The 72,089-nt window shown below is 34.9% G+C and overlaps 3 protein-coding genes, 1 non-coding gene and 1 pseudogene across 4 annotated transcripts in view; 1 reads left to right on the forward strand and 4 right to left on the reverse strand.

The window, feature by feature from the left end:
- Window positions 1-14,408: 14,408 nt before the first annotated feature.
- Window positions 14,409-14,517, reverse strand: LOC148570281 (small nucleolar RNA R71). The gene has a single exon (XR_015908935.1). It is a non-coding gene; the product is annotated as a small nucleolar RNA R71 (small nucleolar RNA).
- An 8,590-nt stretch (window positions 14,518-23,107) lies between these two features.
- Window positions 23,108-23,914, reverse strand: LOC107630188 (uncharacterized; annotated as a pseudogene).
- A 25,357-nt stretch (window positions 23,915-49,271) lies between these two features.
- HXK1 (hexokinase 1) lies at window positions 49,272-53,744 on the forward strand. The gene is made up of 9 exons (XM_016333261.3): window positions 49,272-50,044; window positions 50,720-50,870; window positions 50,952-51,134; window positions 51,444-51,518; window positions 51,647-51,802; window positions 51,935-52,033; window positions 52,119-52,249; window positions 52,817-52,898; window positions 52,987-53,744. The coding sequence occupies exons 1-9, from the start codon at window positions 49,773-49,775 to the stop codon at window positions 53,332-53,334; spliced, it is 1,497 nt and encodes a 498-aa protein (XP_016188747.1). The 5' UTR covers window positions 49,272-49,772; the 3' UTR covers window positions 53,335-53,744.
- A 1,284-nt stretch (window positions 53,745-55,028) lies between these two features.
- Window positions 55,029-56,573, reverse strand: LOC107630186 (6-phosphogluconate dehydrogenase family protein). The gene has a single exon (XM_016333260.3). The coding sequence runs from the start codon at window positions 56,340-56,342 to the stop codon at window positions 55,338-55,340; it is 1,005 nt and encodes a 334-aa protein (XP_016188746.1). The 5' UTR covers window positions 56,343-56,573; the 3' UTR covers window positions 55,029-55,337.
- A 13,432-nt stretch (window positions 56,574-70,005) lies between these two features.
- LOC107634346 (inositol oxygenase 2-like) overlaps window positions 70,006-72,089 on the reverse strand; it is a 2,423-nt gene continuing 339 nt past the window's right edge. The window contains exons 2-11 of the mRNA XM_088506920.1: window positions 72,039-72,089; window positions 71,823-71,904; window positions 71,526-71,730; window positions 71,306-71,365; window positions 71,161-71,213; window positions 70,951-71,073; window positions 70,758-70,827; window positions 70,560-70,638; window positions 70,395-70,476; window positions 70,006-70,288 (exon numbers count right to left, since the gene is read on the reverse strand). The exon at window positions 72,039-72,089 is cut by the window's right edge and continues 94 nt beyond it. Coding sequence (XP_088363046.1) covers window positions 70,262-70,288; window positions 70,395-70,476; window positions 70,560-70,638; window positions 70,758-70,827; window positions 70,951-71,073; window positions 71,161-71,213; window positions 71,306-71,365; window positions 71,526-71,730; window positions 71,823-71,904; window positions 72,039-72,089 — 832 coding nt within the window. The 3' untranslated portion in view covers window positions 70,006-70,261. The remainder of the gene's footprint in view (window positions 70,289-70,394; window positions 70,477-70,559; window positions 70,639-70,757; window positions 70,828-70,950; window positions 71,074-71,160; window positions 71,214-71,305; window positions 71,366-71,525; window positions 71,731-71,822; window positions 71,905-72,038) is intronic.

A 72,089-nucleotide genomic window follows, 5' to 3' on the forward strand; every position in this document is an offset into this window, starting at 1 on the left:
ACGACAGAGCATCTTCAGAACCTCAACCTGTTTCTCATTACTGAATCACAAGTATCATTCATTTCATGTTATTTACTTTTCATAAACAAAATCATTTATATCATTTGAATCTCCTGACTAAGATTTACAGGATAACCATAGCTTGCTTCAAGCCGGCAATCTCCGTGGGATCGACCCTTACTCACGTAAGGTATTACTTGGACGACCCAGTGCACTTGCTGGTTAGTTGTACCGGAGTTGTGAAAAGTGTGATCACAATTTCGTGCACCAGTAACGATGGCTATAATTTTACATTTTCCTAATGATTGAAAAAACCGAACAAATTGAACTAAACCAAACCGATTTCAATGGGTTTGGTTTGGTTCGAATGGTTTCGGTAAAAAAAACTGAACCAAATCGAATCGCAATTTAATTAAACGATTGGACCAGATGACTTTTCTATAAAAAACCAAACCAAACCACACCACGAACACCCCTACATCTACTATCAACATATGGATGAAACCAATTTGTGAATATTTAGAGCACGAGACATTGCCCAGTGATCCAAAGGAAGCGAAAAAATTGCGGCTTAAAGTAGCCAAATACACTATGATAAATGGTCAATTATATAAAAGAGGTGTGTCCCAGCCTCTATTGAAATGCTTAAATGACCAACAAACGATGTATGTGTTGCGGGAAGTTCACGAAGGTTGTTGTGGACATCACGTAGGGAAGTTTTTGCCTCATCTTCTAGGGAAGTTGGCTTAGCCTGAAGAGTAGTGACCGAGCTATTGAGATCCTTGATTTGGTTGGTAGCCTTAGCAATCATCTTGTCTTTTGCAAGGAATTCTGATCGAAGAGTCATAATATCCACCTCTGTATCCCAGACATACGTCGCGGAACGCAGAAGCATCCTTTGAACCCGAGGAAGGGTATCCTCCAGCGGCATCTTGGCAAGAGCTGCCCGAGTCTCTTCATCCATGAATTGTTTGTCCACAAACTCGGGAGCCAGAAACCCTTGATCCATAACATGCTTGAAAGTCGGAGGGGCAAAAACAACAGCATCATCTTGGCCGGCATCTCGGGGCCACTTCCGAGAAGGAGAGTTGGCAGGAGAAATTTCCTCCACAATGAGTACCTCAGGGGCTTGCCCTTCCCCACTCCCTGAGGTTGTGGCTGACGGCTTATGGTAGCAGAAGACGAGACCCTGTCACCACCAACTGTGATAGGAGACTGGGATGCCAACTTCCTCTTTATCTCGGCGATAGCAACAAGCCTCCCGGCCATGTCAACTGAAAAACAAAAAAGAAGGTAACTCGTTAGATAGAGAAGTAGAAGATAAAATAAAGACATAGAAAGTTGAAGGCTTACTAATGGCATTTCGAGCATCCTGCTCGTTTATAAGAAGTCCCTTAGGATTAGCGGACGCTCATTCCACAATATCATTAATAAATTAATACTGAGGAGCTCGTCAGCGCTCACGCTGGAAAGTCAGTTTTTTGGAGAAGAGACGTTAAAATTTCAATAGAGGTTAAATTTCTTGGCACCCTCCAAAGTAAAGAAGAAAGGAGTAGTGCCCTCAACACCCTTAATCTTAAAAACCTTTTCCTTGAATCCATGATAGAATTCTTCAAATAAAGTAAAAATTCTTTTGTTCGGGACACCTCCGAAAGAGATTAATCCGCGACCCTGTGACCTATTTGGAACTGTCAAAGAAAAAAAGTAGAAGAAAACCCTAAGTGAGGGAACGATATCTAGGAGCGAGCATAGGAGCTCGAAACCTCAGATAATCGCCCAAGTATTGGGATGAAGCTATGAAGGAGCACACCCAGTGTGGGTCAAAATAGTCACTTGGAAGTCTGAAAAGGGCAAACAAATCCCAATCCTGGAAAACAAAGTTTCATACATCCATAACCAATCCAGAACAGTACTGGCATTCTCATTTTTTGTGGCACAAACGCTCTCCGGATTGCGGAACAGAAAAAACGTATAAATTAGTAATATCAGAGTAAAAAATGATTTGGGCCTCTCGTAGATTATTGAGCTCCTCTTGCGTGATAGTGAACGAAGTGGTTTGGATCTCTTCGAAAACCCAGGTATAGAAGTCCACCTCGAGTTCACTATTCATCCTCTGAATAGGAGCAGCTCAGGGTCTCGGCAAACTTGTACCGCCACGCCCACGAATCGCATTTTATGATAATTTTTTACTTGAATTGAGTGAATTCATCACATAAACCTCTTTTATTCCTTGAATAACATGCTTTTGTTAATTCTCTCTAAATTACACCTAAGTGTTGAAAATATACTTTTTATGCTCTAAATAGTCAATTTAATCCCACTTTTATTCCATTCAATGATGTGATATATTTTGTTGAGTAATTTCAAGATCAATAGGCAATGATGACTTTGGAGAAGTGGAAGAGCATGCAAAGTGGGAGATTTTATGAAGAAACAAAGGAGAAGAACACACTAGTGTGTGGGTACACACACCTTCCTATGCATACGCACAAGAGGAGTTTCAACAAGTGTGTGTACACACATGCCTGGGCGTACGCACAGGTACGAAGCGTGCCTCACTTAAAATGTCATGTGCCTCATGTTTTTGGGGGGCTCTTTGGCCCAAATCTAAAGTATTGAAGATCTATCAAAGGGGAACAACATACCATAACACATAGAGATCATTTTAGAAGTTTTAGTTAGGTTTGAGTTTAGTTTTTCTTAGAAAAATACTCTCAATTATCATTTAGGATTTTATTAGGGTTCTTAGTAGAGTTTGCTATTTTACATTTCAATCTTGGATTCTAGCTTGTTTTATTGTAAGTAGTCTTTAATTTTTTTTTCAATTACACTATATTTACTCATACTTTCTTATAATTGAAGTCACTTTGTTAGTATATTTACTTTTGAATTCTTGAATTTCTTGTTGATGAATTTGATGTTTTGAAGTTTATATATGCTTAATTGAGTTGCTATTGTTGAAATGTCCATTATGAATACGGAGTAGATTTTCATTTCTTGACTTGGGGCTTGAGTAACTAGGATCCTAAAGTCATTAATGTCCAACATTAAGTGGTAATTTTGGGTTGTTAGTTGCTCTTGTTTTCACTAACGCTAGCTTTTTACTAAGTTTAATTAGTAAGTTAGCTAGGATTTGTGGATTAAGACCAATTATACCTACTTGACTTTCTCCATTGTTTAGAAGTTAACTAAGTGGGATTAACTTATTGTAATTGTCATGGTTGTAGTTAACTAGTTATGACAAGGATAGGATTCCTTAACTCTCAACTCTAAGTCAAGGCTCTTTCATGCATTGAATTACATTCTCATTAGTTTATTGCTTCAATCCTCTTTAATTTGCATTAATTGTCTGTTATTTTATTGTTTTAGTTTATTTAATTTTTAATTCCTTTAATTTCCATCTTATGCATGGAAAACTCCAACTTCACAACCAAACTTGCACACTTGATTGTTAGTCTAAGAAAAAAGGACCCGGAAAGTAAAACTCCCAGTTTTTATTGATTTGAATTGTTACATTCTTCTTCTAAACTTTGATCTGCTCTGTTTTGTCAGTTAGGAGCTATACTCGCAACGAAATCTACTCTTTCAATTCCTAGTCGACGATCCGGTGAGCATCAGGCACCACCACTATGTTACAACCACTATCAGAAAATAAAATCCTAACACCACAAATACTTGACTAGACTCAAAATACCAAACAAAATCCAGGAGGCACAAAAGTGGGGACAAGCGAAATCATCAATCAAGTGGAAAAATTCAAACAGTGGTGCCCCAACTACATTTAGCCTAATTAAAAGGAAGATAAACGAAAGGAAAGCATGAAAACCACAAGAAGCATCAAACAGTATCCACAAAACAAGGAGAGTGAACAAAAATTCACAAAGCAGAAGCTTCGGAAAGTTACATGCAAGAGCAGAAAGGCATCAGAATCACTAACCTCAAGAATGTTAATGGAAGAAGAATCGACGACGATGAACTTGGCGAAGAAAGAAAATGCGTTAAGGAAGGAGAAGAAACCGCTCGCGTATGGAGAGGGAAAAGAAACTGTTCGCACAAGGGAAAGAGTTTTGGCAAATGGAAGTGAAAGGTTTTAGTAAAGGATATAAAGTGAAAACAAAATATTATTTAATTTCAAATCAATGCTGCATTTATTATAGAGATAGAGTAGAACTGACGGTTAGTGGAACGAGGGAATTATAACCGTTTTAAAATTAAAGAAAACTATTCAGTTTCCATCAATGAACCCTTCAAAATTCCTATCTGAAGGAGGCCTAAACTTGTAAACTCGGATACCCCCGACCCGAGGGCCCGAGTCCAGGAAACCGAGTTGGGGGTACTGTTCCGGACAAAAGAGAACCTAACAGACCAAGTGATTAAGGTAATAACTGATCTTACGGGATAATGGCCGGGTACCACAACAGATATGCCACCATATTCCATAACTGTCGAATTCTGGCAAATAATGTGCCATAATAAGTACTTAATGCCGGGAAAAGACATCCCCAAGGGGCAAAGACTAAAAAGAAGAGGCAACCACCAGGTAAACACACGAAAAACTCGCTTTACTACCTCACACACTATTGACTTTAGCATTAGAGTGTCTTACGGGTTGTCTACCCGGCCTGATTCTGCGCCTGATGAAGTTGAAATCTTCTACCCCCACCTCCTCAGATCGTGACCTCGCTTCGAGCACGAACAGTTACATATATGTTTTATGTGGTAATTGAGTTCTACATGTTTGGTTATTATGGTTGTCATTGTATCACTTTCTAAAAGAATATGAAATTTTTTTAATTTATATCTATTTTTTGAGATTTAAAAGCTACCAATTTACTTTTAAAATTTACCGATTTTTTTCGTTTTAAAAAAAATATGTAAAAGGTTTTTATTTTAAGGTAAGTACTAGCCATAGTTATTAAAATCGGACCAGACCAACCGGTTCGACCAAAAAATCATATCCTATACCAATTCGGTCCGATATTTGGACCGTACAAGACAAAGAACCGAAACGAACCGGTCAAATTCGGAGTGAATTGGTAAAAACCGGTCCGACTGATCCACTTGAGATTTAAAATTTTTTAAAAATACTCGAGATAAGGTTCAAACCCCCTGTCCTTAATAAGAGAAATGTCATTCACAGCTACGAAGTTGTCATATTTTTTGTTAATATATATGCAAATTATAATTTATATAGATATCTTTCATTAAATAGTTTACTTCTATTTAATAAATTTTAATTTTAGTTATAAACTCATTCATTCTTAAATTAATTATATTTTTATTTAACAATAATTATAAACTCACTTATTTTTTCTTTTCATAATTATATAATATCTATTAATATTATTTTTTAATAAATACTTATAATATATAATAGTATAATAGATATAAACTAATTAATAAATTATTAAAATTTAAAAATAATAATTATTTTAATATAAAAACAAAATAAAAATATTTATAACAGAGTAAAATTAACAAAATATTTATTGTTCATGTTCTATATTATTTTAGAATAACTAAATATTTTTAAAATATTAATAAAAATATGTATATTAAATTTTAATTTTAAATTTTTTATTATTTTTTATTTTTTATTTATATAAAACCGAATTAATCGGTTCAACCAATAATTCACCAATTAAACCAATAATTTAATGACTCAAATTACCGGTTTAGTTCTGATATTAGAACACGTGGGGGACGTGAGGGGACGCGCAGACAATTTCTGCGACCTGCGACTACAATTGTGGAGAGGTTAGGAGGGGTGGATTTATTAGCAGAGTTTCATTATTCTTTAATGAAGTTGTGTTAATTGTTGGAGTTTTAGGCGTTTTATTTTATCTTGGGCCTTTTATAGGTTGCACTTTTTGTCACGTTGGGTTTTAGGTGATTGTTGGACTTTTAAGTGCGGAAAGAAGATTAATTTTTTTTATTTTTTGTGGTTATTAGCTATTTTTGGGCTGTTATCATTTTTTTTATGGAGTTTAAAAATTAATATTATGATTTAAAAAAACAATTATTTTGTTCAAATTTTTGTTAATGTTTAAAAGAAAATGTGGGTATCTCAATATCGCAATTGTATTATCAATACAAATTAAAAAGAATTGAAAATAACAAATAAATAAAGAAATACAAAGTGTCGGAGGCAAAGTAAATTACAAAAAATAAAACAAACAAGAAATTAAAGAAATGATGAAGAAAAAAATATAAACGTAAAAGAGAGTAACAAATAAAAGTAGAAAAATTTTATTAATAAAAACTGGTAAAAAACAAATTATAAGTGTTTAAGTTAAGAGGAATTACTTAAAATTTTTAATTTTATTCTGTAATGCCATGGGGCTGAGAGCGTTTTGGATTTCTAAGTGTTTTCCAAAAGAACTGAACTCCCTACAATGTGTTTCTAAAGCGCTATTTATAGACTAACTTAATGTCAATTGATAGTTACCCTTTGTACATCATTTTCGGAGAATTTAGATTGCATCCGTCATTGTTTCCGCACTCCTTACTTAATGTCAATTCAAAAAATCCAAATAAATAACCAAATTGTCAAATGACTTAATTTTAATTAAAATAAATATAGATATTATATAGAAACATCAGTATATGATAAAATATTTTTTTTATCATTTTTTTATAAAAATAATATTTTTGTCTAACATAATATCCCCAAGAATTTTGATTTTCAATGATTGAAAGTGAAAAAACCTTGTTGTTTATAACAATAAAAGAAGTATATATAAACATATATTTATTTATTCTTTTAAATTTATTACTATTATTTTTTATTATATATATATATTTTTTTCTTTTTAAATATATATATATAAAAATAATAAAAACACGTATTGATAAGTATCTTATTTTAAAAGGTTAACTTAGAATGTGAATAAGAGTATTCGTACGGTGTTGTACTCTCCCTTTTTTTTGGTTATTTTTATTTATTTATTTATTTATTTATCTATTTATTTATTTCTATTTTGACTAAGCAAAAATAAAACAGCTCAATATCCTATCATTTTGTAATACCTGAGAAAGAGAGAATACGTTAGTGTTTGAACATCCAGAAATTTCTTTTTTGACTCTGTGTCTCCCATTTTTTCAAATTTCATTTACTATGATGGGCTTCTTCCATTCACAAGGATTCAACTATACCTAACTCTTCTTATATTTCAGGTAAGATTTAATTGCTAACTCCATTTTTATCTTTCTGTTTTTTATTGTTGGTTTAGAGAAACCCTAACCCTAAAAATGGTGTGAATAATATCTCGCGTTATCTATGAGTACTAGAATCTTACTCTGAAGAGTATTCTCCTTTTTTCTTTTATATTCTTTTACTCAAATTAAGATTTAATTGTTGAACCCTTGTTCTTCAATTCTACTATGTTGTTCTTTTTTTTTTTTTCTCATTTTTTTATGTTCGTTCTTTTAATTTGATTAATATGACTTTATGAGCTAATTATGTTATTTGGTAAATTGCTGATATTTACAACTATAGATAATTTTTTTTAATTATGATCTTGTTTAATATGTTCTCTGTTATTCAAATTACATGCATGCTCCACGATATTAAATTTTATGAACAAAAAATTACAGATAACTTTCTTGGGCATGTTCATGTGTGCTGGAATTCAAATACTCTTTATCTTAGTCCTTTTGAATTGAAAAAAAAGGTAGGATATTCTAATGTCTAAAAAGGCATCTCTTCTTTTTAGTCCTATTGGAAATTTGTGATAAAATCTCAAATAAATAGGATGTTAATATATATAAGGGTGTGGATACCTTTCCCTAGCATGACGCGTTTTGACGAGTGTGGGGGGCTTCGGCTATTATCCCTATCGTCAAAGGCAAAACCGTGAGGCCTTGTGTGCCAAAGCAGACAATATCGTGCTAGCGGGTGGTCTGGGCTGTTACAGATGGTATCAGAGCCGGAGCCCAGATCGATGTGCTAGTGAGGGCGCTGGGCTCCCTTAGGGGGTGGATTGTAAGGTCCCACATCAGTTGGGGAGAGGAACGAAGCGTGCTTTATAAGGGTGTTGATACCTCTCCCTAGCGTGACGCATTTTGACGAGTGAGTGTGGGGGACTTCGGCTATCATCCCTATCGTCAAAAGCAAAACTGTGAGGCCTTGTGTGCCAAAGCGGACAATATCGTGCTAGCGGGTGGTCTGGGCTGTTACAAAATCCTTGCTTACTGCTTAAACCAAATTAAATCCATGTAAGCTCAACTTTTATTCATTTCTTATGCATTACTTTCTACCTTTACAATTTGTTTGTTGATTGTTGACAATTTCGGGACTCAATATTTGGATTCTTCAATCTGTGCTCTTATGGCAACCTCAAGCCACAATCTGTCAACAAGTCTTCATTCTTAATCTAAAGTGGTCATTTGTGATAAGCCTGTTGTCAAAAGCGGCAAAGATTTTGCTCATGAACTAGAGGCCTCAAAATAAAAAATATGAAAAAATCTCAGGTACTACTCCCTTTCACCATTGATGGTGCAAACTCAGCTTTCATTGGCCCTATCATCTCTCTTAAAGTCGCAAACAAGATCAAAAATTCTTTTCTTGGTCACTCTCAAAGAAAATCCGTTGCTTTTCAAGATTCTATTTCCATTGGATAATTCGACTCCAACAACAGGTTATTCAGAAATCCCCAAAGACCAACATTGAAGGTTACCGTACTTAGTTAGATAGGGTTGAAACTGAGAAGATGACCCTGTAGAAAGAGAATGAAATATATGATCTAATTCAACTTAGTAAAAACTGTTACACTGTTAATTCAGGACTAATGAAAAGTGCATTGTACTTCTGGGATGAGACTTCTCATACTTTTCACACCCCATATGGCATGATTACTCCTACTTTTCTAGATGTAGCTACTATCACTGGCTTACCTTCCTTGGGAGAGAAAATTCTAACTACTACAAAGTCGACCACAAGAGTTGAGTATGCCATTGACATCTCTTCTACTACCTACCAGAGCTTCATTCTCAATAATAGAGGTCAAAATGGGGAGTCTATTTCTGATGATGAGCATATAGTCTTCCTTCTCTATTGGTTGAGTGGAGTTATTTTCTATGTCCAGAGTATTCAAGTCGAAGTCACTTATCTCACATTAGCCATTATGTTAGCCAAAGGTAGGAAGTTGTGTTTAGCCAAATTGTTCTTGACTCGACTATATCTGTAAAACTCGAATAATTAATAAATAATTAGCTCATAAATTAATATTTATTCTAGAAAAAATTAGAAAATTAAATTTTATTGTTTAATATGATAGATAAAATTAAAACAAGAATTTTGACACTAATTTTAAAGAATTTGTCCCAAGATTGAGCCAAACGACTTAAATCGATCGAACCAGACCCAAAACGGGCTCGTGGGCCCAACTAACTTACTTAACCAAATGAGCTTCAGCTCATTTTCTCTTCCTCTTTCAGCTTTCACGTTGAAACCATACATCCAAGGGAAGAACATCTTCCAAAAGCCACAAACCCTCATTTGATAATCAAATTGTCATAATTTTTTTTTCCGAGCCCCGATTACCACACCGTTAGGCGTTAGCAGCCACACGATCACATCGTCAAACTCTACAAAGCCCAGTACACTGTAAGGTAAGAAAGTCACATTCTCTTCCTCAATTTCTTCCTTCCCAACTTCAAAATTAATGAGCAATTATGTTGAAAATTATTTAATTTCAGTATTTATGTTCGAATTAGCTTGCGAGTTTTGTTGGGTGTGGCTCAGTTGAGCTATGAGCAAGGTACGAATCATAATCCTCTTGTGAAATTGTTGATATTTTGAGTTTAGAGATTAATTATAGTGATATGTGTGATTTAATTGGAGGTCAAAACTTGTGATGTTGGAGCTTAATTGAGGCCTTGGAAGCTTGGATTGGATTTTTGTGCTGGAAAATCTATTTTGGAGGTGTTGAGCCTTGAAAGCTTGAGGAAAAAGTGAATTGGAAGTGTTCCGGGTTTTATCGGGTTATCGGCCAAGGTATAGTTTCGGTTTCTCGTATCTAAAATGTAACGTAATGTAATGTGAAAACTTAGGCTAATGACCCTAGGATAGGAATTGAATTTGTGATTTTGTTGATTGGTTGAAATGGATTGTATTGATTATGTGGTTGTTGATTTTGGAGGGTGTGATTGATGTCCTTGTTGATTATGCATGTGATTGGTATATGATGATAATTGGTATGTATAAAGGTTGATTTGAAGTTGATATTGAATTTGATATGGATATTTGATGATGTATATTGAATATTGTGGAATTGGAAGTATTGGGTTGAAATTTGATAAAAATGGAGAATTGGTAGGATGATGAATGTGTATTGTATATTGTTGAAATTGAAATATTGAGTTGAGATTTATGAAAGATGCTGAATTGGAAGGGTTTGGGTTGATTTTTAAAAGGTTTGAAATTGGTATGTTTTGAAAATGGAGGTTTTGTAAAGTTTTACAAGAACTATGATTTTGACCAATTTTGGCGGAGCATAACTTGATCTCTAGACCTCCGATTTGTATCAAACTAATTTAGAAAGAAAATTTGGTTCGAGATGTTTATACCGTTTAAAGAACGGAGGAGAAATATTTTAAAACGAGAAAGTTATGCGCGATCAAAGTTTTGGGTACAAAATTGAAAATTCTGGACTGAGCAGCTTTTTGAACTTCTGCTATGCATGCGTATGCAAGGGACACACGCGATGCGACCAGTGGCTACGGCCCAGAGGTCTCGCGTATGTGGGGTGTGTGTCGCTTACGCGAGAATGGCATTTTCCTTGGTTGCGTACGCGACCACATGGCACGCGACGCGAGCAATCAATTCGGTTTGAAGTGCTCACGTACGCGAACTAGTGATGCGTACGCGAGAAGTCCAGTTTTGCCAGGGTGCGTATGCAAAAGGGGGCACGCAATGCAAGCATATGCTATAGGTTATGTTCCTCGCATACGCGAGTGATGAGTGGATATTTTATACGCTTTTTGGCATTATTTTCATATCGTTTTTAGCATGTTTTGTTTAATTTTTATTAAGTTTTCGTAGGTTTTAGTGTAAAATTCACATTTTTGGATTCTACTTTGATTTTGTGTGTTTTTGTGCAATTTCAGATATTTTCTGGCTGAAATTGAGGAGCTGGAACAAAAGTTAGCAAAAGTCTGATCCAGAGAAAGCACTGCAGATGCTGTCCAGATCTGACCTCCTTCCACTCGAAAGAGCTTTTCTGGAGCTACAGACATTCAGATGGAGTGTTCTCAACAGTTATGGAAAGCTGAAATCTGAAACTTTCCAGCAATGTATAATAGTCCATACTTTGCTTCAGATTAGAAGGCCCAAAACTGGCGTCCAATGCCAGCTTCCTGCCCCATTCCAGGCGTCCAGCACCCAAAGGAGGAGACCGGCGTCCAAACGCCCAAAGAGGACCCCCTAGTCAGCGTTCAACACCCTAGAGGCCTCCTAGCACGTGGATCTCATCAAAGCTTAGCCCAAACACTCACCAAGTGGACCCCAGAAGTGGATTTTAGCGCTAAAAGACTGTTTTACGCTTTCTTATGTAATCCTTAGTCATTAATTTAGTATTTAAGGGATATTTTACATAATCATAGGGGACTTTTACACCATATTTTTGTTTATCACTGTATTTTCTATCAGTATGAGTTTCTAAACCTCCTAGGTTGAGGGGAGGAGTCCTGCTGAGTTTTATGGATTAATAAAAGTACTACTATTTCTCTTCAATCCGTGTTTGATTTAATTCTAAGATGTATTTTCGTTCTTCAACATGATGAATGGGATGACCCGTGACAATGATCTTTGTTCTTCATACTAAGACCGCGTGCCTGACAACCACCCGTGTTCTTCTTGGGTTCGTGTGAATACTTCAGTGGAAAGCATTGAATCGCCAGCTTGATTATACATCTCTTAAACGGCTAATCCACGATTTCGTTGGGGACTTCTCGAGACACCAGTTAAGCCGAGGTATGGGGAGATTAGGGTCTCTATGGTAGAGGCTAGAACCAAGGCGCAGCATCCTCTGATCCGGAAGATTCGACCTTGTCTGTGACGTTTTGAGTAGGATCACCAAAGAGAATGAACTGCAGGAGCTTCACCCTCGATCAGAATGGATCCACACTAACCCTGGGGTTCAGATCTGGAGAAGTATTGGCGGCTGCTCAAACCAGCGTCAATCAAATACAGTCAGCCATTGAAGAAATCATTCACAATTGAAGAAGACAGTAAGACCAGAGTTAATATAGAAAGACAAAGCAACTCCAAGCCTTAACCATATAAGATTATCATTGTAAACATATCAACCTAGTTCAAATCTCACAAATCCAACAACTCTTCTACTCACCTGACTAAGATATGCAAGATAATCATAGATTGCTTCAAACCACAATCCTCGTGGGATTAACCCTAACTCGCTCAGGTATTTCTTGAACGACCCAGTGCACTTGCTAGTTCTGTTGTACGAAGTGTAGAGATTCGTGCACCAAGTTTTTGGCGCTATTGCCGGGGATTGTTCAAGTTTGGACAACTGACGGATTATCTTGTTCCCTAGATCAGGTATTGTCTTTAATTTTGTTAGAGTCTTTTATTTTATTTTATTTTCTTCTTCTTTATTTTCGAAAAAAATAAAAAAAATTCAAAAAAAATAATTTTCTTTTCTTTGTTTAATCTTTGTTCTTGGTTTGAGTCTTTTGTTTTTGTTCTTGTTGAAATTTTCGAAATTTTTTAGTCTTTCTTTCTAAAAATTTTCAAAAATAGTTTCTTTGTTTAAATCTTGTGTTAATCTTTAAATTTGGTGTCCTCTTGTGTTTTTCTTTTACAATTTTCGAAAATTTTGTTCTTGATTTTCAAAAATTTTAAGTTTGATATCTTTTGCATGTTCTTGTGTTCTTTGAATTCTTTGAGTTTTGTTCTTGGTGTTCTTTTTTATCTTCAAAGTGTTCTTGTTTTTCTTTTTGTTTTGATCTTAAAATTTTTAAGTTTGGTGTCCCTTTGTGTTTGTCCTTCAAATTTTCGCACACTAGGAGTCATTAGATCTAAAAATTTTAAATTTAGTGTCTTTTTGTTGTTTTTCTCTTTCCTTGTTAAATTCAAAAATAAAAAAATATCTTCTCTATCTTTATTTTAATTAAATTTTCGAAATTTCATTAAAAATTCATATTTTAATTTCAAAATTTTTATCTTATCTTAGTTTTAAATTTCAAAATTTAAATCTTTTCAAAATCAAATCTTTTCAAAAATCTTATCCTTTTCAAAATCTTATCTTATCTTTTTATCTTTATTCAAAATTCAAAAATCTTATCTTATCTTATTTCAAAAATCAAATCTTTTTCAAAAATCAAATTTCAAATCTTATCTTTTTCAAATCTTTTTCAAATCTTTTCAATTTCCTATCTTAACTTTTCTAATTTCAAAATTTTAAAATAAAATCTTTTTCAAATCTTTTTAATTTCTTATCTTATCGTTTCTAATTTCAAATTTTAGATTCAAATCATTTCTAATCTTATATCTTATTTTGTTTTCAAATCTTTCTTAATTAATTACTTATCTTCTCTCTCTTCTTTTTCAAAACTTCCTAACTAATTCTTCTTTCTCCTAATTTTCAAAAATTTCTTCTTCTATTTCTCTATTTTCTTTTTCGAAATTCATAATCAAATTTTCAAACCTTTATTTTTCGAAATAAATAAATAAATAAAATAAAATAAAAAATATTTTAATTTTTGTTTATCTTTTCTACTTCTATTTATTCAAACTCTTCTTCTGCTTCTTCTATCTTCCTCTTCTTTCTTCGTATCTCACTGGGAGCTCTCTATACTCAAATCAGACATAGAAGCTTCCTTTCTTTCTTTCTTTTCTTCTTTTCTTGTTTATGACCAGAAACAGGGATAAAGAGCCTCTCTTTAATCTTGATCCTGAACCTGAGAGGATTTTAAGGAGGAGCTTACAACAAATTAAAGTATAACACTTCGGAAGAAATCTTTCAGAAAATTTTGAACAAGAAATTGAAAACATGGCCGAACCTCAAGGAAAGGCAAGAAAGGTTCTTGGTGACTTCACCATGCCTACCTCTAGCTTTTATGGCAGAAGTATCTCTGTACCTGCCATTGGAGCTAACATTTTTTAGCTTAACCCTCAGTTAGTCTCTCTTCTGTAACAAAATTGCAAGTTCCATGGACTTCCACTAGAAAATCCACATCAGTTCTTAGCTGAAATCTTGCAGACTTGTGATACTGTTAAGATCAATGGAGTGGATCCTGAGGTCTACAAGCTTATACTCTTTTCCTTTGCTGTTAGAGACAAAGCTAAGATATAGTTGGATTCTCAACCTAAAGAGAGCCTAAACTCTTGGAAAAAGCTGGTTAATGCTTTCCTGGCTAAATTATTTCCCCCTCAAAAGATGAGTAAAATCAGAGTGTAAGTTCAAACCTTCAAACAAAGAGAAGGTGAATCCCTCTATGAAGCTTGGGAAAGATACAAGCAACTGATCAGGAGATGTCCTCCTGACATGCTCTCAGAATGGTCTATCCTAAAAATTTTCTATGATGGTTTATCTGAGATGTCCAAAATATCATTGGACAGCTCTGCAGGTGAATCGTACTCCACTTAAAGAAAACGCCTGCAGAAGCTAGATAACTCGTTGAGATGGTTGCAAACAATCAATTCATGTACACATCTGAGAGAAATTTTTCTTGAGGAATTCTGTCGACAAGAGACAAAATAAAAAGGTCTCTTGTTATGGGATAAAGAGAAAGAGGCGACGATGGTTGTGGTGGGGGGCGACAACGGTGACAGTAGTTATGTTAATTGAGATGAGAATTAAATAGAGAAGGATTTGAATGATGATGATAAAGGATTATAAAAACGATAGTGGTGGTGGAAAAATTGGAAATTAAGGATGTAGTAGCTTAGACTAAAAAAAGCACTTTAAAAATTTTTGATAATTTTTTAAAATTTAAATAATTTTATCAACAAAAATTTATCTTTTATAAATGGGAAAGTATGAGGAGCCTAAAGGATGCAGCAAGAAGCTATGTAGCAAGTGTTGGTTTTTTGACAGAGAAAATTGAGAGTAGAAATAAAGGGTAATGGAAAGATATTTGTTATTACTTTTTCACATATATACTAGAATCAAATACACGCATCACATATATATATACATACTAACTCTACACTAGAAATGCTAACTAACTAAATTATGTTATCCCTTGAATATTTACATATTTACCCTGACTCCAACTCACTCTTCTCACTCTTATCCCTTATACCCCCCCCCTCAAACTGAGGTATGGACATGAGAATACCCTTAGTTTGTGTCTGAATCTGTCAAATAAGTGCTGGGATAATGGCTTAGTCAGGCAATCGGCAACTTGATCAGGGGATGGAATATGTGCCACAAAAAGAGATTTCTGATTGACTATATCTCTAAGAAAATGAAGATCCAACTCTAGGTGCTTGCATCTACTATGCAGTATGGGATTAGCAGCTAGAAGACAAGCACTCTGATTATCACAGTAGATGGTAGGCGGTGTAGGCTGTGGTATATGTAATTCACTCAAGAGTTGCTGGACTGAGATGATTTCAGTTTGGGCTGCACACATAGCTCGGTATTCGGCTTCTGTACTGCTTCTACTGACCTTTGTCTGCTTGCTACTCTTCCATGATATCAGGTTATTGCCCAAGTAAACACAAAATCCAATGATGGACTTTCGATCCTCCAAGTCACCTCCCCAATCAGAATCTGCAAATGCAAGAATTCTGAAATTAGTGGATTTGGTAAAAACAATTCCATGTTCTACTGTACCTTGCACATAACGAAGTATCCTCTTCACACTTTTTCAATGTTTAAGGGTTGGTTCATGAGCAAACTGAGACACCCGGTTCACTGCAAAAGTAATATCTGGTCTGGTCATTGTTAAGTACTGTAAGGCTCCAACTATAGATCTGTACTTTGTTGGATTTTCAAATGGTTCTGAATCAGAGGAGTAGAGTTTCAAATCTGTCGACATTGGCATTGGCAAAGGCTTTGAATTATTCATTCCAGCCTTGAGTAATAGTTCCTTGGAATACTTCATTTGAGATATCAAAAGATCTCCATGGAGAAGATAGGTAGCTTCAAGACCTAAAAAATAGTTGAATCTGCCAAGATCTTTTAAAGAAAATTTTCCATGTAATTGAGATATTAAAGTTTCAATTTCCTGTGAATTGTTCCCTGTGACTATAATGTCATCCACACACACTAACAAATAAGTCACATTAGAAGAATTGTGTCTAACAAATAATGACACATCTGATTTAGTACTTTTAAACCCAAACTTGTAGAGAGTATCTGCTAAGGTCTTGAACCAAGCTCTAGGTGCTTGTTTCAAGCCATATATAGCTTTATTTAGCTTACAAACTAATGAACTATTATGATGAACATACCCTTGAGGCTGAACCATGTAGACATTCTCTTCCAGTGTGCCATTTAAGAAGGCATTGTCAAAATCAAATTGCCTTAATGGCCACCCCAAAGAAACTGCAATGGTTAACTCAACTCTTATTGTGGTTGATCGAATTACTGGTGAGTAGATCTGTTCATAGTCCACACCTTCCTTTGGATGAAAACCCTTGCCCACCAGCCTAGCTTTATACCTAAGAATCTCTCCATTTTGATTTTTCTTGATTGCAAAAACCCATTTGCTTCCTATTACTGTTGCATTAGCTGATGGTTCTGTAAGAGTCCAGGTATTACACCTCTCTAAAGCCTAAATTTCTGCGTCCATTGCTCTCTTCCAATGAGGGCAGTTAAGGGCCTGCTTAACTGTAAGTGGTATACTGTAAACAAGATCAACCACTTGTGTGTTGAAGGTTTTTGGCTTGTGTATTCCAGATTTGGCCCTTGTCATCATGGAATGGGTGTTTGTAGGTGTAATGGAGGGTAAACCTCTCTTTAATCCACTAACAGGGATAGGTGAATGGTGTTGAGGCAGAGGTAGGGGGTCTGATATTTGTGAAATTGAAGGTCTGATGTGAATAGGGGAATCATTAGAAGTGGTGTTTGGTGGTTCTGGCAGAACAGAGGATGCTGGGAGAGAGGGATTTTCTATAGAAGAGGGTGAGGATGAGGGTATGTGTATTTCAAACTTAGTGGATTCAGGAATATAATCTTGTGTATCTACAGTAGACTTGATTGCAGAATTAGAAAACATAGAATGATAGGGGAATAAAGTTTCAATAAAGCTAACATGCCTTGCAAGGTAAACCTTACCATTCTTTGTCATGCACTTATAACCTTTATGATTAGGATCATAGCCAAGAAAAAGACAAATCTCAGATTTATAGTCAAATTTAACATTCTTATATGGTCTTAAGAAAGGAAAGCATGCACATCCAAATACTTTAAAGAAAGTGAAATCCGGTGTATGGTGAAATAGAGTTTCATAAGGACTTTTATTTTGCAACACACTAGTGGGTAATCGATTAATGATGTAAATAGATGTAATAAACGCATCTTCCCAAAATTCCATAGGAAGAGATGCTGTAGCTAATAGGGAAAGCCCTATTTCTATAATATGTCTATGCTTCTTTTCGACACTACCTTGTTGGTGATGTGTGTAAGGGCATGACATTCTATGTTGGATACCCTCAGTAACAAGAAAGCTAGTAAAGGGTTTAGAAAGAAACTCACCTCCCTTGTCGGTTTGTAGGGATTTAATGTTGTGACTAGTTTGTTTTTTCATTAGTTTCTTGTAATTTTGAAAGGCTAATAAAGTTTGAGATTTATTCTGTAAAAGAAAAATAACAGTAAATTTTGAAAAACCATCTACAAAGCAAGCATAATATTTATAACCATTTCGGGAAGTCACAGGGGATGGTCCCCATAGATCAGCAAAAACACACTACAATGGTGCACTATACACAGTTTCAGTTTGATCAAAATGCAATCTATGCATCTTTGCCAGAGGATAAATTTCACACTTATATTGTAAAAAAGATACAAAATTTGTAATAGGAATGGAGCATTTATTCATGATGGTAAGCACAGTTTTCATGGCACAATGGCCAAGTCTTTTGTGCCATAGAACAATATTACTATTTACATTACATTGAGTATTGAAAGCAGTGAAATTAGAATTGTTGATGACATTAGAATTACAAAGAGCTTAATTGAAGTTGTCTAAACCAGGAACAACATCATGATGGAAATTAGAATTACAGCTTAAAGCAGTGGCCTGAGTATTAGGCTTAGGAACTCTGAGAGTGTCAAAGGAGTAAACTCCATTTCTAACTATGCCCTGTAGGAGAAAGTTCCTGGTAGCCTGATCACGGATAACACAAAAATCAAGCCAAAATTCAAAGAAAACCCCATTTTCAGCTGCAAACCTGGACACACTTAGCAAATTCTGGGTAATTTGAGGGACATGAAGCAAATTCTTTAAACAGAAAGAGATATTAGTATATTTATCATAAAGGATAAAGGAGCCAGAATTCTTGATGGCAATACCTGTACCATTACCTACAAAGACTTGATTTGCGTCTGTGTTGCTCGCAAAAGAAGAAAGAAGATTTGAAGGGTCTGGTGTGAGATGGTGGCTGGCACCAGAATCTGCAAGCCAGGATGCATCACTCAATGATGAGGATGGGGCAGTAAGAAAGGCTGTTGGTTGGTGAAAATTCGCAGGGGGAGGTGGTGGGTGTGCATTGATGTATGGAATTTGAGGTGTCGTAGAGGGATTTCCAGAATTGGGATTGAACGAATGGTCGAATCTGTGGTAGCAGTTCCATACCACATGCCCTAATCTTCCACATAGTTGACACTGCACTCTTGAATTGGTGTTATTGAAGCCAAAACGTCCACCACCACGGCCATTTCTGCCTCCACGGCCGCGTCGATTGGCGGTGGCACGGTTGTAATCAAAGCCTGATGGAGAATTTTGAACATAATGAGCAGTTGGCATACCAATGTCAGATTTTTTGAAGCGCTCGAGCATCTCTTCATGCGAAAGGAGAAATGCTTCAGCCTCAACAACTCGAAAAGATCATCTCTTTGCTGTGACGGAAGAGATATATACGGCATAATCTTCAGAAAGCCTATCAATGATAGCTTGAAGGTGATCATCCTCTGGTACTTCATATCCCACAGCAAACAAGGAATCCACAATTTTGCGAATTTTGGCAAGGTACTCAGTTGCTGGACCAGTCTTCTTGCAGGATCGTAGTTGACTCTTGAGGCTTTGTACACACGTAGAGGAGGCAGCTTGGAAGTATTCATCTATTTGATTCCAAACATCAGAAAATTTGGATAGATGAATGATTTTATTCTTGAAGGGGTTTGTCATCGAAGCTACCAGCCAGGTTGTGAGGGTTCTATCACGCTTTCGCCAATTCTTGAACTCTTCTGATTCAGTGAGTGTTTTCTTGGTGGCATCTGATGTGAATTGTTCTGGAGCCTTTGATGGATCAAGGTGGGTTTCGAGACCCAAACTTTCAATGGTAAGAAGTGCAAGATATCTCCAAGTTGAGTAATTGTCTTCATTGAGTTTTCAGCAATGGGTGAGGTCTTTTTTGTTGAATCTGATAGCGTGATTTCCATTGTGGATCTAATGATGAAATGGTGGCTCTTGATACCATAAAGGATGCAGCAAGAAGCTATATGTAGCAAGTGTTGGTTTCTTGACAGAGAAAATTGAGAGTAGAAATAAAGGGTAATGGAAAGATATTTGTTATTACTTTTTCACATATATACTAGAATCAAATACACGCATCACATATATATATACATACTAACTCTACACTAGAAATGCTAACTAACTAAATTATGTTATCCCTTGAATATTTACATATTTACCCTGACTCCAACTCACTCTTCTCACTCTTATCCCTTATAGAGCCAATGGCCTAAGCGTACAATATACAATGGGCTAAATTTTTGGTTCATGAATAAAATCCACTCATTCCAAAAACTTAAATTGATTTTGGGGTTTACCAAGAATCGAACTCTTGACCTTTCGGATCTAGAACTTTAATACCATGTCATGAAATCAATCATCCCAAAAGTGTAACCTGATAGGATAATGTAACACTAATGGTCATATCTCTAATACTTTCTAAATCTCCATTGTACCCACCATTGGCTCCCTATACTTTCTCAACTTAATTTTATTATTTTATATATAAATTTGTTAGTGTCTTAAATTTTTGTGAATAAAAATAGTAATTTATCTATTTAATTTTTTAGACGCTGCTCGTTCTTTAATTTGGTCAAATCAAATACTGATGAAGAAAAAGAATTAAGTCAGCTCGATTATTACAACAATGGAGCATTACTCATAAATCGAAGATATGCATGCAAGTATTGGGAAAAACTAGAGTTTGTCATGTAATGTGTCAAGGATGCATTTTTCACAGTGCGTGTAGAAATTCAAACCACAATAGAAAGTGCGAAATGAATAATGATTATAGTTGGATACGGTTGGATTTTGGGGGTTAAAATTTTCTTGTATAATTGGGCAGCAGCGATATGCGAATGGCTTATAATCTTAAATTTAAAATTATAAATTTTAAACTTTAAATGTTTTTTATAAAAAATAAAATGAAAAAATTAATTAATATTAATTAACTAAAAATTAATTTTCTATATTTTTTTTAAAAAAGACAAAATAGTTTATCCTTACTAACTTTTGTGACTGATTCCCGCCTATTTGTAATCTTACGTGTGATAATCTGATCTATAATGCATCATCTTCATGTTCATCAGCAAATCCCTTTGATGCCGGTACAGAATATATATATTGTCCATTTTGATACATGTACACTTTCATTTCGGTGTTTGCATATCATGTATGAATATAGCTTGTCTAGCTCAGAAGATGAAAATATGTTTTAACAACAATCAATACAAATATACAATAGATATCAGAAGAGCTGTCTTCTACTATTTAGTTACATCAGATCAAGTTGTTAAGGAACATGGTCAATCTTTTTCGGCTGCAGCTTCTTGTTCACGCATGTAAACAGCTTACGTTGATATTTCTATATTATTTTGGTGTGCTCAGATATTTTTATTTAATTAATTATTAGAGTTAACACAATTTCCTGAAAATGAACCGTCATCAATGTCACAGCAAGTAGAGCTCAAAGGAATGGATAACTTTGGTCTATGGACCATTTACCTCATTTGCATGCGCTAATGTAATTTTCACACTAAAAATATTCGCTTTGTTAGCTAGATGTATATAAAAAATTGTTTATTAAATCGATTATTAATATAAAATATATATTAAAATAAATACACATTAAAAATAAATTAAATAATATATATTTATATATAAATATATATTTATTAATTTAATAATTAATTTTTAACGTGCATATAATATTTTTGAAAAACAGTAGTGTTTATTTAGATGGTTTCTATATTTAAGGGCAGAGAAAATGAACTATTAAAAAGTGAATGAAATCAAAAGTTTTGTATCTTATTAATAATATAATTTGTGCAGGAGATAGGTGATAGGTCTATAAGTAACATTTTGTTTTTACTTTTAATTCATGAAAAATTATAGCATTAATATTTAATTGGTATAAATTTTAAAATTAATTTATAATTTTTTTATAATAAAAAACTTTTTATTATTTTTTTTAAAATAAATATTTTTAAAATTAAAAAATTAAATATAAAATAATTTATTTAACTATTATTAATATAAATTTTTATGTTTTAATTTTTTTTTAAAATCTTAATTAAGTTATTTAGACCCAATATATGGTAGTAAATTAAAACAATGCAAAACCAAGGACTATCCTCTTCTTTCTTGTGTTTTCATGAAATTCAAATTGGGTCTTATCAGTTTCAATATAGGAAGAAAACTTAAAGAGGATATCAAATAATGATTACAAAATCTTCAAAAGCTTTATTTATAGGTGGAAACTCAGGTGTAGTCAATTTCATATGAAATTAATATCTGAGAGTCATTAGATAAGTTGACTGATTTGACTAAATTTTTATCTAACAACTCTTAAATATTAACTTCACGTGAAGTCGACTTTACCTGAGTTTTCACCTTATTTATGTAGAGTATTGTAACCAACGTGGCCTAGTTTTTATATAATGTTAGCCGCACATTGTTATTTGTTTGTGAAGAATTAGTTATCAGTTGGAATTAAAGTAGCATAACATAAATGAGAAAGCTTTTTGTATGCGAAAAGTATATTATGGTTTTTTATGGTCTAAGATTTCTTATGAATCATGACTATTTAAATTTTGAACTAATGGCTAAAATTTAAAATTTTTATTAATTATAAAATAATTATATTTATATTTAAATAATTTAAAAAATAATTTTATTTTAAAATTTTATTTTTATCTTTTTTTTTCTTTTCTACGAATCTCCAAACATCAACATGCCATCGCCAAAAAATTTTTTTGCACAGGTTATTATTTAGAAGTTGGGTTCATCTCCTTGCCTTGAATTTTATTCAAAGAACCACGCCACTACCCTGCTTCACTGCCTCACCGGAGCACTAACTCGGCATCTCCGCCATAAGTATCCTCCGCTCACTATCACCTCCTATCAGCAGTACCTCACATGCTTCTTTCCTCTCCGGTGCTGGCATCGCAGCGCTGCCGAAGGGAACCATGACATCAGTTTCTGCCTCCCAGCTTTAGGGTCTCTAAAGAAGAGTTTCGGAACGGAGAAGATGTCCAAGTTCACAAGAGCGTGTTAGATCGAAAATACAAAAGAGAGATAATAATTTGGTTCGAAGTTTGAATGCATAACAAGAAGAATAATTTCACAAAAAAAGAGAGAACAAAGATAGTGTTGGTGCTACCATTAATGGTGGTGTTGATATTTTTGTAATGGTAGCAGTAAGCATTATGATGGAAGATGTTTAATTGAAGAGAAGATAGAGAAAAGGATAGTATAAACATTTTATAAGATTATTTTATAGAGTAAATAGCCATTTCTAACAATGAAATATTCGAAAACTAACATTTTTACCCATGAAAAAAGAAAATTAAAGTTATACCCATGAAAGATGAACTTTTGCAGACAAAATTATCCGACCCTTAACAAATTAAATAAAATTTTCAAATTACCCTCTACTATAATTTTAATCGAATCTCTAAAACTTATTCAAGTAATAATTCCAATCTTGAACAGACACAATAATCAGATGGCAAAGAGCTAGATTAAGCTCGACCCTTTCATCCTCCAAGATGAGAGCCTTGGCTGTTGGCTTGGCAAGTAGATCAGTGTGAAATTTCCAAAGAAATGGTGGATTCTCTAGAAGAAGTGAATACATCATCAATCCCTGCAAATTGCAAGACCTTCTTGAAACCCTAACAGCAACAATTCCAAAACCACGAGGAGCAGGCACTATACAGACAGTGACGGAACCACATTTTTTGGTGACCTTGCAGGGAACGGTGTGTAGCTTTCCAATCTTGTTACCCCAATAACCTCTTCTCACAAGAATCACCAAAAGTTTTGCCAATATAATGGCACTGCAAATGGCAGTTGCAATCTCCTTGCTGCACTTAACACCGAGTCTGACGTGACCGTTGGTGCCACCGACAACGACGAAAGGCTTGAAACGGGTTTTTTGACCGGCATGTGTTTGTTTTTGAACGGGCATGATCTTCATGACTTCATCCTTCAAAGAAGGACCAACCAATGTGTCAATGATTTGGTGCTCCTTGATTGGGAGATAGTGGAGGTAGATTTGTTCGAGTCTACTGATCTTTCCCCCTTTTCATGAGGCGACCCAACTTCGTCACTGGAACCCAATTTTCCTCTTCCTTGCGGCATCCACCGCCCCTGTGGCGTCCACTGCCATTGTGACGCCCATCGCAGCCCTGTTGCCCCAACCACCGCGGCCTCTGAAGCCATGCTGGAATCTGCCACGATCTCCGCTGCCGCGTTCAGCCATTGATGAGATGAGAGGGAAGAAAGATAAATGTAGGGTTTGGAATTGGGGGAATAGTGGTGTGAAATAAAATTAAAAGGTAGAGTTAGGTTATATTAAAGGGTAATTTAGGAATCTTATTTAATTTTTTAAGATTTGGTTAATTTTGTATGTAAAAATCCATCTTTTATGGGTATAACTTTAATTTCTATCTTTTATGAATAAAAATGTCAACGTCTGAATCTTTCATAGTTAGAAATGGTTATTTAATCTTATTTTATATTTTTCTAAATGGATCATTAAGATCTAAAATTCTAGTTGGTCCATTGAAGTCATTCCCCATAAATGATTATAAACCTTGACAGAATCTAAGCCAGTAGCATCAACTATTGTTCACCAAAAAAATGATAAATTTTCCCACTCTCTGACATCTAGCTTTCACCCAAGAAAATGATAAAGAATAAGTGAATGATATCTCATAATTTGTTTTTAATAGGACGTCAAAATCAACTGAATTTATTGGATCATTCTATTTATCTATTTAGATAAGTAAATTTTTATCTCTAAAATTATGTTCATCTAAATTTTTAGATTAAATAGACTAAGTCTGATTAATCCAAAAAAATAACGGGTTAAATAGTCAATTCGTTTAGTTTTATGATTTTTTAAAAAATTAGTATTTTTTAATATTTTTTATTCAATTTAAAAATCTAACTTATCGACTAAAAAAATTTTGTTTTAATTTTTTTATTAAAAAAATGACTTTTGGTCAAAATTTTTTTTTAAAAAAAATAAAAACTAAACCGATCAGCTCATTTAACTCGTTAGACTAGCAATAAACAATCCGAATTAAAAAATCACAATCCATAAATAAAGTGAATTTAAACAGACTAACTCATATAACTCGTAAATTTAGGTGGACCAAGTCTAAATGAGTTCCACACCCTTTTGATAACCCTAGTTTTTTAACTTGGTTGGTATATATGGCAGATGAAAAAACATATCACATTCATATATCAATTTCTCCAAATGGGAGTGTTAGTACAAATTCCAACTTGTTGGGAAATTCGACTAGAATATTTGTCGACGGTGTAAGGACTGGACATGAGAAAACAAAACTCTGATTATATGGAGTATCAAGTGTGGAGAATGATCGGAGTCGAAGCTAGAGCAATTTCAAATTAGCAGCACGATACATAATATGAGAATTTGTTGGAGCTAGTAATAGATTATGCAAGAGCATCGAAGTCGAAAGATTTTCAACAGGTGAAAAACAGGCCAAAAAGCAGCTACTATTTTTCTCGTACAATTAGACTTTTGTTTGATTCTCAAGCTGAGTTAAGAACAGGGGTGCGAATTTTGAGGAGCAAACTGAGGAGAGAACGTGGGACTTGGAGACCAAGGTAAGAGAAGATGTGGGATGGCACACTTGAATATCATGATTCTTCATGGTCAAGGTAAGGTTGTGGCCTGAGAAAAAAGAGGAAGTTAGATCGTGGTAAGAGAAAGATCTACAAGCCTATCCTCATGGTTTATAAATAGAAGAAGTTCAAAAGGAATAGGGGACTTCATGAACTCTTCATCATCACACCAAACTCTGCAAAATTTCCAGTCACACTAACACAACAGAAGTCAACGGAGTACAAGTACTACTAAAAAACTAGTTATTACAGACAGATATTTCTGACGGATTTTATCCCACGGAAATACAGACGGAATTTGAGAGGAATTTTTTGTCAGAAAACAAAAAAAATGAATTAGCATAAATTACAGACGGAAAAGAGAATCCATCGATAATTCTATCGAAAAAATTAAATTTTTTTTTCGTGGGAAATGATTACAAATAAAAGATCCGTCTATAATTAAATGGACAAAAATATTGCGTTTTATTAAATTATTACAGACGAAAAATCCGTCTGTAATTTAAAATTTTCCGTCGAAAATATTAAATTAACCCTAATTTTATCCCTACCCTCTCGATCCATTCACACTCCACACACATCAAATGAGTCTCTCCGTCACCGAGTTGCTTCTTCTCTTCGTCGCACCAGCTTCTTTTGCCGCTGTCGCTGCCGCTCGCATCGCAGGATCTCTCTCTGTCATCCCTTGCGTCGCACGGGCTCCCTCTGCCGCCGCTCTCGTCGCATCTGCAGCGATTCGTGAAACTCATCTGAACTTGGTGGAAACTCGGGGATTATTGTTGAATGGCGAAGCTTGAAGCAAAGCTCGGAATGATAGTTGACTCCGTTGGTAACTTCTTCTCCAGCAAAGACCAGCTTCTCCACTAACCGAATCAAATCGAATCAAACACTTTATATATAGGGTTGCATAGATCTTCAATCTTTTGATCTATTTGCACTCCACTAACCAGGTTAGCCCTAACTCCATCCCTTATTTCTCTCGCTAATTTTTCATTCCAAACGCATTATTGTGCAGTGTCGCTCTGGTCTCAAAATTTGATTTGAAACAGTGCCGATTAGTGGTTAATTGCTATCAATTTTGTATAGTTGAACATATCTCGAGAAAAACCATCTAATTTGCTAAATATAAGAAGTTAAAGAGGGCCAAATATAATTGGAATGCTTAGAAAAAGTAGTTCTTGGTTTTTTAAGACTCTTAGGGTTTTCTGAATTCAGCATTGTGAAATCGTGATCCTTTGATTCTGCTATTACTGTTATGCTGGGTGAACTAGTTAATTCATATATAAATTCGATTCACAATATTTAGATATTTTGGTCAGCTTCTGGAAACGAAAGCTTATATAAGGAACCAGCTCCAGATTGCTATAGCATGTTTATATTCATTCCCTGGCCGTTACTTTCAATATAGACCGGTGTTGTCCAATATTGTTGTAGGCTTGCAGCCACTCCTTTGTTGTTTTGTTTTCTATGTTAGATAAGTGGTTAGATCACTCTAGTTATTAGTGCATCAAATAATTGTTTGTTGATTATTGTTTTTGGTGTGATTAAAAAGTGCTCCTTTTTGCATAAACTATAATATTTTGAATTTTTATTCCTTTTGATTTCCATTTATACTATCAAATGATGGTAGTATGTCTGATGTATTGCATAACACTTATGATTATGAAAGGGCTCTTTATATTGAAACCAATATAGGTGATGAGTATTTTGGTGAAAAATAAATTTCTCCCAAAACACACAAATCTAACCGGCAAGTGCACCGGGTCGCATCAAGTAATAAAAACTCACGGGAGTGAGGTCGATCCCACAGGGATTGATGGATCAAGCAATTTTAGTGGGTGATTAGTTTAGTCAAGCTGACATTTAGTGAATTGTGTGAAATGTAGCCAACAGAAAGTAAATTGCAATGAATCTTAAAGATGCAAAAAGTAAAATTGCAAGTAAGTTAAAGAACAAGAAAGTAAAAGAGAGAGAATGAAACAGAACACCTTCAATTCTCCACCCAAGATTTAAAAACAAAGAAAAGAAACTTAAAGAGAGAGCTCTCAAATTCTAGTGCTCCCTAGTGGAGCCAGCCTCCCTTACAAATATGAAACAGATGCCTTATATAGGCTTTACAAAATGGAAATGAAAATGAAATTAAAAACAAATTACAATTAAATGAAATTCCTATTTTATATATTTCTTGTGCCTTTGAGTGATGATCATTTGGGCCCTTGCTCTTGATGGAATTGGGTTGATAAAGGCCTTGGTTGATTGCTCTTGGAGTTTGGAGAGGAACCGAATTGAACCGGGTTGAGTTTGCAAAAGTTGGACCAAAAGTTGGAGCTAAAGTTAGGGGTCTAACTTTGGCTCCAACTTTTCATAGCAGCCCACAAAGCCTGCTGGTATGAACGTTGGTGCCAACGTTAGGGGTCTAACTTTGACCCTAACGTTGGCCTCCCTTATGCACATTTATGGCGCCAACTTTGTCCTTTTGTCATGTTGCCAATTTTATGCCCAATATAGACTATCATATATGGTTGGAAAGCTCTGAATGTCAGCTTTCTAACCCACTTGGAATCACTTCAATTGGACATCTACAACTCAAGTTATGATCATTTGAAGAGGGCATGGTCGCTGGCTTTGGTGTGCAGCGTTTGGGGTAACGTTAGCCTCAAACGTTGGCGAAAACGCCAGTTCTGGAGGCTCAAATGTATTGTCCACCCCATACTATTATATATTGTTGGAAAGCCCTGGATGTCTACTTTCCAATGCCGTTGGGAGCACATTATTTGGAGCTCTACAGCTCGAGTTATACTCCGTTGAAGGTGCAGAGGTCAGTTGGCCTCACTGCAGGTTGCCACCATGTTCGTTTATGCACATTGCGGGGCAGTTTTCTCCCTCAATTTTAGTGTCCACCATGCAGTGCCATATATGTTTGGAAAGCTCTTGATTCCTACTTTCCAATGCTTCTTGAATCACCTCATTTGGAGCTCTGTAGCTCAAGTTATTCTTGTTGGAAGTATACCCTTTCAAGCTGTTGTGGTGTGTGGCGCCAACGTTAGCCTCAAAGTTAGGGGGCTAACGTTGGCGCAAACTTTTGCTCCTTCCCCATTGAATTTTCATGTGCCAACGTTAGCCTCCAAGTTAGGGGGCTAACGTTGGCGCAAACATTGGTGCCCAGGGGAGAAATTCTCAAGTTCCAACGTTAGCCTCCAAGTTAGGGGGCTAACGTTGGGGCTAACTTTTGCTCCTCTTCCTTGAATATTCATGTGCCAACGTTAGCCTCCAAGTTAGGGGTCTAACGTTGGTGCAAACGTTGGTGCCCAGGGGAGAAATTCATGTGCCAACGTTAGCCTCAAAGTTAGGGGGCTAACGTTGGCGCAAACTTTTGGAGCCCAGGGGAGAATTTTCAAGTTCCAACGTTAGCCTCCAAGTTAGGGGTCTAACTTTGAGGCTAACTTTTCACCCAAAAGATTTTGCTTCCTGGTTCAACTTATTCCATTGTCCTCTCTTTACTCCTAGCCATTCCTTCTTGCTTCACCCTTTCTCCAAGCCTTCTTCACCTATCATTAATCAACCAAACACATCAAAGCTATGCTCAAAATCATGAGATATTCATTCTTTCATAATATGTGACAATTTTAGCATAAAACCTCATGAAATAGCATGAATTCATACATGGTTGATTAAATCAAAGGAAGCATGAAAATCTACCCACTTGGCTTGCTTATGGCTCAAGAAAGTGCATAAAACCTATTGAAAACAAAGGAAAAAGGCATAGAAAAACATGACATGATGACATGTCATCACAACACCAAACTTAAACCTTGCTTGTCCCCAAGCAAGAAAAGAATCATGCAATAAAGATTGACAATCCAAGGTAAGAAGAATATCAACTCAATGTTCATGGTAAGCTAGTTTTCTAAGCATGCTACAATCACAAAAGAAATGTAAATGATTGATGCTTCCATGTAGCTCAATTTATGAAATCTTTCTTTTATATTTCTTCCTTGAAACAAGCTTTTGATTTTTTTTTTATTTAGCTTCTCCTTTTGGGTGCTTTGCCCCATGAGTTGATAACAAAGCTACGACTTCTAAATGCTTTGTTTTCAAGTATTACCACTTGATACATAAGCACCACAAGCATTTGATTAGAGGACTTCATTAAGCTCATTTTTCTTTTCTTTTCTTTTCTTAACTCTCTAATCATTGATGCTCAGAGCCTTGAGCTTTGAGGGAGTGCTTTTGCACTTTGAGCCTAGCCTTGACTTCTAAGTGTTTTGTTTTCAAGCATTTGGCTTGATACATAAACACCACAAGCACTTAACAAATAAATTGCCATTGGTACTCAGAGCCTTCAGCTTTCTCACTCTTTCCCTTTTTCTTTTCTTGCTTTATTTTTGCATTTGCTTCTTCAAGGTTTTCATGATTTTCAAAAGATTTCACAAGATGTCCTAGATGAAAACTTCAATTAAATAAAATCCAATGCAATTAAGCAACAATCAAACATACTAGCTTACCAATACTTTTATGCACATGCTAAAATCTTCTTTAATGCCTTGTTTGTTTATGATCATGATACTTTGTTGCTTTTGAATTCATAAAACTCAAGTTGGTAATCATAATGACATAGCACCATGTTGCAATTTAGAAATCAAACTATGCCTTTTCATACACACATGCATACAGAGAAGGTACAGACAATCATGTAGTTTATGGTGCTTGAAACAAATGAGAGGAAAAGGAACTTTACAACCTTGCAGTTCATCTTCATTATTGTTGTCCTTTTTCCTCTATTCTTCCTCCTTCCCTTGCCAAACTCAAAATACTTGCTCATCCTCAAGCAATAATTAGAACAATGGCTATGGGGCTAAGATGTATCATGAATGTCTTATATAATGAAATGTTAGTAGCACATGTGTTTTAAGCAAGCAAAATTAAAGATAATAATCAAGGCACAAGAGACAGAGACATTGTGTTTGCAAGCTTAAGAAGGTGAGCATAATACTTTGCATAAAGAATAAGTGGCACACCAAACTTAGTGTGACACTTTCACTTGGAATCAATGCAAGTATCCAGTAAAGATTTGAAGCAAACTGTGTTGCATAGCAACACCAAACTTAGAATGCAATCCTATGCCAATTTATTTGAACTAAAACTAAACAAAAGAAACTGTTATATGTTAAGTACAATCACTAAATGAAGAATCTGTTGTGAATAAGGATGTCTTGGTGATGTATTAACAAAAACAGTTAATGGAGGAAAGCATTAAAAACAAGTAAATAAATGAAACAAAGAGAAAACAAAAATTATCCAACTAAGAAGAAAAATAACACTGTAAAAAGCAATATGATTATGCAGACAAGTGACGTTGCTGGATTGATTTGCATAGAAAAATAGGTGGCACACCAAACTTAGAATCTTGGTGTGTCACTTTCATGTAAAATTGATGCAATCATCCATGAAGATGGAAAACAGTTTGTTGCAGGGCAACACCAAACTTAGAATGTAACCATATGCCAATTTATTGAAATTTAAACGAAGCAAGGAAAAGAAATGTACCTACTGTCTACCTGTTCTTTACTTTCTTCCTCTTCTTCCAATTTGTTAAGAGAAATGACTTCAAAGGAGGAGAAGATTCAGCTATTACCCCTTGTCTTGGTCTCTCCTCAGCAAGCTTTCTTTTGTACATGGCTTGAATGAGCTTGCTTGCTATTGGTCCAGGGGTTGGATTGCTTGTGGTTGACCTCCTCTTGAATGTTGTCCTTGGTAGTTTGGTCACAATCCTCTTCTTGGTGCTTTTGTTAATTGCCTTCACTTCTTTGAATCCATGTTTTGGTGGTTGTGTGATTTTTGGAGTTTTGTATTCATCCAGAGCCTTTTGTATTGGTGGTTCCATGAACTCCTCCTTTATGTACTTCTCTGCCTCACTTGAGTTTGGAATGACTTCTTCACTTTCTTGCTCCTCCACTTCCTCTTTTACCCCTAACATTTGTTTCAATCGCTCTATCATGGAGGAGGTTTGTCGATCTTCCCAACATTTCTTCATCTCCTCGTTATACCTTTCAATCATGGATTCAGATGTTGAGGCATTTTGGTCCAGGGAGGTTTGTGAGAGTTGTGAGTTCTCATGTTCTCTTGTCATCTCAAGTGAAGTTTCAGGTTCAACCACCTCATTCTTCATTGAAAGTTCACTTGATGCAGTGGCCTCCTTATCTTGCTCTTCCACTTTCTCCTTCATATCCATCAATTGGCCTTCATTTTTCTTGCTCAGTGGTTCTAAGCTCCTCCTTATTTTCTCTACTTCTCCATTCATATTTTTGAAGAAAGCTTCTTGCCTTTTCTCGGATATTTGTGCTTCTTTCGCATATTTTTCGAGCTTGGACTCAAGCTCTGAAAGCCTTGAGTGGTTCATGGAAGTTTGTGTGGGTGGTGAGTTTTGAAAGGGGCTTTCGGTTGAAGTATGGTCAAGTGATGATATCTTTGGATGATTATCATATGGAGCACTAGAATTCCCTTCCCAGCCACCATTAGAATCATGACTTGCATTATTTTGTGGTGGAGAGAAATATCCCATATGATTTTCTTTCTCATCTTGTGGTTCTGAAGCATAGCTCCATGAATTGGAGTGCCCAGAATTTGAAGTTTCTTGGTGATATCCCCAGCCATCATTAGAGTTTGGTGATGGTGGGTGATATCCCATAGAATTTGTTTGATCATAAGATGAGTTGAACTTCATTTGAGTTTTGTAAAACACACAACCAAGGAAAATTGAAATTACTCATATCAGAGATGAGAATTTCTTAGTGAGGCAAAAACTCAAACACCTTGGTTTCACTTTGAAACAGAAAACAAAAATAAAGAAAATGCTTGATCTAGACTTCTCACCCACATAATCATTGTTGATCTAATCAATCCCCGGCAACGGCGCCAAAAACTTGATGAGTATTTTGGTGAAAAATAAATTTCTCCCAAAACACACAAATCTAACCGGCAAGTGCACCGGGTCGCATCAAGTAATAAAAACTCACGGGAGTGAGGTCGATCCCACAGGGATTGATGGATCAAGCAATTTTAGTGGGTGATTAGTTTAGTCAAGCTGACATTTAGTGAATTGTGTGAAATGTAGCCAACAGAAAGTAAATTGCAATGAATCTTAAAGATGCAGAAAGTAAAATTGCAAGTAAGTTAAAGAACAAGAAAGTAAAATAGCTGAAACTTAAATTGCAAGAAAAGTAAATTGCATGAAAAGTAAAGGGGCTGGGGTGTTGGAAATTAAAAAGAGCAATAGATCACGCAACTAGAAATTTAAATTGCAGGACGAATAAAGGAAATTGGATGCTGGGAATCAAAACAGAATTGAAATTTTGAAGTGCAGTGAATTAAAAGCAGCAAGAAAAACAAAGAGAAATCTCAGAGAGAGAATGAAACAGAACACCTTCAATTCTCCACCCAAGATTTAAAAACAAAAAAAAGAAACTTAAAGAGAGAGCTCTCAAATTCTAGTGCTCCCTAGTGGAGCCAGCCTCCCTTACAAATATGAAACAGATGCCTTATATAGGCTTTACAAAATGGAAATGAAAATGAAATTAAAAACAAATTACAATTAAATGAAATTCCTATTTTATCTATTTCTTGTGCCTTTGAGTGATGATCATTTGGGCCCTTGCTCTTGATGGAATTGGGTTGATAAAGGCCTTGGTTGATTGCTCTTGGAGTTTGGAGAGGAACCGAATTGAACCGGGTTGAGTTTGCAAAAGTTGGACCAAAAGTTGGAGCTAAAGTTAGGGGTCTAACTTTGGCTCCAACTTTTCATAGCAGCCCACAAAGCCTGCTGGTATGAACGTTGGTGCCAACGTTAGGGGTCTAACTTTGACCCTAACATTGGCCTCCCTTATGCACATTTATGGCGCCAACTTTGTCCTCTTTTCATGTTGCCAATTTTATGCCCAATATAGACTATCATATATGGTTGGAAAGCTCTGAATGTCAGCTTTCTAACCCACTTGGAATCACTTCAATTGGACATCTACAACTCAAGTTATGATCATTTGAAGAGGGCATGGTCGCTGGCTTTGGTGTGCAGCGTTTGGGGTAACGTTAGCCTCAAACGTTGGCGAAAACGCCAGTTCTGGAGGCTCAAATGTATTGTCCACCCCATACTATTATATATTGTTGGAAATCCCTGGATGTCTACTTTCCAATGCCGTTGGGAGCACATTATTTGGAGCTCTACAGCTCGAGTTATACTCCGTTGAAGGTTCAGAGGTCAGTTGGCCTCACTGCAGGTTGCCACCATGTTCGTTTATGCACATTGCGGGGCAGTTTTCTCCCTCAATTTTAGTGTCCACCATGCAGTGCCATATATGTTTGGAAAGCTCTTGATTCCTACTTTCCAATGCTTCTTGAATCACCTCATTTGGAGCTCTGTAGCTCAAGTTATTCTTGTTGGAAGTATACCCTTTCAAGCTGTTGTGGTGTGTGGCGCCAACGTTAGCCTCAAAGTTAGGGGGCTAACGTTGGCGCAAACTTTTGCTCCTTCCCCATTGAATTTTCATGTGCCAACGTTAGCCTCCAAGTTAGGGGGCTAACGTTGGCGCAAACGTTGGTGCCCAGGGGAGAAATTCTCAAGTTCCAACGTTAGCCTCCAAGTTAGGGGGCTAACGTTGGGGCTAACTTTTGCTCCTCTTCCTTGAATATTCATGTGCCAACGTTAGCCTCCAAGTTAGGGGTCTAACGTTGGCGCAAACGTTGGTGCCCAGGGGAGAAATTCATGTGCCAACGTTAGCCTCAAAGTTAGGGGGCTAACGTTGGCGCAAACTTTTGGAGCCCAGGGGAGAATTTTCAAGTTCCAACGTTAGCCTCCAAGTTAGGGGTCTAACTTTGAGGCTAACTTTTCACCCAAAAGATTTTGCTTCCTGGTTCAACTTATTCCATTGTCCTCTCTTTACTCCTAGCCATTCCTTCTTGCTTCACCCTTTCTCCAAGCCTTCTTCACCTATCATTAATCAACCAAACACATCAAAGCTATGCTCAAAATCATGAGATATTCATTCTTTCATAATATGTGACAATTTTAGCATAAAACCTCATGAAATAGCATGAATTCATACATGGTTGATTAAATCAAAGGAAGCATAAAAATCTACCCACTTGGCTTGCTTATGGCTCAAGAAAGTGCATAAAACCTATTGAAAATAAAGGAAAAAGGCATAGAAAAACATGACATGATGACATGTCATCAATAGGCCATACTAAATTTTAATTTGAACCTCTGAGATTTCAACCAATTTTGCTAGGTTAATGCAATCTTCAAAATCTCAGAATTAACAATCATAGGTAGATTTTAGAATAAATCTCCTGTTATCTCAAAAACTGTGTGAGGATGAAGTGGGAGAAAATGTTAATTATTTGGTTTTTCTTATGAATATTTTAAACTTGTTTGCATTATTCAATATTTCAATTAGAATTCATCTGATACGTATGTCTTTCCATTCTTCATTAACTTGGTTGAAAGGAATTAGGAATGGACATTAGAAACCTTGCTTACTTCACTTTTTGTCTGCAGGCTTGTTCCTGTAGGGAACACAAAGTTCGCTAAAGATGCTGCCTTTGCCTACAAATCTTTGAATCTGCGTGATGTAAAAGCCTCTTTGTTCCTTTTTATTACTGGACACAGAGTTTGCTAATTGCCACACGATTATTCTAATGCAGACCTCTCCGAACAGAGCAACTAGAACTTTCATGGATTTTGAATCAGTGGCTCAGGCCATGGATGGTATTTAACTCTTTCAACCATGTTCTCGTAGTAGCTGTACTAGTTTTTATGACTTCTTTTTTGTTCTAATTAATTGTTTATAGTTGTGGTATTTTTCATTTTCAATTGATTGAACCTCACTTTGGCTGCTTTTGGTTTTGCTTTAACACTTGGAATATCATAAAACTGAAAAGTGATAAGAACATAGTGATAAGCACAGCCTTTGTGTTGCTATGATGGTATGTTCCCGCCACTACAATCCGGGGTGGGTTGGGTTTTTTTTGGGGGGGAAGGGTGGAGAGTGTTTTGCGTTGTGTTTCATTCTGTATTTCATTCCAATGCATGAGCAAGTTTGTCATGGTCGCGGAGTCCTGACAGTTAAAAGCTTAGGGTTTGCTTGGTTTTATATTTCCTTTACAAAATCCTATAAACAGGAAACAACTTAGGTGACAGATTCGTATTTCGTAATTAATTTTTAGAGTTTCGGGATTAGTCTTGATAGTTAGTTGAAACTTAGGATATGTTTTAGTTTTTTTTTTTTTACATTTACAAAATCATATAAGCAGGAAACAAATAATGTGAGAGGTTTATAATTGATATTAAGGATTTAGGGTTTAAACCTTAAAGTTAGAAACCCATGTATAATTTTGTATTTCCTTTATAAAATTCTTTAAATAGGAAATGTTATAAAAATAATGTGGCAGGTCTATGATTAACATTGAAAGCAAGATATTCTGGAAATAATTATATGAAAGTAAACAAAGCCTTTAGAATGTTAACTAGCCTTGTACATTGATTGATGTGTTGTGCACCTTCTAGTTTAGCAGCAGTATAGTAGTGACGTGAACTTCTGCTAGTGACTGTAAACACTGAATGAAGAATGATCGGACTCTTCAGATTGAACTTATTATATTTAGATGCAATGAATTTGAATTATTATATTCTTTGGTTTGTTTAGAAGGGTTTCCTAACAATTTGAAGAGCCCTAATCCTACTTTCTAGTTGTAATGATGCTTTCTTTCACACAGATTTGAAGAGCCCAAATTTTTTAAAAGATATTTATCCAATTAGTGGGTAGAAGAGAAGACTGGTGGTCGAATACCTGCACTGTTGCTTCTGTTTCCATTGAACTTTTTGTTCCTCTATTGATACAGAACTTCCAAATTCTGCTTCAAATTCAAGTGATCAATTAATCGATCCTCTGTTTTCGTTTTTTTTTTTTCACCCTCCAGGTTGGAATTGAAATGCAGAAAAAAGCAGCATTGCCGTTGAGGGACGCAAAAAGCGGCAATGCGAACAAGATGAAGGCTCTGTGCGGCAAGGAAGCTTTGGTGAAGCTTCTGTGCTGTTCTCTCAGGTTCATTTTTGCAAAAATCTCTCCTTTTTTATTTTTTGGTTTCCGTTACTATTTGGTTGCTGAGAAATCATAGGAAATTAAATTCTGCATTTTTTTTATAGGTCTCACTTTTCAGTTTGATTGGTTAAATTAGCTTGACACTTTTCTTTTAACAATGTTTTGGTTGCAAATATAGAAAGAAGAAAGTAAAGAACATGAAGGAAGTTTTATATCAGTGTCCTACTCTGATAACCGGTTTGGATATGAAAGAAAAGAAACTAAAAAATGATCTGAAATCATGAACTCATGTTCTTTGAATTTAGTAAATGGATAAGTTAGGATTTTTATTTTTTGATGGAATGTCAATTACCTTCTCACCCCCTCTTTTGGTGCAGGAAGAGATTGTTTTTGTCTTATGCCTACTGGAGGAGGCAAGTCGATGTGTTATCAGATTCCTGCACTGTCCAAAATAGGAGAATCACATTCATATTTCCTAATATATACAGTTGTGCATCTTTGTTGAGCTGAATTCTATGTGGTAATTCACTTGATTTTTGCATGCTAGGCATAATTGTGATTTCTGACTTTTGTTCTGTTGACAGCCTTAATGGTAGGCATATTTTCAGCTTGATCCATTTTATTTTACATTTTTTTTTGCTATATTTAATTTCTAAGTTGGGGCTTTGCTATATTTAAGTTCGTTTGACGATTACAAATCACTTTCATCACCATGTTCCTGATTCAGCACTAATATCTTCTTTTTTCTTTCTGTTTTACTTTTTAATTTTGAAATATACAGGGTGATTACATTAAAGAAGGCCAAGTAATAGGGTATCTGGATCAGTTTGGCACTTCACTTCCTGTTAAGGTGATTTTTCTTAGCCTATTTAATTGTGAGTAATTCTGAAATGTTTACTTCCTACTGACCTTTTTCTTTTTATCTTTTTTTGGGTTAAATTTAAATGTTGCAGTCAGATGTGTCTGGAGAGGTGTTCAAGCTACTCTTTCAGGATGGAAGTAGTGTCCACCGGAATTAAGTTATATAATATACGACTTTTGAGATAGTAGTAGTAGAAATGCGATTCAGCTGGATTTGAAATAAAGACACTTTTAAGTTTTCCTCCAGTAAGTAATGATGACAAAATCAGGATTAACATGGTTCATTATAAATTAGTAAATTAGCATAAAAGTTTGCTGCTGGGGGTACGAGTTTCATGGGTTGCTAACTAACTTAATGCTTATGATCTACCTCTCCAATGTCCTTTTGATTGTTATTCATGATTTCCTGCATCCTGCCTAGTGCCTAGTTGCAACTTGCAACTTGAAACCACCAAGACTAAGGTGCAGTTTGATATTCATAGTTGTGATGAATTTCTTATTGTTTTTCTGTTTATGATTTATAGAGGCTGTTGGTTATGGAGATCCTCTTATGGATGTCTTGCCTTCATTCCAGAATATCAAGTGATGAGTCATGTGGTATCATTTGTTGAGCAACTGATATGACAAATTCATTTGTAGTCTGGTTATTCTTTCTTTTCGGCTGCAAATAAGTCAAGAAATAATGAATGGTACCGCTATATTGGGCAAGGAGTCCTTTATAAGAATTTGCACGAGTTGTAGAAAAACTAGATATGGTAGTGCTTACTACTTCAAGGGAGCATCTTCTATCTGCTGAGAGCAAGGGTATGGTAGTGCTTACTACTTCAATAGTTTTAGCAAGATAACCGTGTTCTAACTTGTAATCTTGGTTGAATCTTTTTAGGTTTGCTATGCAGAGATATAAGTCCGTATTGATTTCGTTTCTATATTAACCTGACTTCAGAGATTGCTGAGCAAGCAAAAAGACGTGCTGAGGTTACAAGGTAAGCTTTCACTTTAGTTCACTACACTTGTATTATATAATGTTGATTAATGATTGAATAAAGGATAAATTTAAGATGCCAAGATCGGGTTCTACTTGATTCTTTTTAACACATTAGTTTTATAGTTGATTTAACCAATTCGGGTTTTAATTCTATTTCAGTCAGAAGATGCCAAGATCAACTTTTAATGTGGAGCTTGATGTTGCCAATGCAACTTGGTTATCCATTAATATTTTAGATTATCCCATCTTTATGTGCTAAGTGTAATTTGTGACATCAGTTAATGAAGGAGATCCATGTAATATTGGGATGGTCATCTTATTTTTGTGGGGTATCTTTTTATTGAGACAGTGAGATATTGGATAATGGTGTTGAAAAATAACATCCAATTTTATAGGTATCGTGTAATGAATATTATGTTTATCTATGAATATTATGTTTATCTATGTGATTTTTGGCTTTCTTTTTTTCAATTTACATAGAGTAAATTTCGAAAACAAATATAAAGTATTTATTTTGCAATGAAAAAATTTTAAAAAATTCTATTTTACCTTACTGACAGATTTACAGACGGATTTTTTGTCTGTATTCAGAGTGTGGGATGATTTTCCAAGGTTCAAATTACAGACGAAAAATCTGTCTGTAATTATAGACAGAAAATCTATCGGAAAATTTGTCTGTAATTACCGACAAAAAATCCATCAAAAAGTTCGACGCTTCAAGGAAATGAATGGGAGAATTTACCGAGGGAAAATCCGTCGGAAAAAAATTCGTCGGTAAATAGTTTTCGACAAGGCCTTTACAGAGGGACAAAATCCGTCAGTAACCAAAAATTTGTCTGTAATAAAGACAATCTATCTGTAAATCTATGTGTATTAATCCATTTTCTAGTTGTGAAGTATATATGAGTGTCTGCAGTCCACTTTTAATTTAATTTATTTCTTTTGTGTTTTTCTTTCTTTTATTCTTTTTGTTCTTTCTTTTTTTTCTGTTAATTTATTTTATTTTACTTTCCTTTGAGCATTTTTTCTTCCTCTCTTTAAGTATTTGCTTTCTTTTAAATTTCAATTATACTCTGCCATTTAATTAAAGCTTTCATTTATTTTACATACTTACTTTATTTGTTACAATTTGTCACAAGTATGTTGACACGGTTTGTTTCGACACAAACACTAACTAATTTTCGAGTCGAGCCTACTCTTTTTCAAATGAGTCATATCTACTCTCTAAACTGAGATCTTGATACAAGCTTGATCCAATATTCTGTCGAGGTTGCCAAAAGCAAGTGAAATAATTTGGCATGCCTGGTGGGACTCTAGTAGGGGTGGCAAACAGGCTAGCTCGCCCCGCTCCACCAAAAGCCCACCCCGCCCTGCCCCGCCTAATGGCGGGTTGGAGGGCTAAGCCCGTCAATTCTTTTTTTAATTATTTTTTTATTAATAAACTATTAAATATTAAATAATATATATAACTTTATAACTATTTCAATAAATTTATAATTAATTTCTAAAGATATAAAAAAATTATAATTTCTAAATTCACAAACATTAAAATATTTATAATTCTAAATATGTAACAAATATAATCATCAACCAATTTTTTGAAACAAAATAATAAAACTAACATTGTAAAAAAATAAAACAAACATTGTCCAAAATATATAAATAAACATCTTCAAGACTCTAATCAATCAAACATAGAACATAATCCAAATTATAACTTAGAACATCTTCAATTATCATCTTCAATTATAAAAAAAATGACGGGCCCACCGAAGAAGCCCGTCCCGCCCTGCTGAAAGCCGCCAAATCCCGTGGATTAGCTAGGCAGTGTAGGTTAGTTAGGCTTTTCAATTATGAAGGTTTTAAATTTTCAACCCGGCCCGCCTTTTTTGGTGAGTTACGCAAGCCAACCCGGCGGGTGTTTGCCACCTTTAGACTCTGGGTTAAGTAACATGTCAAATTTTGCATGCAATTACGCAGTAACAAATTAAAAATGTCTGATAGAGCCTCTACTTCGACGGATATGTCAAATAATGAAAATGGTGAAAACACAAGAGGTTCAGAGGCAGAGGCTAGCCCATCAAGTCGGAGGACCCTGCGATCACAGAGGAAGTCCCTTCAACTGTGTCCAGTACATGACCTCCATATGGATTGCCTCCAAATTACTCTCCACCAATAGAAAATCCTAACATGGGATTTATGGGAGGTACGACCAATACAAGGAATAATCTCTTGTATAACTTGATACCTCATGCAGGTTACCCTCCAGTAGCTATACCGACTCACTATAATCCTAATGTGGAAAATTATAATGCTTGTCAATATTTGATGAGCAATCCCCCATATTTAGTGTCAGTGCCTATGTCCTTGCAACCTAACGTGGTAATGCCAAATGTCGGTTTGACACAAGGTACAGGGGCAACCCTAGTAAAGTTTCCAGCTAGTAGAGGACGTGGCTTCATATTTTCAGAAATGTCGAGGCAAGTTTCTGTCAGAACAACGTCTCCTAACATGGTTAAATCCTTGCCTGTGTTTAGACAACAAATTGAGAATAATCATCACGACTTAGTCAATATGCTTACACAGCAGATGGCTACAATTTTAAATCCCATAATGAAAAATAATAATGTAAGAATAGAGCATATAGCTCGACGTGTCAATGATGTTGTAGGAGTAATCAATCGATCGTTTGTACCATCAATAGGTGGAATGCTTACTAATAATCCTCTGTAATGTTAAATAGAGGAGATGATTCAAATAGAATTTTGAATGAAGTAAGAGTAAACAATGCTGCTCAAACCTATGGTCAAAATATAACTCTGAATAAAGCAAGGTTAAATATAGGGGTGACAAATCAACCTTATTTTATATCTCCATTTTCAGACTATGTTTTGCAAGCTAAACTCTCTAAGGGAGTCAAAACTCCCAAATCACTCACTAAATTTGCAGGGGAAAGCGAGGAATCGATGGTCGAGCATATAGCTCGACATATAGTCGAGATAGGTGAGCTAGCTAACAATGAGTATTTGAAAATGAGATACTTCCCTATTCTCTAACAAAAAATGTCTTCACTTGGTTTTTAAACTTGCAACCTAACTTGATCCATAGTTGGGCTCAGTTAAAGAGAAGTTTTCATATTCAATTCTTTAGAGGTGAAATGAAAGTAACTTTGTTTGACTTATTCACAGTAAAGAGAGAAAAGCGGAGTCAATCAACAACTACTTGATACGATTCAAGAATATGAGAAACAAATATTTCACTCCTATTCCTAAACCTGAAGTAGTCAAGATGGCCATAAATAGTCTCGACTTTAATATTAAAAAAAATTAGTAAATCAACAATTTTAAGACTTGGCTCAGTTAGCTGATAAAGTACAACAAATTGAAAAATTAAATAAAAAAATAGGAACTTGAGTCAAGTAAAAGAAAATCTTTCTTTAATAAGAAGGTGAATTATGTCAACTGTATGAGCGAGGAAGAGTCAAACAATGAATTTGCCTTTGCTGCAAAATTAAAAGATGGACCTCCATATGTGTGTCGATCTCTTAATTCAGCAACAGACAAAACTCCTTTGTCAAGAGAAAGAAGTTACTCTTTCAATTTGACAAAAGGTGAACAAATTTTTTACATGTTATTGAAGGATAAACAGCTTGTACTACTTGAAGGAAAGAGATCTACAAGAAAAAGCAATATTTGTAATAAAAAATATTGTTACAAAAAATCAAAATTTTGAAACAAAAAGGAATTTGTAACAAAAAAAGAGCCGTTGCAGTATGTTTCATTACAAAAAGTTTTTGTAACAAAAAATGGATCTGTTACAATTCAAAGTAATATTTTGTAACAAATTTTTTTGATACAAAAACCGAAATTCGTTACAAAAGTGATAACAAATTTTGATCTTCAAAATATTTTTGGTAACAAAATATTTTTTCCTATCGTAAATTTTGTTACAAAATATAACTTGATTTTGTAACTTTTTTTCTTTAGTTACAAAAGTACAATATTTATTTTATAACAATTTTTTAATAGAAATTGCATGCATAATTTACCAAATTATCTTTTTAATTAACTAATATATTAATTACTTTACTGAGCAAGTCGACATTTATATAATATGTAAAAACATAGATAATTCAAACATGCTTCATTTAACTCAAATTATTTTAAAATAAAATAACATTAGTGTCTACATTGATTAGTTCTACAAGTTATATTTTTTACACTAGTTCAACCAAAAGTTAAAAGTCTAACATAGATTAATGTCTCTATGAATCAAAATATTCTTGAGTCCTTTAGGTAGTATGTTGTCACCATTTTAGCACTCCTGTAAACGAAAAAAATCGAAACAAAAAATTAGAAACAAGATATAACACTAATTATAATTTTTTCATTAACGTTTATCCATAATTTTCCTAACACCAAAAAATATAACACCAAATTAAAGACTTCAAGACTGTTTACCTGATCACGTCTAACAACTTGAAATATTCTTTCTTAATAAATCAGAAAACAGCTAGGGACAAAGCAGAGGGTTGCTTCCCTCCAATGTGTATCCGTTTATCTGAAAGCTGGACCTTAAAAATGTGAAGAAAGAAAGAAGATGTCTGCAAATTAAAGAGAGAAAAAATGAATTGTATTAGGAACATAAACACCATATTATCACTTATCCAAAATAAAACCAAATTTGTAGACAGACATTTGGATTTACCAAAATATTTATAAATAAAGCACAATATAATAATTTCAAGACACAAGTTTGTACGTTTGCAAAGGCAATTGCTAGGAGCCAGAAGCCAGGAGCCTTGCCATCACCCTGAATAATCTAAATGCTTTTGTATTGAGATGGTGAGGCCTTAGGGAATATGGTTGCAAAATTCCTGATAGCACTCCAGAACTTGTCTATTTTTGACTTCACCTCAATTTCTGCCTCAAGCTTTCCAACAACACCAGCCATTCCTTGTATCGAGAGAGAGAATTGTTGTGACTTATGATAAGAACCTCCTACAAAATTTGCACATATATAATTAATAATGGAAATGATTCAAGTGTTCCAAATATAGTATTGCAATCACTAGCTAATACAAGAAGTCAAAGTAGTTTTAGTGCCAATAACATTAGGATAAGTTCAAATATAGATGTGTTTATGTGAAGTTGATAATTAAAAATCGTTAATTACTTTGCCAAATGCTATTAGGAGATAAGGTTAATTATTATAATTTCTAGGGTTAAATATAAAAATTAATCATACAAAACTATCTCATAGCTTATACAATTATTTATTAAAAAAACAAAAATTATTATAAAAATTTTCTATAGAAGACCATTTCTCTGATCTAGTTAATCATTTCTTGAATATATTTGTCCAACAAATCAAATATTTTTATTATTGTGAATTTGGGAACAAAACAAATGCCCTAAATGAAATTGAACATATGATATTTTACTAGTATCTGGATATAGACATGAATAAACAAGTAACCATAAAGGTTTTAACTGTTCTTATTTTAGATACAAAGGCTAATCCAACAAGCTTTCTAGATCTAAAATAGATTGAGCAAGCAGCATTTTTCTTTTCACAATATAGCCTACTAACAAATTTCATTTTAAAATATTGAAATGTTTTGTAACAAATTTTTTAATATTTTGTAACAATAACTAATTATTGTTACGAAAAAAGCATAATTTGTAACAATTTAAAATTTGATACAAATTTTTTGTTACAAATGCTCCATTTTCTTGTAGTGAGAATGCCATTTGTTTATAAAATTAGAAATAAAATTTTTTGTAAATTTCATCAAGCCTATGGATGTTATACTAATAATTGTGTACGTTTTAGAGACTTGATACAGAAGGCTATTGAAGATGGTCAACTAAAGTTTGCAGAGAAACTTGAGATGAAAGTGGACTCTGATCTTTTCCAGGTCACATTAAACTTTCTTGAAACAAAGAAAATAACTTTCTCGATTAACATGGCTTCTGTCGAGCCTATGGAAAAAGATGATCAGTTCAAACTCGACATATTCAAAGCAGAAAGACCGTAGGAGAGGACTTGTTGGATTTTTTGCTAAGGCAAAAGGAAGAAGAAGGGAACATTGCTATATGCCCTCGATGCCGCGCTTTGTTCGATGCATCAGGTGCCAAGGCTTTCGACTCTTACAAAAAGAGTAGAGAGCGGGTTTATCAAGAAGACATGAGGCAAGGCCAAGTAAAGCAGGGGGTAAGAGTCGATACTCTTCTGCTGCTCCTGTCAAACAGCAGATGCGTACTATTATCACAATTGATTAGAAATCCCAAGAGATGTCAAATCAAACTAGATTCCATCCCTCTAGTGTGTTAAATAACAAATGGGCACAAAACAATGCTCCAAACTACTCGAGGAATTACATTTTCAACGTTCCTAGAGGAAGTTTCGAAAGTTGAGCTGGAAACCAAAAAAGAGGTGTTTCTCGATGAGGGACAAGCAGAAAAGGTGGTGGATAATTGTTCTTTTGAATTTGAATAGATTTGGGACAAAAGACAAAGGCATTAAGCCATAAAAGCATAAAGGCCACATGTTCACTATCAGTCACGGGATCACCCTCGAATCCCATATTGTTCTGAATAAAGCCCGACACAAAAGTCGAGTCAAAATTGATGTCGAAAATATCATCGGGATATTCTGTAGCCCATGACATACATTCTTCGTCGGAGGCTATGCCAGTCAAAGCAGAAACTTCCAGCAAAGTTGGTCCCATCATTCCATAAGGAAAATGGAAGTTATTGATAGCAGGGTACCAAAAGTATAAACTAGCTCGTAAGAGGGGTGCAGTATAAGAGAGGTTAAAGGTAGCTAGTTTTAGAGCATAAACAATCCCTAGTGATTTTCATGTAGGTTTGTAGGTCGGGGCCAACCTCAACATCTAAGTCGAAATAAGGGAACTGGATTCCTTTGGAGAGGCAGTCCAAAAGACCCGACTAGCGAAATAATAAGCCCTAACGTTTTTGCAAAAAATTAGAGGTAGATGCTCAGGGGGAGATGGAAAGAAAGAAGAGATTGACTCAACTTGTTCTTGAGTAGAAAAAGGCCCTAAAAAGGAATACAAATGGCCAGTAACCTTGAAGGGAAGTGGTTTCAATGTCCGAATTGGGGGCTCTCAAGCTCCCATCTTCGTTGTAGAATTGTGCCACATCAGCCATTAAGGGAGGAGGAGGGATGATTTGAATATTATCATCTTCTTCACCATGTAGGGAGGTAGCTGGGTAGTTGGTGCCACACCAGTGCAAAAGTTGCCGCGATAGTTGTAATGGCTGGAAAAAAGGAAGAGCGGAGGCCATGGTTGTAGGAGTAATGGTGGAAGCAGTAATAGCGGCAACGGTTGCAGAAGTAGAAGAGGCGGAAATAATAGAAGGTGAAGCAGATTGCTGATGAGCTGATTGTAAATCCATAAGAATGGAAATGGTTGAAAGAGATTTTGAAGAAGAAGACAATTGCTCTTAAAGAAATAAGAAGTAAATGGTGGAGATAGTGAAAATGATGAGGTAATAGTACCTTTTGAAGGGAGATGGTTAGTTTTTTAACTTCAAAACCCATTAAAAGCCCAGGGAAGACGTTACACATTCTCAAAAAAATGCGCGAACCATTTCAAAAACTGTATAACTGTCTTTTTAAATTGTGAAATTTAAATTTGGCTTATGACTAGCACGTGATTAATAAAACTTATTATTTCAATTCCTAAAATGATAAGTTTTAAGGAAAAATTTATTAGTACGAATTTTAACCTGTTAGAAAATTCGACTAGAATGTTTACCGACTCATATGTATTAAGTCGAAAAGATCCGGGACGAAATCAGTTGACCACACATGGTCGAAATGTCAACAGAGTAAAGACTCGACATGAGGAAACAGAACTCTAATTATGCGGAGAGTCAAGCGTGGAGAATGATCGGAGTCGAAGTTAGAGTAATTCTAAATTAATAGCACCATACAAAACGTGAGAATTTGTTGGAACAAGTAGCAGATTGTGCAAGAGCATCGAAGTCGAAAGATTTTCAACAAGTGGAAAACAGGCCAAAAAGCAATTACTATTTTTCTCGAACAATAAGACTTTTGTTTGACCCTCAAGCTGAGTCGAGAATAGGGGTGCGGATTTTAATGAGCAAATTGAAGAGAGAATGTGGGAATTGGAGATCAAGGTAAGAGAAGAAATGGGATGACAAACTTGGATGTTAAGATTCTTCATGGTCAAGATAAGGTTGTGGCCTGAGAAAAAGGAGGAAGTTAGATCGTGGGAAGAGGAAAATCTGCAAGCCTATCCTCATGGTAGGAGAAGTTCAGAAAGAATAGGGAACTTCAATCTGAACACTTTATCATCACACCAAAGTCTACAAAATTTTCAGTCACACTGACACAACGGAAATCAATAAAATGCAAGTGCATGTGAATGTCTGGAATTCACTTTTAATTTAATTTATTTCTTTTGTTTTCTTTTGTGTTTTCCTTTCTTCTATTCTTTTTGTTCTTTTCTTTCTCTGTTAATTTATTTATATTTTATTTTTCTTTGAGTATTTTTTCTTCCTCTCTTTAAGTATTTACTTTTTTTTAAATTTCAATTTTACTTTGCCATTTAATTAAAACTTTCATTTATTTTACATATTTACTTTATTTATTACAATTTACCACAAGTATAAATATTAAGTAATTTTTGAATCAAACTCACTCTTTTTTAAGAGAGTAGTATATGCTTTCTGAAATGAGATGTTGATACAAGTTTGATCCAACACTATGTCGAGGTTTTCAAAAATCAAGTGAATCAGGGAGAAACTCCAAGCTTTTCCTGGGCCCAACCGGATGCTTATAATAGTGGGCTTCATGTTTTAGTTTCTGATGAAAAGGATCAATACTATAAACAGACAATCAAAAACTTGGTATGAACTCTTGGAGACTTGGACCGATGTTTCTTGGAATGTCCAAACCCACGCATTTCTCGCAACTAGCCTCTACTGCAGTCTAGTGTTGTGGCAAACGAAAATGATTCTGTTTATCGAGTGTTTGACCCAAAAGAAAACTGATTATCGAAAACTTGAACATGAAATTGGTTCTTATTGGCTTGTTGTGTCTGGTCCTCTTAATAGGTTGACTAATCATTAGAAAGGCAGATGGACATTTAAGATTGAATTAAGAAGTGTGAGTGATGCAGGGCGAATGAATTATGATGTTATGAAGAATAAGAATGTTTAAGAGGAGTCGTGAGGTTAACCTGGAAGGATTGTATTCTGAAATTGAAGATGAGTATTCCATTTGCATGTGTGTGGGGCACATAACACGTGATGCTCCAATTGCCTCAGTAGTAGAAGAAGGAGGAGCAATAGCCTTTCTAACTTATCTGGATCAGTTTGTTTAAAAATATATAAAATGGAATAATGGGCTTCTATCATATCCTTGAACTGTTAGCTTATATGTCTCTGTGGTCCTTCAATTCAAATATGATCCCTAAATCCCTTTATTTTGGAAATAAGGTGTAAAATAGTATTAACTAACAATAATTTGATAGGTGTATTGATGATATGGTATTTTGTTCACTGGAAGGGTGACATTCACAGCACAACACGATGAAAGCAAAGCACCAAATTCAAAACCTAACAACGAACCCCACAGAAACAGAACTCTCAGCCTAACTATAACCTAACCATGCCCCTCAAATATTTTTTTCTCTCTTTTTCTAACATTATTCCAAATTATTATTACTATATATAATACTATTATTTTGCTTGCGGGTCCTATAAGTTCTTTCTTAGCTTTGTGATTCATGTGACGTAAAAGAAAAAGGGTATAAATTAGAATAAGAAATGGGCAAGCCTTCCGAAGATTTTTCTAATTGATGTGGTGATCACTTGTTAGATGTATGTTAAGCACGCATGAACCATCCAAGAGTCAATATCACAACATTAGAGTGAAGTTGCATTGCCCCTACCCACCCATCTTGTTTTCAAGACTCATGCAATCCTTACTTGTACTCTCTTTGGATAGGATTTGGATAATTAAATTTAAACCCATGTACATCAAATTGTGATGGACACATCACATATATGACTCCGTTTGTTTCTGAGAATAGGACAAGACACCGAGAATAAGATATAAAAAATAGAGATACAAAATTTATGTTCTTATATTTTATTTAGTAATAAACTAGAACAAAATATAAAAATTTAATTTATTTTTATTTTTTTAATTCAAAAAATTTGAGATAAAAAATATAATAATAAAAAATATAATTATAAAATATTAACAAGAATAATAAAAAAATAAGTTGTATTCTTTGTTAGTGTTCTCGTATCATTCTTATTAGAATGGCCATAAAATACACTAATTTAATATTTTTGGACACATTATTTCCGTCCATATCTTTTCTGTCAAACACAATTTTCCTGTCTCAGTGTCGGTAAATAAATGTAATCTTAGACATACACCTGTCGCAACAAGATGATGGATTAGAAATCTATGGCATTATTGCTCATTTCTTGGGATGAATAAATGGATTCGTTTATATATATATTTGGGGCATTATCCATCACCTTTTATTATGATTCCATACAATGGATTCCAGTAAAAAGAAGACATTTAGGCATGTGCAATGTGCTATATTGGCGACTAGTTTCCCGAAAATATTTGACTAGGAAGGAGGGCTTCCTATAGTAACCAAGCAATGTTTAGGTGAGTGTGGCCCACTGTCCACGTGATCATAACACACATCATCCGTACACGTGGCGCCCATAATAAGTTCGGAAAAACATACTTGTTCAGTCCACTAATGCTGGACGAGATTCGGCAACCCAACATCGGACAAGTCTAATCGAAATTTTAGGGAGTATACACTGTCCATAAATCGTTTTTTCCACCTCATTGAACCATTAATAACAGGATTAAATAATGAAACAACCAATTATCCAAAAGAAATCCGCAACCAGCAATTAGCTTAATTATTTTCGCACGTTTTTCGGATGTGAACATTTGCTATTATGGACTCCATCGATTTTCTTGCCAATAAGGTTTGTTCGTTCATGTGCTTTTCTATGCTGTCGTGTCGTGTTTTTGTTTTAACATTTAAGAAATTAACAATATACTAGAAATTAGCTATTGATTTTTGGTTTTACAGTGTGTGTTAGTATTCTTGATTTATCCATGTTTAACTGATTATCCGGGGATGCCCGATTTGGTCTATACAGATTGAAATTTTATCTAATGATTTCCATTTCACCGCAGAGTCAGAGTCAGATCCAGATCTTTTTTCTATTTTCTTTTGGGTCTCTAATATATATATTTCTCTCAATCTCTCTCTCTCTCTCTCTCTCTCTCTCTCTTCATAGTAACTCCACCACTTTTCCACCCAAGTTCCCATTCTCATTCTCTCCCCCATGGACATCAACACGAACCATTGAGCTTCCCTCATTACAAATTCCAGATTCTCCCAATCAGGGTTTATCTTCCTGAACCAAAAAGTTTCTAACTTTGCAGGATTTGGCTCGATTGTTTCGGTTCGTGCGATGGGCAAGATTGCAGCGGGAGCTACAGTCGTGTGCACGGCTGCCCTTTGTGCGGCGGCGGTGTTGGTAGTGCGCCACCGGATGAAGAGCAACGGGAAGTGGGGTCGTGCTGTGGCCATACTGAAGGAGTTTGGGGAAAAGTGTGAGACCCCAGATTGGAAGCTGAGGCAGGTGGCTGATGCCATGGATGTTGAGATGCACGCTGGTCTCGCATCTGAAGGTGGCAGCAAGCTTAAGATGTTGATCAGCTACGTCGATAATCTCCCATCTGGGTACGTAGATTTCGAATTTGGATTTTGATTTGATCAATTTTTTATCTTCTCTGATTGAAATTAGTGGCATATAGTTGTCTGAAACAATCAAAGGCCAAGCTTTGTCTTACATTTCAGGAGTGCCTCTTTTCCCTTCTCCCTGCAATATTGACTTTTTTTAGTATTTTTGCTATTTTATAGAGTAATGGCTAACTTAGTTCATTCGTAGTTGTCATGTTTATACTTCTTTTATTTGCCATTCTCAATTTGATAGCTGTCTATAATTTGGTTATTGTAGCTACTGCCTTCGCTTTTATCACATTCTAGTATTGACATAGAATTTTGTTCGTTTATTTCTATCTTTTTATGTAGTATGATTTTTAAAAGAGGAGATGAATAGAACTTATTGTTTATTGTGAGTTTTAGAATGATACTTTCTTCTAGCACATCATATTTTGCTTGATTAAAAGGGGAAGTATTTAGCAAAACAAACAGTCATGGTAATAACATTATGGTTAAGAATCCTTGGATGATAAGAATTCACTCCTAAAGCACTTGATTGGCTATATGGTGTTTTGAAGAACCAAATCTCAGGGCAAAATGAAGAAATATAATGTTTGAATGATTGTAAAACTCTTTCAGTTGATGTAAAAAATACAAGTTTCCTGGAAACATGAACTTTCCCATTATTTACAGGGATGAGGCAGGGCTCTTTTATGCTCTGGACCTTGGTGGCACAAACTTTCGTGTCCTTCGTGTACATTTAGGTGGGAAAGAGAAAGGTGTCATCAACCAAGAGTTTGAAGAAGTTTCAATTCCTCCTCATTTGATGATTGGTTCTTCTGAAGTAAGTGTGTTATGGGAAACATCTATCTATTCAGATTCTTGTTCCTGCAACCTCTGATATATTTTCATTATGTCATTACAGGGACTGTTTGATTTTATAGCATCTGCTCTTGCAAAGTTTGTTAATTCAGAACCTGAAGAATTTCATCCTCCCCCTGGTAGACAACGAGAACTGGGCTTTACATTCTCATTCCCTGTGAGGCAAACATCAATTGCATCTGGGACTCTAATAAAGTGGACTAAGGGTTTCAATATTGAAGATGTGGTAATTATTCTTACCTTGATTATGATATATTTAACTTTATTGTAATTCTTTCTTGCCATCATTTATGGTGCATTTGCAGAATCTTCCATACATCTTTTTCTATTAGACAGACACGACTTCATTCCTTTTTGTTATTGTATTAACGGTTGCAAGTCCAAAATTACAATGCTTGCCTTGACATGCTTTAAATTTGTATTACATGAACTCTTGTGAAAGAGGGGGATATCTTGTACCAATTTCTCTTTTAGTCAGCTGTTCTCTCATTAGCTTGTAACCCGATAGTTTTTTCCTTTATGTTCTGATTTGTAGGTTGGGGAAGATGTCGTGGGAGAACTAACCAAGTCGATGCAAAAAATTGGCTTGGATATGCGAGTTTCAGCTCTAGTCAGTACCACTAACCTCTCTTCAGGATTGATTAATAATTTTTAATATATGGACTTGAGAATGATGGTTTCAAGTTTGCGTTTGATAGAAAGTTTGGACACCAGACTAACTCGGTGATTTTGCATTAGGTTAATGATACCATTGGAACACTAGCTGGAGGCAGATTCTACAATCAGGATGTCATTGCTGCTGTGATCCTTGGTACAGGGACAAATGCAGCATATGTGGAACGTGCAAATGCTATTCCAAAATGGCATGGCCCTCTCCCGAAATCAGGAGACATGGTAAGTAGGTTATACTATTTATGATTGTCATTGTCTTGCATGTTAGAAATATCTTTACTTTACTGTCATACTAGAACTAGCGTCACCATTTGCTGGTATAAAGCATGCTCTGATTACATGTAAATACTGCAGGTTATAAACATGGAGTGGGGTAATTTCCGATCCTCACATCTTCCTCTAACAGAATATGACGTAGCTCTAGATGCTGAGAGCTTAAACCCTGGAGAGCAGGTCAAGATCATCACGTTATAGTCATTGGTTTAAAACTTTAACCAGCATGTGTAATTCTGTAATATTCTTCCACTATTCTTCACAGATATTTGAGAAGTTGATTTCTGGTATGTATTTGGGGGACATTGTAAGGAGAGCTTTATTGAAGATGGCTGAAGAAGCTGACTTTTTCGGAGATACTGTTCCCCCCAAGTTGAGAGTTCCTTTCATACTCAGGTATGCATCCTAGTTAATTATACCAAACATTCACTTTTCACTTGTCTAGGATGATTCTTGTCTAGATTTCTATTTTGGTCTGTTCAAATATTTATTCTGCTTATTAAGATGCATGCTTCTGTTTAGTTTCTTTTCATGGAACCTCTTATAACAATTCTGTGTAATTTCTCAATGAGATTGCTTCGGTTATTATTGGCAACCACTATCAACACTTTTGTAATCAGCATAATGTTGCTCTTCGTTGCCTCCTTTTAAGGGTCAGGTTGGTGGTTGGTTGGACAGGTTGGAACCGGAGACAGTGGAGATGAAAAATCAGAAATTGATCCAATTATTTGTGTATTGTGAATAATGGGGAAAATAATATGATTCAAGTTATTTTCAGCCTGCTTATTTGCTCCAGTAGAAAACATGGGTGAACAAAAACATTTTACACTGATAAGCGATAAAATGCAAATGTTGGCTTCTCCATTTTCAGTTCCTTTCTAGCCTTATTCCAAACATGCATATAAATGACAACATTCTTTTGTTTTCTTAGAGCTTACACAGCTTTGACATTTTTTGTACTAGGACCCCTGATATGTCAGCAATGCATCATGACACATCTCCAGATCTCAAAGTAGTTGGAAACAAATTGAAAGATATATTAGAGGTATTAAACATCACCCTATTAATTCTTCCTCTTTTTTCGTTATAAAATGTTATAAATAGATTTTCTTACTGCCATCCCCTTTTGTCAGATCTCTAATACATCCCTCAAAATGAGGAAGATTGTTGTGGAGCTCTGCGACATTGTTGCCACACGTGGGGCACGTCTTTCTGCGGCTGGTATTTTGGGCATCCTGAAGAAAACAGGAAGAGACACCGTTAAGGCTGGGGAGAAGCAAAAGGCAGTGATAGCACTGGATGGAGGATTATTTGAACACTACACTAAGTTCAGAGCTTGCTTGGAGAGTACATTGAATGAGTTGCTCGGAGAAGAGGCGGCTAAGACTATTGTGATTGAGCATTCTAACGACGGCTCTGGCATCGGGGCTGCTCTCCTTGCAGCATCTCACTCCCAGTATTTGGGAGTTGATGAGTCTTGATTCATATTTTGCCAAGGTAAAAAAGAGTGTAATGCTAATTTCAAGTTTCCTGTATAAGTAATAGGTCAACACGTTGAAGCAGCAATGCCATACTTATTGGTCTTATGGAGATTTACACTGAAGGGTGATTAATGTCCAAATTGTGGCTGTGGGAGGGATCTGCGTTTTCATTGCAACCTTGGAGTTCCAGTGATATTGCTGGGGCATGTTATTATTTTGGTTAATTTCAGTGTTTGTCCCTCCTACATTTTGGAAATAATATGGGAGATGTAAACTTGCTGTGAGCAATCTCATCTTTTGCGGAATATAGTCTCTTCTCAACCAGAATAAATCAGGACTTAATGTATTCACAAGCCTCAAACATTTTATTTCAAAGCTTCTGAGTCATTAATGACTTTGTTATTCATCAATCATTAGTATTGTTAACAGTAGTAATTCATAAATCAGGACTTAATGTATTCTCACTCCGTTCCCTCTCTTTCTCACTCATGGTCTTTTTTTTCCATTTGAATTTAGCTAAAATGTCTTTGAAGCATTTTTTAAGATTATAATGTTATAACTACACCAAAATTAAATACCTGTGTAGTTTAATTTGTTTTTAATATATATTTGTATTTCAACAGTTATTTTATACTTACTTTACTGGTTAATTTTGGTGTACACGAAGTATAATCATAATTACAATTATCTATCAAGAAAATTCTTATAAAAGAAATACAAAATTTAAAATTTTAATATAATTTTTATATATTAAGTAATTAGAAATTTTGAAATATTTAGTAATATCTTAAGATATAATTTAAAAATAATTTAATTAACCCTTTTTATTTCTTCTACTTTAATTTTTATTTTTCGGCAAAGAACATAGCTTCCAGGACGGGCTTGTTCAAGGGTTTGAAGAGAGAGGAATAGCAGTAATGTGATTGATGATGCAATTCTGTCCCATAGTCGGAAAATGCATTTTTTTCGGCTCAATTAATTAGAAAACGCATTCTCGGTATGTATCGTCAAGAGTCAATGACAAAATTCTTGGCCACGAAACCTATTGAATACACATCACCCTTAAAGATCAAATTCGAAACATGACATTTCAATAATCCAAGCAAGAAGCAACTATCACTTGATCTAGGTCTCAGTTCAATTTTTGTATAATTAGATGTTATGAATTGCTCCAAGATTTGACAGAGAGTAAAGAGGCAGATTCAGGAAAGCTCTCATTATTAAGATCCATATGTCGAACTACATGTCTACATCTCAGCAATATCCAATGAAGCCTAAAAACATTGGCCACCTACAACCACCTCTTAGTACGAAGTTTTCAAACCACCATTCACATATAAATCCTTAGTCTCTACAAGTGATAATAAAGCAAACGATTCTAAATTAATAAAAACTATAACTTTGTTAGAAAGACCAAGTGCAACCTATTGAGTATTGAAATGAGGGAGATCACATGTCGATTTTTCCCCAGTTCTATAAATCTATAATTACAAGTAGTAGGCATACTTTGCACTAACTTCATTCTTACACATTCCTCATACTCATACTCACTTGTAAGCTCATGAGTGTTGTTCATGTCGCATCATGTGAAATAAACCGCAGAACTTTCTTTCAATTTTTCAGCTCATGAAACATGGAATCAAATTGTGTTCACCCTTGAAATAACCAAATGATAAAATATCAACCACTCATTATGCAACAACACAGACATAGTTAGTAGCTATCACCTACTAACAACTGCTCAATTGTTCATATCGTGTCCGAATTATACGATGAGGACCCCTTGTAGAAAGCCGGGGCTTGACTTGAACTAGAAAACACTGATACCAAAACGTACAAAGTAGAGAAAAGCGGCCAAGCAATCTGATGCAAGTAACATACGACACCAGTCTAATTGAATGTACATCATCACATAATAATAATAATAATAATAATAATAATAATAATAATAAGTCGAAGAAGAAGACAATTTCAGTGTTCAGAGTTCCATATCCTCCACAAACCTAAGAGGAAGCAATTGCAGGTGCAAGTGAAACATTGTTGAGCCTCTCGAGAACCAAAATAAGAGCTTGGGTGCCCAAATTGCCTTCACCGTGAGCCCTGAGAGAAACATATAGCTGCTGAGCAAGAGCCAAACCAGGCAGGGAGATACCCATATTCTGGCACTCCTTCAAGCAAATCCCTAAATCCTTCACAAAGTGGTTCACATAAAACCCTGGCCCCAAATCCCTCTTCAATATCCTCTGTCCGTACAAATCCAGCGACTTCGAACCCGCCGCACCGGTAGAAATCGCGTCCAGGTACAACCCTACGTCCAGCCCCGCTTTGTGCGCGTACACCATCCCCTCCACCAACCCCACCATCGTCGACGCTATCGTAATCTGGTTCGCCAGCTTCGCGAATTGCCCCTTTCCGCTTCCTCCCATGAAGTTCACCTTCCCCATCAGCGAGAACAGAGGTTGGAGCCGCTTAACCACCGATTCCTCTCCTCCAGTGAAGATTGCTAGGGTTCCGTTCTTGGCGCCGCGGTCGCCGCCAGATACGGGAGCGTCGATGGAATGGCAGGATTTGGAGGACGCCGCGGCCGCGATCTCGATGGCGAGGGAGGGCTCCGAGGTAGTCATGTCAACAAGGATGCCGCCAGGGCGGAGGCTGGCGAGGGCGCCGGAGTGGGGATCGAGGAGGACGGAGCGAACGTCGGAGGGGTAGCCGACGATGGAGAAGACGACGTCAGAGTTGGAGGCGAGGGAGAGGGGATTATCGGCCTGGTGGGCCCCCATTTTGAGGAGGGGTTGGGCCTTGGAAGGGGTGCGGTTGAAGACGGTGAGCGTGTAGCCGGCTCGTATGAGGTGGGAGCACATGGAGAGGCCCATGACGCCCGTACCTATCCAGCCCACGCGGGTGTTGGATGGGCTTATGGGCTCGGCAGCGGCGGAGGAGGCCATGTAGCGGCGGGCGATAACTTGTGGAATTGAGATTAAGCGGAGTTGGGAGAGTGGCAGTGGCATCTCGCTTGTTTTTGTTTGACGGCTGCTATATATATCTCATTTTCCCCCCCTTGTCTTCGCACCCGATTATCCAGCTTTGTCTTTGTCCCTAGATCTTTTAAGATGCGATGCTTCTATATACTACTGTGAAGTCTAGGGTTTTTGGTAAAACAATAGGAACTCAGTCACACCTTTAAAAATACCCAAAAACATTCAAAAGAATAAACAGAGAAATAAATATGATGATATGATTTAACAAACAACTTCTCTAACTTTTGATTTTCTTTTTCTTTTTCAGAAGAACAAACTCCAAAATTCAATCTATTATAATTAATTCGGGTACAAATGAAAGATGGTTGAGAATAAGTGGTATAATCACAATTTAATTTATCATGTATCAAATAATTAGTTATTTTTATTATATGTATAATCTAATTAAATGGTTAATACAATAAGTTTTTTTTATTAAATTTAGAGATTTTTTATTATAATAGTAATCATAATATTGAGAGATAAATCTTTTATAATTTAATCTAAACTATTATGGGTTATAAAATTATTAAAAAAGACATTAATAATTCAGATAAATCAAAATATATATATATGATAATTAAATATTTAGGATTTGATTTGGTATGATTTTGTTTGTTTTAGATGGAGAGTTCTTAAGGTTTGAATAATTTGGTGAAATTGGTAAAACTTATTTTTAAACAATTTTGATAGGCTATAATTTGGTTCTCGGACCTTCAAATTTTGTGAAATTTATCTTAAATGAAAATTAGGTTCGTGTAGCTTATGACGTTCGAAGAACGGACGAAAATAATTTTTTACAGAAAAGTTATTCGCATTTGAAGTTTTGATAAAAAAATGAACTTTCTACAGCATATCAGCTTTTTGAAAATCCTACATTCGTGCGTACATGGAAGTGTCATGCGACGCGAGTAAATGGTTCTGCTTAGTACTCTTGCATATGCGAGAGTAGTCTGCGTACGCGACAATGTCAATTTTTGAACTCATGTGTACGCTGCAGTGTCGCGCGACGCAAGCAAACGTTTCTGACAATATTCTCATGTACACGAAGGTGGTCCACGTACGCAACATTTCCAAATTTTGAAATTTATGCATACGCAGAAGGTGCTTGCGTACGCTACGACCCTGTTTTGCTAAAAATGAATTTTACAGTTTTCAACCACTCCTCTAACTTTCTAAACCTATGTAAACCTTGTTATGAGTCTAGAGCCGGTGTAATAGAATGTATAGAATTTAGGAATGAGACCTAATAAGGTGACACAGTGAATTAGAAAAAAGATGGAATAAATATAATGAGAGATGTGATGAGGATTAATATGACAATGAGAAATGATGATAATTGATTTTGATTGAGGATGATGAGGATGATTATGATAATGAGAGATAATGATGATTGATTTTGAATATGATTTTGAATGAAGTGAGATGAGATTGAGGGTTAATTTAATAACGAAATTGACTCTGATTGAGATATACCTGTCTGGATAGATGTAGTGGCTTTGTTCTACTTGCTTTGGGATTTGGTAAAATATACCTACTTGGGTAGATGCAGTGTCGTTATTCCACATGCTACGGGATGTGGTGAGATATACCTGCTTAGGTAGATGTAATGGCGTTGTTCCACTTGCTCCGGATTATGGTTTGAGATCCTGGGGTAGACGCAAGGATTGTGGTTTTGTCCCGCTTGCTCCCAGTTGATATTTGAGCTTCTGGGGTAGATACAGGGATTGTGGTTTTGTCCCGTTTGCTTCTAGTTGAAATGTTAATCCTCCGTCGCAAGATGTGGCCGGACACTTAGACCTTTCCGGATAATTCCTTCAAGAGATGTGAATTCCTCTAGAGAGATGTGTGCACGCAGGGACTGTCCAGGATTAACTACCAGACATGTCGGGTTTGGCTTTATAACCGACAAATAAGCTCATTGCCATAGGGCAGGCATGTATTATTTGCATTTGATTGATTTGTTTGGGTTTGCTACTTGTCATGGCATATTTAATTGTGCATATTAATGTGACTCTGTGCTAATTAATTTACCTTATTTTACTTGTGTTTTATTTGTTTGTCTTGTTTGTGTTTGAATATCTGAGAGGTCTCTCATACTGGTGTCGATTGATGTCAAGGGCTATTCTGCTTGGAGTTTGGAGAGTTATGGAGGCAATGATAAAAGTGAATTAGATTAGAATTTTCCTATTGATAGTTACCTAATCACGGATTAATGAAAACCTAGGATGGAAAGGTTGTTGGGTGGAAGGTTAAGATTGCCTAAAGAGTTCTTATTACCTTGTATTTATTTGACATTTTTACTATACTGAAAATCCATGGGTTGCGGATTCTTATTCCGTATATATTCCTTGTTTTTCATATGCAGGTCCTGGTACTCCGCAGTGAGCTGAAGCTCGTCTGGAAGACGGCAAAGTTCTTTTGAATTCTGTATTATATTTTGTTTAGAATCTTTTTCCCTTATTTTGGAAAACTTTAATAATGTATATGTATATATTTTTCTTTTGAAACCTTGCCTATCGAGACTTTGATGTATATTTGGGAGAAATGGAAACTATTATCAACTGTTTTTGTTGTTGTAACCCTAACCGACCTAAACTTCACAGGTTGTGACTAGTGTATATATATATATTGTCTTTACTCTATTCTTCATTTAAGTTTTTTTTTTATTTTTATCCTGCTTTTTTGAACACGTTATATTTTGATACGTGTGTGCCTGCGCTCACAATTTTCTTTATTTCCTTTTCAAGCTTCTCGTTTAATAATTCTTATATATGTATGTATTACAACTCCATCTTGAGTCGTACCACCTTGTTATCATTGACTTATGACTCGAGCATAAAGATTTGAATGGTGGGGGTGTTATAACTAGCATGACCTGAGCGGGAGCGACGACCAACAAACAGCTCAGAAATAGTAGGCCTTTGCTGAGATTGTTGAAATAAATAATATGTCTCTTAGTACCTAACTCAAATGGATGTCATCAAATCCAACTAACGAAATGAAGTGGCCATCTGCTGGAATTACCATTTGTGGTATGTATGGCTCTACTGACGATTGCGATTGTGGATGAGGTTCCGGTTCATAATTCAGTTATGGTATGTCCTGTTGCTCATAAGCTGAAAACTGATGTTGCTCATAAGCAGGATACTGGTGTTGTTGCTCATAAGCTAGAAACTAATGTATATGGCATAGGCCAGTACCTGATACTATTGCTAATATGTCGGTACCTGAAGCTGTTGCTCATACCCCGGAACCTGATGCTGTTGCTCATGAATTGGTACCTCATACTGTTGCTCATAGGCCGGTACCTGATACAGTTACAAATAAAATGGCTGTTATTGCACGTAAGGCTGCTGAGGTCCAGGTGGTGGTGGGGGTTGTGCATGTGGTTCATTCACCTCAGGTGATTGTCGAACTCCCGTGTGTACTCATTATAGTACATTGGGAGAGAGTGAAAGTCCTCAAATGCGTCCTTTGATTGCACCCTATCGTAGCGCTGAAAATTCCACATATCAACCCAAATGAGCGTTCCTTTCCCTCCAGTCATGGTCTTGTCTCCCGGTCAACTGCCTACAATTAGCATCTCCAATCTGAAATGCTTCCTCCGGTGGAAGTTGTACAAGTCCGAATTGGTGTCTCACTCGGCCTGTTGGGTGACATTCTATACACTCGAATGACACTAATGGAGACTTTTTAGAGCACACTAACAAATTTACGAATAGGTCCTCAAGAACCACCACTCCCATATATGACCGCTATATAAACTGAAAATCAATTAATCCAATGACAATCAGTTAAATTATTAAACATAATAAACATATTAATAGAAATTCTTAAAACATGCGTTGTTGAAACCTATGTCATCTAATTGTTGCCTAAACTATGCCGTAGACCTTTGTGTATATCTCGTTAGTCGGCACCAATGACTCCACCACCTGAATTAGTTTAGAATGGTTATAATAATAATAATAATAATAATAATAATAATAATAATAATAATAATAATAATAATAATAATAATGACGATAACCATTACTTTTGCCCAATTGGTACACCAGCTACTGAAAGCTCATTGCGAGGTATAGATGCTATAAACGGCATACGCTCCCATGCCCAAACAAAAAGCAGAATAAAGGAGCAGTCCATCTATTTACAGTTGTATCATGATACATGACACAACGACCTATGCAGATGTGTCAGACTAGTTGCCCTCAACTGCAGCTATGAATGCAGTGAAAATCTCGAAAAAGAGGTAAAAACTTTGAGTTTAGAGAATTCATCGACTTGTCTAGAAGCACAACAATTCCAAGCAAGCAGAATATGTGAGCCTGGATATACCGCTCGATTGAATTCTGGGTGTCTAATAGTTCGGTGTCTCGGCATCGCCAAACCCATGTCAGGTTTACCTTCTGCAACGTGTGATCGTCCGGACTGGAAATCCTCCAAAAACTGCTAAGCAGTTCTCCACCTTACCCATGGCTGCTATTTATTCTGCCCGTCACGGGCTCCCTATTAACTGCCAAGCCAAGAATATGTATGACGTCTTCTAAGGTGCCAGTCACTCCGACTGGGAGGTGGAAGGTATAGGTCTCAGGCCTCCAACGCTCCACCAAAGCACTCAATAGTGTAGAATAACCCCTCAATTCTCCTATCTGCGAAACGTGATGGAATCCAGTTGATGCGAGGGCAGTTGCAGCTATCTCGTTATAGTTTTCGGGTAGATTAAATTTTTTGGGCAATAAATTTCTGATAGCCTACAGAAAAAAATTAATAACACTTTAATAAAAGTAACGACAAAACAACAACAACAACAAGACTACACATAACAATAATAATAACACCAGTAGTATTTAATAATAATAATAATAATAATAATAATAATAATAATAATAATAATAATAATAATAATAATAATAATAAGTTGTAGTGCTAATAACAATTATAATAATAATATAATAATAATATTAATAATACTAGTATTCCTATTATTAACTAACAGTAACAATAATATAACTAAATAATAATAATAATAATAATAATAATAATAATAACAATAACAATAACGACAACAATAATAATATTAACAATAACATTATAATATACTAATAAAAAAATAAAAAACTTACATATTAAAGCATAAGTACACAAATTCAAGAGTCCGTGTGTTAATCTCCAACATTGTCTTATTGAAGCAATCTAAATAATCTCGAATGCTTTCATCCACTCTTTATTCTATACCAAGTAATGAGATTGGATGTTTAGCCTGAGTTCTTCTAGTGGTAAAGTGAGTTGGGAACTTTATCTTAATGTCGGCAAAAGAAGATATGGACTTGAAGAGCAATATATTGAACCAAGCCATCGTTGATCTTAACAATGTTATCGGGAAAGTCTTACATCATATAACATCCCCAACTCCTTCCAAATTCATTTTTGCTTGAAAAACATTGATATGCTCTTGGAGATCCAACTTGCCTTCATATTTTAGATATGTTAGTTTGTCAAAATGTTTCAGTAACCGAACTTAGAGGACATGGAGAGTAAATGGAGTCTGTTCCATGGTAACTTGCTCTCAATAATCTCTGTGCCTTTTAGGACTTAGATTCCTTTGTGGAGTATGCCTCCTTTTAGACTGAGCTGAACAAGATTAGCTCTTGCCCTTCTCTCAAGGTCACGACACAACTCCTCATGCCGGGGTAAGTCCCTCTTGTCCCTTTGAGGTGAGTCAGATCGACAACAATCATTCTCTTGATGTCGTCTATGGTCTTGCTCATGGGTTTTTCTTTTACAACTATCATGTCGTCCTCTTGTTGTACGGCTTTCGGGATTGGGATTGCCTTAATTGAAATCATTCTACAAGTTGACGTTCTAATTCCTACAGTCGATGGTGCATTTCTTGCATAGCATGTATATAGTCCTCACCCAAACTAGGGAAATACCGGCCTATAGTGTTTTGAACCTCCTGACATTCAAAACCTGGGAGAACTTAATGTTGTTGTCCCTTATTAGTGTTTAGGGTAACATCAATCTCATGTCCATCATCATGTTATTGTTCTTTGTAAAGAATATCTGGATTAATTATTGATTGTATCTTATGATCAGCCATGGTACCAAATACGTAGGATCTCCACAAACAGGGCCAAATGTTCATACCTTTTGCCAAGGTTCTAAAAATCGGACCGATCATCGAACCGTTCTAGTCATTGGTTCAATAATTTACTGGTCTAATCGGTTCAACCGAAATTCAACCGAAAAAACTATTTTATAATAAAATAATAAAAAATTATAAATAAACACACTGTACAACATAATTATAATCTAATATAAACTTTAAAATATCTTCTAAATTTAAAATATTACATGTAAAATCATCAATCAAATTATTACCCACATATGCATTATTATAACCAAGTTGATTGTTTTAAATTATAAAATGTATTAAAAATCTTTGAGCTGATCAATTTAAATGGAAACTCATTAAATTAAAAAACTGATTAATTTAATTGAGTTAATTCAATTCATATATTTCTTCATTGAACTAAAAGGCTAGTGATGATCAATTTACTTCTTTCTTAACAAAGGTTGATCATAATTTTAATAAATTTTTTGCATAATTTACTTCTTCCCTAATAAACTTTTAACAAATTTTCAGCATAATTTTAATAAAAATTAACAAAAATTTCAGCACAATTTTAACCAATATTAATCAAGTGAACTAAAATCAACTAATTATTTAAATCAATGATTCAATCTAAAGCAGAGAACAATACAACACATGAGCATAGTTGATCATTCCATAAGGCAAATTTCAATCTGGGTAGCACATTAACACTAGTAATTCCTCCAAGGATAATAACAACAATACTAAAGAAAAAAGTTATGTAGCAAGAAAATAGAAGAGATGAGTATTGTGCAGAGGAATAAGCTAAAGATTACACAAGGCCAACTAATACAACTGATTACACTTCTTTCAATTTTGTTCTTGATCATCTTGATTCTTTAAAAATAAAGAGTTATTCTCCTTTACAATCCAAAAAAAATGTTCTGAAAAAAAATGAAGAACAAGAGAACTAAAATTAAAAAAAATGAAGCCATTAACAAAATTTTCAGCACAATTTTAACAAACATTCACCAAAAAACTAAAATCAACTAATCATTCAAATCAATGATTCAATCCAAAGCAGAGAACAATACAACAGATGCGCATAACTAATCATTCAATGAGACAGATTTCAATCTGAGTAGCACACTAGCATTAGCAGAATCCCCCCACCCCAAAAATTGTTCTGAGCAAAAAAATGAAGAACAGAGAATGAAAAAAAACATGCCATTGACTTCGAGGAAAAAGCTGCGCGCCTGCGATTGGTGAGAGGAAACAGGGTTTGGAGACTTGGAGAACGCCGAAAGGACGAAGAGAGAAGCCCCTGAGTGCGATGAGCAACGGCTGTGGCCCACTCCTTACAGCGGTGGTGGAGGCTAGGGTTGAAGGAAGTTCTGCTTTCTGAAGGAAGGAGATTGGCGAAGGGGTTGGGGGGCACAAGGCACAACGGAGGAAGAAACGGTGGCTCCTGAGCGCAACAGACTGCGGCATTGAGGCTTTCCTTGCAGCGATGGGCGAGATTGTAACCTAGGGTAGAGAGTTGAGAGAGGAGAGAGTCTGAAGCAAGGTTCTGAAAACCGAACCGGTCATTGAACCGTTCTAGTCACTGGTTCACTGGTTTATAGGTTCAACCGGTTTGACCGTGGTTGAACCGAAAAGACCGTTTTCTAATAAAATAATAAATAAAATATAAATAAACACAATAAAACATAATTATAGTCTAATATAAATCTTAAAGTTGTAATTACATGTCCCTAAAGGCCATTGGGAGCACCTTATATTCCCAACCTAAGTTCTCAACCGTTACCTCACTTATTCTAATTACTACCTGCATAGGTCTAAAGTTTTAATATGATTCATTGCTGCATCAAAATATCCCAAACAATTTAACTAAATCATCTATTGTCTGCTTACTGTAATCCAGTACGTGTTCCAGCAAGTCTTTCTATGTTAAAAAACATTCTACCAATTTGCCCGGTTGAGCAGTCTTTATATGTTTAAGTCTCCTATTCTTATTGCCCGGCTGAGCAGCCTTTGAAGTTTGAACATACCTACAACAATCATGAAATATAGAAATCTTAAGAAAACCCTGAACAGCAGCAAAATCTTAATTATTTTTTCCACAAAGATTGTTTTTTTCTTGATTGTACCAAATATTTTTTCAGAGGATTAGTCAAGCAGCTAACTCTAGGTATCCCTTCACTAGTTCCAGTCCCCATGAATATAATCTCTGCCTGATCACCAGGTAATTCAACCCCAATATCTCCATTTGCAGAAGCTGCAGTAGCAAATAGAATAAAGGCAAAAAATCAACACAAATTTCACCTAATCCCATATCAAATCAAGAATCTGAACAATCCAAAAGCATAGTTCTAGCTTCAATTAAATAATATCAGAGTACAATCATGCAATCAAATTATGATAATAAAGAAATAAGTGGAACAAAATTGGAGAGTAGTTAGTTAGATAGTTACTGGATTGGAGGCGAGAGTGAATGGGAAGGAGAAGAGAAACGGAAGAGGGAGAGCGCCAACAGGAAGAAAAGGAAGAGCGAAATCAGTTCAGTAAACAAACAACATCCAAAATTATTCAAAATTATTCACAATTATTCAACAAACAACAAAATCCAGTTTAGTAAACAAACCAAAATCAGTTCAGTTTCAATAATTACTCAGTTAATCACTAATCAGTAAACAACAATCAGTCATCATGTTGAATCACAGTTCAGTTTCAATAATCACAGTACAGTTTAGATCCTTCCAATCAGTTGAATCTTGAATCAATTCACAGTTTCACACTACACAGTTCAAAGAAAAATAAAACAGGGAGACAGAATTTCAAAGTTCAAAGTTTCGGTGTTCATCATGCTGAATCACAGATCAGTTTCAGTTCAAAGTAAAATCATCCAGTTTGAGTAATCACACTACACAGTTCAAAGAAAAATAAAACAGGGAGAGTGGGAGACACTGAGACAGCGAAGTTACCTTCAAGGCAGAACATGCAACAGGGAGAGTGAGAGTGAGGCGGTGGGAGACAGCGAAGGCACCTTCTCAGTTCTCGACGGCTGCTGCGGTGGCTCGACGGCAGTGGCTCGACGGCGGTGGCTCGACCCGTGTGAGAGTGAGGCGTTCTCACTTCTCAGTTCTCGACGGCTCTGCGATGGCTCGACGGCGAGCCCTCGACCCGTGTGACTGTGTGAGTGTGACAGTGACTCAGTGAGGCGTTGGAAGCAGCTTCAGCGAAGCCTGCTCAAAGAATGAGAACCACTGAAGCAGAGAAGGGAAGGTGTTTTGGTGATTTAGGGATCTCAGCATCTGGAGTTTTGGTGATTTAGGGATTCAGAATGAAAAAACGCCAGCGTTTTGTTGCCATCCAAAAAACCGGCCGGCTCACGGTTCGGTTCGACCGACCGGTTACCGGCCGGTTCGCCGGTTCAATTCCGGTTTTTGAATTTCACGGTTTTGATGAATGTCCGAACCGTTTTTCAGTCCGGTTCACGGTTCGATCGGTCCGACCGGCCGGTTCGAACCGGTTTTCAGAACATTGATCTTAAGAATGGATGACTGAGCCAGGGAGAAGAGGAATTTTGGATCCCTAAACCTAAAAACATTAAATGACAACGTTTTTTCAAAATCGCCGGGTTTTGGTTCGGTCTGACCGGTCGATTCTTGGCCGGTTCAACAGTTTAAATGCTGACTGAACCGTATTTGCTTTTGGTTTGCGGGTGGAACGATCCGACCAACCGATCCGGTCCGATTTTTAGAACATTGCCTTTTGCAGAAGTTACGAGCTAATGAGAATGCTGTGCTGGAACCAAGCCAAGAAGGCTACCTGTGAAGATACTCCGATACTTAAATCAATAGTGTTCTTAGGTGATAGAGTGAATAGTGCAGTACCTGCCGAGTTTTCATTTTTCCTTTATTACATCTTTTCCGATAACTGTTATTAGGCCTTTAATGTATTTCTTTCAATATCATGATTTGACAGCTTTTCGAGTTAATGAATTTATTCATTTTTAGTGGTACTTACATTAGATTTTATTGAGCTCGTAACGTAATATACTCATTTAATCGTGATATTAGAATTATTATTCTTTCCTAGAACAAGGTCATTCTTGAGATATAATCGAATGCTCGATTCAATGGAGTTACCTCTAGTTAAACTCAATTTGAACTAGAATTTTTCAAATTTAATCCATTTTCAGAGAATGCATATGCATATGCATATAAAGAGAATGCTCTTTAGAAAATATTCTCTCAAGTCTTAACATTTTTACTTCAATTTTTACACACGCACACGGAGAGAGAGAGAGAGAGAGAGAGAGAGAGAGAGAGAGAGAGAGAGATTCAAATATTGGAAAATACAAATTTCTAAGTCTGAAGTTTTAAACCCTAACATCAATTCCTGAATCTTTCTCACTGCTCTCTTTTGAATCTTGGAGACTTGGAGCAATTTTTTATATTTAATTATATAGAAAAAAAATCCAATATCATTACTAATTACCCGCAATTGGTTTTAAAAAGAAAATGGATACATGAATTGAATTGCATTACTGCTATTTAATTCTTGAATCTTTCTCTCTGCTCTTTTTTTAATCTTAGAGCAATTCTTGATTCTGCATCATCAATTTGCAATCACATTGTTGCTATTCCTCTTTTCGTCAAATCTTTGAGCAAGTCCTCGATGATCTTTTCTTTGCAAAGAAAAATATTTATAAAAAAAAGAGAAGAGAGAAACAAAAATAGAACAAAGTGAAAGAATGAGAAATAGTGTGTTACTTACTGTGTATTGTGTTGTGTTTTGAGTGTTGAAGACACAAAAAATAAGGTAAGTAGGGTATATTTATATGTTACGCATTACGCAAGGCGTTACTTATACACTATTTTGACGTTAATTATCCGTGCGTCATTTATAAGTTATGTTTACGGCATTGATTACACGTAAGCTAAAAATTTGTTTACCATGAATTCAATAAGTCAATAACTAATACAATATTATTCATAAAAATAATAGAAAAAATAAACAAAAATATTTACATGTTAACCAAAAAACATTTTAACATGTTTACATTAAGGTGATGTTAGGTAGCCAAAAAATAATTACAATATAGAAATGTCACATAAAAATTCTCATTCTCTTGATAAGTAAGTGACATACATTTCCTTATCACTTATTCTCGTTATCACCTACTATTTTGCTGCATGTTTGGAGTCATTAATGTTCTTTCCAAAATCAATTTCAGTTTCTCACAAATCAAATCTCTAACATCTCTCAATCACATTATTATCCATTAAAATACAATAATTCTCTGCAAAAATTATGAAAATTAAATTAAAAAATTTTAACAACTTCTACTATACAACTTATATTTTACATATAGACTATTAAAGAATAAAACATAAAATATAAACAAAAATTAAAAAATAAATTTTTTAAAATAATTATTAACTCGTTATATTAAAATCAATAAATAAGCATACATATGAATATTAAATAAAAATATTAAAATAATTAAAATAATGACCTATTAGTGCACATATGAGATAATTTGAAAAATACAATAAGACATATAGTTTAAAATTTGATAATATTAATTATAAAAATTTATTAATCATAGACATCATATAGGTATGAAATTATGAATATTATGAGTACAAATTATGGATGTTATTAACATGAAATAATGGATGTTATGTGTATAAATCTATGGATGTTATGAGTAAATTTATCAATTGAATAAATTAATTTAAGAATTTGATATTTTTTTAAATTCAATTATGATAAAATTTAAAAATATTTGTGTTAACTTTATAGTTACTTATGCAATAACTAAAAAATGATATGTATATGGTTGTAATATCTAATAAATATGAATTTAATTTTTAGATGTTAGTTGTATGTAATTATGGATGTTATGTATATGAATGTATGAATGTTATGCGTATAAATTTAGTTAGTACAATATAATTATAAATGCATATAAAAACACACAAAAAAAATTAAATCAGTTTATTATCATACCTTATCAAAGCTAGTGTGTTTTTCATATTCTCGAAAATTGGTTGAGTGACAATAACTTCGTCGGGTGAGTCCGTCTGTTGTTCAAATTCTTCATCAGCACCTTCTACCATAGGTACCGTATTAAGGTCGAATTCAAATGGCATACTATTTGCAATGATAAACGTGATTTCTTGTAAAATTTATTGGCTTATACACACTATTGTGCTTGTAATGGTATTAGAGTCATGATTTTTGAACGATCATAATTGAATTAATGGAATGTATATATTACAAAGAATCAAGTACAATTAAAATGCCTTAACGAAAATAAAAAATTAATGATTTTTTTGTATCTCCATTGATTGATATTAAATGCCTTAAAGGAAACAAAAAATCAAGTGCAATTAACTCAATTAATATATATTATCATTACCGTCCATTATTATTATTATTATTATTATTATTATTATTATTATTATTATTATTATTATTATTATTATTATTATTATTATTATTATTATTATTAAATATGAAAATTAAATTATAAAAAGGAATATTAAGTATTGATTATAATAGTAAGGGATATGATATTATAATTAATATGATTAATAAGTGGAGTTGATAAAAATATGATAAGTGAAATGATAAGAGAGTGAGATAAAAAATAAAACTGTTATTAAATTATGTAAATGAAGTAAATTATGAAAAAATTTGGCTAATTATGGCTGAAAATTTTTTGTTACCAAACTTTTTCCTTTACATTATTAATAGCTACATATTCTATTTGTTTATTTATAGATCTATACAATTATACAAAAGATTCAGCTGATTATCATAATTGTTCTTGAATCATATTTATAAATCAAATTTTGTTATTTTTAGTAAATGTAACAAAGTTAGAAATTATTCTTCGAGAATATTCCAAAGAGATGGATGTGAAATTGAGAATTGTACATGAAGTTTTAAACTCAAACAAGACATATATAAAGAAAATTATCATTTTGTGTCTCATACTATATTTTTTTTTACTACTTCAAAAGTAACTATATATACTTATGAAAAAATCTCTATTTTTTTAATACTGAATTTTTATTTTTGTAAAATTCAAAATTATATTTTTATTTTAAAAGGATTAAATTGTAAATTAACATGCATCATAGTAATTGTTAATTTGCTTTAAGTGCAAATTTATATATATTGTATTTGATAACCATGATGCTAGTTAGTACTAACTAACAATTTTATTTATGACATGAATTCCAATTTTATAAGCTTCAAATTGCAGGGAAAATGAAATTCGAAAAAGAAAATTACACTTAGTCTATTTTAGAATGCTCAAAAGATGCAAGAACATATATTTTCTTATTTCATTTTGTTTTGTATTCATTCATTCTAATTCGATGTATAATACAATACAAAAAAAATTGAAAAAGATTTATAATTGAATAAAATTCGCTCTTTTTTTCTTCAAAATAAGTGATTTTATTCATTTTAAAGAAAGGAATACAAGTGTTCAAATTTAGAACTTAAAAATAAAAATCCCAATGCTCATTACTTAGCCAATATGGTCGGTATTATTAACCAAACTTAATGATTCTTATGAGTTCAAATTATTAAAACTAAGAACAGAAATATCGATATTATATAATTTTACATTATGCATTTACATAAATTTATACGTTATTGCAAGGCAATATGAAAAGGCATGAAATGTAACACATTGATCAACTTCAACCAAGTCCAAAACATGCTTGTGGAAAAAAACTCAATTTCCTACGCACCCTTGGTCTCCATTGCTCATTTTGAGGCTTCACCATTTAAGTTTTGCGGGAAAATACTGCAAAAGTGCAAATCATGTTACAAACAAAATAACAAAATCCAGATTGTTAAAACAACGTAATATTAAAAGAATAAATCAACAGAATCATTCAAATTTTTCTCACCTTCTCAATAAGAGACTGATAGTATGGCTTAACCTTTTCTACATCAACTAAGACTTTACTCTTGCTATACAAATCATACTTGCTGCACAAAATTATCAGTGATATAAGTGACAATAGAAGATGTAGCCAGAAAAAAAGATACATTTAAGTTAGACAGGAACTTACTTGAATACATGGAGCCATTTCAAGTTCTCACGGTCTTCATCATTCATGAGATGAGCATATGCACCTTCCTTGTGTAAGGCTACAAGGTTATTATACATCATATAAAGGGTTATTGAATTTGCTGAACAAAGAATAACTAGTCATTTATAACCCAAAATTTAAATAGGAGGACAAATAGCACATGATGAAAACACTGACCATAGAAGGAGTGATATCGGATAATAAACAATCCTGCTGAAGGCAGAGTGGAGCCATTTTCCTTAGCAACCTACATATTTAAAAACGTACTATTTATCAAATCCTAAATCAAATAATACAAAAATATCAAATTATTATATAAATTGTAAATCATCCAATGATCCAAGTGATGCACTCTTCTATATAGACTCACCAAATACATGTAATCATCATGTCCCCATGACATCATAACATTGTTGAGTCCACATCCTTTAGTGTAGACCCCTTCTTTTGTGTTATAAGCAGGATTTTTGAAATCTGGGTTGTCCTTGAAATACTAGAGCCAAGAAGAAGCTTATATTGATTGCTAGTTTAAGATAACAAACTAAAGTTAGTTATAACTTTCTCAAAACTAATTGATTACCTTGTGGTGAATGTTTGCTTCATCAAAGGCACAACCAACAGGGAATGTATCTCCTACAAATATGTATTTTTCATTAAGTTTAATTGTTGAATTCAAAATTGTATACCATAACTCCATAAGGTAATTAGAAGTAATAAATGCTCACCAACAACGGCCCATTGAGAAAGCTCGCCAAATTGAGGAAGAAGAAGAATCTTTCCAAGATCTAAAACAAATCAACTATCATTTGTAAATTCCTATTGGTATAAAATATGTTATGTCTCTTAGTAAACAAAAGCAGCCTAACTTTCATGTATGATTATGATCAAGACTTTAAATGGCTCTTTTAGGAAAGCTTATACAAAAGTATATCCAAGTGCAAGTACCATGGATGAGAGCAGTCAAATGCAACCAATCTTCATTGGGATAATCTTTTCTGATGGCTTCAGCAGATTGTAACAAATGTTGAATTTGAGGTTCATCCAAATCAGGATCACTCTCATCCACCACTTGATTGAGCAGCTCACAACATTCCCATATGCTCATTTCTGCCTTGTCCAATTTCTGATAGTGCTCCCTCATTTTCTTCACCTGTAATAGCATTGCATTTAGCAAATGAAATTTCAGTCAGCATTGATCATTCCCATGACATTGCCTAGAGAGATAGATTAAAGTCTGCTTACAAAGTCATATGTTTGGTTGATGTGCTGCAGTCTATAGAATTCCTCTACACCTTTTTGCCTTTCACTTTCAGCATCATAATCCCTGCAAATATCCCACCATCAACCCACATTAGCATTATTTTTTCACCAACATACACTATTTAAAACTATAAAGATCCATTAATAAAAATTAATTGAAGAAAATATGAGTGAGAGAATATGAAATGGAGTTGAAACCTGAAAGAGTGGCCAAATGAATTGATTTCTGGTGCTGTAAATCCATTATGT

The sequence above is a fragment of the Arachis ipaensis genome, chromosome B3, assembly GCF_059453495.1.
Source record: "Arachis ipaensis isolate K30076 ecotype BB chromosome B3, ASM5945349v1, whole genome shotgun sequence".
Taxonomy (NCBI): domain Eukaryota; kingdom Viridiplantae; phylum Streptophyta; class Magnoliopsida; order Fabales; family Fabaceae; genus Arachis; species Arachis ipaensis.

Excerpts from the sequence above, each read along its gene's own strand:
- HXK1 (XM_016333261.3), top strand. The coding sequence starts at position 49,773 with ATGGGCAAGATTGCAGCGGGAGCTACAGTCGTGTGCACGGCTGCCCTT. Across the intron at positions 50,871-50,951 it reads TGATGATTGGTTCTTCTGAA|GGACTGTTTGATTTTATAGC; the intron begins GTAAGTGTGTTA and ends ATGTCATTACAG. Across the intron at positions 51,803-51,934 it reads TCCCGAAATCAGGAGACATG|GTTATAAACATGGAGTGGGG; the intron begins GTAAGTAGGTTA and ends TAAATACTGCAG.
- LOC107630186 (XM_016333260.3), bottom strand. The coding sequence starts at position 56,342 with ATGCCACTGCCACTCTCCCAACTCCGCTTAATCTCAATTCCACAAGTT.